At 53.1% G+C, this 67,787-nt stretch overlaps 5 protein-coding genes across 20 annotated transcripts in view; 4 read left to right on the top strand and 1 right to left on the bottom strand.

Moving 5' to 3' along the window:
• FRMPD3 (FERM and PDZ domain containing 3) overlaps positions 1-14,887 on the top strand; it is a 57,759-nt gene extending 42,872 nt beyond the window's left edge. For all 12 annotated transcript variants that reach the window (XM_039717541.1, XM_039717546.1, XM_039717539.1 and 9 more), the window contains 3 exons: positions 4,614-4,758; positions 9,370-10,191; positions 10,989-14,887. In XM_039717541.1, the coding sequence (XP_039573475.1) occupies positions 4,614-4,758; positions 9,370-10,191; positions 10,989-13,858 (3,837 nt within the window). In that variant the 3' untranslated portion in view covers positions 13,859-14,887. The remainder of the gene's footprint in view (positions 1-4,613; positions 4,759-9,369; positions 10,192-10,988) is intronic.
• Positions 14,888-24,130: 9,243 nt separating this feature from the next.
• PRPS1 (phosphoribosyl pyrophosphate synthetase 1) lies at positions 24,131-36,188 on the top strand. Its single transcript, XM_039717331.1, has 7 exons — positions 24,131-24,422; positions 26,589-26,772; positions 27,115-27,213; positions 28,887-29,011; positions 30,735-30,908; positions 31,643-31,802; positions 34,105-36,188. Exons 1-7 carry the CDS (start codon positions 24,301-24,303, stop codon positions 34,195-34,197), a joined length of 957 nt encoding a protein of 318 aa, XP_039573265.1. The 5' UTR covers positions 24,131-24,300; the 3' UTR covers positions 34,198-36,188.
• A 2,583-nt stretch (positions 36,189-38,771) lies between these two features.
• Positions 38,772-41,610, top strand: TMSB15B (thymosin beta 15B). Its single transcript, XM_039717332.1, has 3 exons — positions 38,772-40,428; positions 40,593-40,697; positions 41,111-41,610. The coding sequence occupies exons 2-3, from the start codon at positions 40,598-40,600 to the stop codon at positions 41,146-41,148; spliced, it is 138 nt and encodes a 45-aa protein (XP_039573266.1). The 5' UTR covers positions 38,772-40,428; positions 40,593-40,597; the 3' UTR covers positions 41,149-41,610.
• Positions 41,611-51,978: 10,368 nt separating this feature from the next.
• RAB9B (RAB9B, member RAS oncogene family) lies at positions 51,979-57,565 on the top strand. 4 transcript variants are annotated; one of them, XM_039717622.1, is made up of 3 exons: positions 51,979-53,016; positions 53,425-53,477; positions 54,274-57,565. In XM_039717622.1, the coding sequence occupies exon 3, from the start codon at positions 54,357-54,359 to the stop codon at positions 54,960-54,962; it is 606 nt and encodes a 201-aa protein (XP_039573556.1). In that variant the 5' UTR covers positions 51,979-53,016; positions 53,425-53,477; positions 54,274-54,356; the 3' UTR covers positions 54,963-57,565. The 4 variants fall into 4 exon arrangements, with proteins under 4 accessions (XP_039573556.1, XP_039573557.1, XP_039573558.1 ...); XM_039717623.1 differs by having other exon boundaries at positions 54,322-57,565; XM_039717624.1 differs by lacking the exons at positions 51,979-53,016; positions 53,425-53,477 and adding an exon at positions 53,500-53,747.
• A 4,323-nt stretch (positions 57,566-61,888) lies between these two features.
• Positions 61,889-67,787, bottom strand: part of PLP1 (proteolipid protein 1) — a 7,112-nt gene continuing 1,213 nt past the window's right edge. Inside the window, exons 2-7 of one of the 2 annotated variants that reach the window (XM_039717532.1) lie at positions 66,410-66,596; positions 65,801-65,957; positions 64,740-64,908; positions 64,455-64,528; positions 64,278-64,343; positions 61,889-63,880 (exon numbers count right to left, since the gene is read on the bottom strand). In XM_039717532.1, the coding sequence (XP_039573466.1) occupies positions 63,809-63,880; positions 64,278-64,343; positions 64,455-64,528; positions 64,740-64,908; positions 65,801-65,957; positions 66,410-66,596 (725 nt within the window). In that variant the 3' untranslated portion in view covers positions 61,889-63,808. Of the gene's footprint in view, positions 63,881-64,277; positions 64,344-64,454; positions 64,529-64,739; positions 64,909-65,695; positions 65,958-66,409; positions 66,597-67,787 lie in introns of both variants that reach the window. The other variant, XM_039717531.1, reaches the window with a different exon arrangement.

Raw genomic sequence — 67,787 nt, forward strand, 5'->3', positions numbered from 1 at the left:
GTACATGATAAAGGGGGGAGATTAAAAGGAAATGCATATAATCTTAGAGGTTATAGTATGAATAGATTGGGTCATAAATTAATTTCAGTATGAGCACTGTTAAAATCATCTAGCATAACCCTGGCCAGAAAATTTCCTGCAGACCTTTGTTTGAGCAAGAAAATACCCTCCAGAAGGACACTGAGATCTTATTTAAAAGCAGGGCATTATAGAAAAATCACTTTATCAATAATAAGCTAATGCAAAAAGTCATTTCTTCTATCCAGTATAAACATATTTTGTTTTACTTCATAGAGAGACTGGTTGTCAATCAGGAAACTTTGAATGAAAAGGTGTCCTTTCCTCATGAGCCTAGAAAATCTAGGAGAACTATTATGCATGAAAGATCAAACCATCAATAATTTCAGACTGGTGCTACACATTTAGATGTGGGAAGATCATCCTTGTGAAAATTTGCTTCTTTACACGTTGGCACATTACAGGTCAGAGATGAACCTTTACCTGGGAATCTGATGTTTAGAACAGTAGGATTATCCCAGTAAGTTTGGTTCTGTGTAAAACTTAGAGTTTTCATCCTAAAGGTGCTGCTGTGCTGACAAAGCACAGCCAGGCATTTCTGCTTTGCCCTCCCAAGGGAGCAGAGCCCTGGGGGCCACTGAGGGGCTGGAGCAGCAGGAATGTGCTGTGAGAATGGGGAAGAGGATGGGCTGGTGGGCTTGAGACAGCCCAGAGGTGCCTGGTGGGAGGACAGCCAGGGTTAACCAGGTTGGTAAGTTGTTCCCCATCAGTGATCAGTGTCATCTCCTGATCAGCAGCTGGGACAGGGGGCTCTGCACCTTGGGCCATGGTGCTGCAGGGCAGGGAGCAGGGCTCAGGAGCAGCACTGCTCTTGCCCTCCCTGCCTTCCAGCTGCTCTCACAAATCTCTGCCCTACTGCACCCCTAGCTTTAGAAAACTTAGGAAGATTCATGCTCTTCCAGGGTGCTGCATTTTTGTTGGGCTTGTTTGAGATTGAGGAGTGAGTTGGAAAAGCTGCAGGGAGATACAGAGGGATTCACAATAAAAATTCACAAAAAAAACGCAGCCTGTGGGCATCAGGCCAGGCTTGACCTCAGGCACGAGCCCTCACTGCCTCTGGCAGGATGTTTCTAAGGGAAAGGAGGTGAATCCCATTTGCCAGAAGCCAAGGAAAGCCAAAGCACAGACTGCAGGTCTTGCTCCCCACACAGCTGCCCTGAATGTGCCATCTGAAGCCCTCAGCACCCCGAGCTGGACGTGCTTGGTGCAGCTGCTCACAGTCAATGTTTGCTCAGCTCGCCGTGCCTGGCTGTCTCCACACCATCTCCTTTGCCTTGCTCACGTGGAACGGGGTGGCCAAGGGTGCCAGTGCCTAAAAATAACACCTGCATTAGCTGCCACCCCTGGCACCTCCTCCTTGTGGAATCGTTTCCCAATGGAACAGGGCTGCTGCAGGCATGGTGTCTCTTCGCCTCTTGAGCCCATAAATCACTTCCAGATCTGCTGGCCACTTCCAGGGGGATGTGGCAGCAGGGTGGACATCTCAAAGGCAGCTGAGCTGTTGCAATCTCAGCAGAACTACTTAGTGGAGTGGAAGAGAGAGGCTGAGTCTTGTAAGGCCGTGTGGGAAAGGCTCAGATCCTGTGCCAGAGCTCTGTCAGCGAACAGCAGAGCAGCCAGCAGGGCCAGGGAGGATCACAGCCTGACTGCAGCAGCTTTGCCTTTGTGAACAGCTCCCAAGCCATGAGCAGGACACAGACCCAGGCACTGTGGGCTCCCAGGCCACGGGGAGGAGATGACACATCCACAGCATCCAAGCTGCACCTCATTTAATCCCCAATAACAATATTTAAATGCTTGGCAATTGAAGAACTCTCACACAACTTCCCTGTCAGTATTTCAGAGTAATCTTTTCTAAGCTGTAACGTTAACCAGGTTTAAGATTCCTCTTTTTCAGGGCAGAGTGCCACAGTTAAGCCCTGCATGCCATGCATTTATTGCTGGAGGCCATTCTGGAGGCTGGACTTGTGTCACTATAGGACACAAAACAACACGACCCAGACACGCTGCTGCTCTCAAGGTAGAAAAGGGAAGTTTATTTTCTGACTCCAACATTTATAGATTTCTAAAGGTGACAGTGGGTTGGAGGGTGACAGTGCCACCTCTCCAATGACACTGGACAAAACAACAGTCTATCAAATTTCTCCTCCTCCATAAAAGAATGCAAAACAATAAGTTTTTTACAGAAAGCACATCAGAAAGTTTGCTACAAGAATGTAAACATCAGACAAAAAACTTAGAAAAATCAGGGCAACAGACTTGCTTGGAGACCTGGTAGGAAGCTCGCAGCACCCTGGTGTTTCATTTGTAGTCAAGGAACATCAGTCAGGGTTGTTGTGCCTCAGTCCTGTCAGCCTTCAGGAGGACTGCTCCAGGGGCTGTGTGTTGCCAGCCAGAACCTACAGTCCCATCCCTGGATGGGTGGGAGCATCCTGAGGCAGAGGCAGCTGAGCAGAGATGGAATTGGGTCCTGGAGATGCTGGTCACCAGCTGGGGCACTGGGGCTGCCCTGGGGCTGCATGGTGAGCACTGGCAGGGGGGCAGTGAAGGTTCACAGCCCTGTGCCACTCTGCCCTGGTGGGACTCACACATGGTGGAGACTATCCCCTGCTTTTCCTTTTGGAAGGAGACTCTCAGCCCACCTTGGCCTCTTGGTTTAATCTCCCAGCAGTGGGTGTTTATCAGCCATTGCCTCCCTCTCCCTGGGATTTTCTCCCTCCGTTGCTGCTGACACTCCAAACCCTGCAGAACAGAGCAGGGGAATACACAAATATTCAACAGATGGCTTGAAAAATCCAGGAGGGCTTAGCCCTGTGTAGAAGCCACTTGTTTTAAGGATGCTTCACACACAGAACACATGGTTTGCTTTCATCACTTATGTCAACACTGGAGCTGGGCTAAGAGGTGTCACCCCCACCACTGCGTGCTGCCTCCTCTGAGCTGTGCTGAGAACCTCTTCACTCCTCTCTCTCTGTCTGGTTTGGTACTTCCCCTTTGATCTGTGTCATCTCGGGTTTATTTTCCAAGATTCAGAAAGATCCTTGTCAAGCAGGCAGGGGCAGAGCCTCTCAGCAGGGCATGTTCACTTGTCAGGCTGCTCCTCTTCCACATCAAGTTATTTCTTTTCCTTTATCCTCCTGCACAGCAGCCAAAGAGGGAACTTCTTTACCCTGGCCCTGGGAGAAATCTGCCAGGCTTGGGGATCTCATGCAGCTCTGCCCAGGGCTGATGGCTTCACACCCCAGTTTGTTTCCCTTTATGGTCCAGAGCATGACACTGGCCCAAGGTGGGCCTTGCTTTACCAGAATTGGCTCGGGGGCTTAGCAGCAAATATTAACCAGAGCACAAAACTGGCCAGCGGGTACCAGGAACCTCTTGTGGTTATAAAACAAGAAAACCAAAATAGCTTTAATGCTTTTCACACTTTGGTGTAGGCTTAAGTGTTTGTTAAAACAGCCTTGGTGTTCCCTGAATGTGGTAAATGAGTTCTGAGTCCTGGAGGGCTCTCAGTGTGCAAGGGGCTGAGTGTGGCAGGACAGGCAGCCTGAGAGCAGTTCAGCATCCCCTGTACCTGGGTACAAAGGTCCTTTAGGTGGAGGTGCTTTGTGCAAGGTGAGGGCAGGAGCTGCCTTTGCCATAACTGTTGAAGGCACTTGTCAATTTTTTCCATTTCATGGGTCTGTCCTGAGCAGTGCTGGGGGCTCAGATGGAGCAAGGACCTCCCAGGTGAGCTGTGCTGACAGAGGCTGCTCTGCCCAGCCTGCTCCCAGCAGTGCACAGGGCCTCACTGGGTGGGTAGCAGTGAATCCCACCCCAGCAGCTTCCCTGGGCTGGCTGATCTCCCTTTGGGACAGTCTGGGAACTGGGAGTCACACTGTCTGCTGCTAGATTGTGCTGTGAGGTTATATGTGTCACACAGATCATGTCTGAGTTTTATTTCTCTTTAAAGCAAAGATCTTTTTTAGCATGCAAATAAATGCTCTCCTAAAAGGGAAGGCACCATCTGCTCCTAAGCACAAATTTAATTTTCCAGAGGGTTAGGTTTAAATAAGATCCACAGTCTCAGAGTGGTAGCTGGGGGAACCTGTAATGGGGTTTGGCTCCTTTGGCATCTTGCTGGAAGCAGATATTTTCATTTATAGCAGGGAGACACAGTGCCTGCAATGCAAGAGGGGCTCTGACAGCTGTAGAATCCCAAACACCCTGTGCTCCTCCCAAGGCCCTGCTGGTTGAACAGATGCTTGCAGGTGGGCTCAGAGCACTGACGTGGACACAGAGGATCAGAAGGACATTGCTGTGTGTCCCTCATCCTTGGGACAGCCAGCAAGCAGGATCACAGCTGCAGCCAGACACTCTCCTGTGCACAGCCACGGCATGGGTGAGCTGGAGCCAGGCTGTGCAGCTGGCTGGGAGTGCTGGGAGCACCAGCAGCTCACCAGTTCCACCAGTGCGGGGCCAGCACAGCCCCTGTGCAGCTCTGGTCCCCATCAGCTGAGCCAGTGGCCCTCATTCCCTGTGCCTCTCTTGCCTTCCAGCCGCTGGTGCTGCTGATGGAGTGGCCTGAAGCCACCAACTTTGCCTGCCTCATCGCAGGCTACTGCCGGCTCCTGGTGGACTCCAAGAAGATGATCCTGTCCAGGGCCCCCAGCCAGCCACCCCCACCTCAGATTATCAAGGCAGGTACGTTTCAGCCTCTGCTTTCTGAGCCAGCCCCTTGCCCAGCCTCCTCCCTCCCTGTGCTCAGCGCTCTGCAGCATCAGGAAGGGAAAGACTTTCTCTGACAGCTCCCCTCTGCTCCCCTCCTCCCCGAGCACCAGCACACTCCCTCTTCAACCAGAAACCAAGGAGCAGGGAGGCATTGCTCATTTTGGGTCAGCCAAAATGGCTTGTGGTGTCAGCTCAGGCCCCAAACCCTCCCCGTGAGCTGTGGTGGCAGCTCCTGGAGCAGCTCCAGGAGGAGCTGTTTGAGGACACCTGTAAGGCTGCCAGCCACAAGCTGGGCCCTCACAGAGCAGCCTGTGCAGTGCTGCAGGGATCAGCACACATTCCCTGGCTGGCATCCTGCTCCCAGCTGGGTGTGTGAGCTCAGGGGCTGCATTCCTGCTGCACTGGACACTGCTGCCCCCAGCCTGGGGCCTGAGCCCCTGTGAGCATGGCTGCTCTGCTGATTTCCTAATTCAGGAAGGGAACTTGGCTATCCCAAGCTTTTCAGGGAGCAGAAGGCTGGTCTGGACACAGCAGGAGCTTCTGTCCCAACAGACACCAATGCTGTCCCTTAAGGAGGGATTGCAGGTGTGAGTCACCCTCCAAAAAGAGCAATGATTCTCAAGAGTGATTTCAAACAAGAGCCAACCATGAACCACATGCTGCTGCTCCATCCAGGTGCTCACATCCAATATATTTTGTATAGGAAATATAAAATATGGGTTCAGTGACTGGAGATGGGCAGCATACCAACCCAGCAGCCTCTGGAAGGTCACTCCCAGACCTCCCAAGTGACACTGCAGCTCCAGAGAGCTGTGACAAGTCCTCAGTTTAGCTGCCAGTGTCAAAACTCCCTTCCCAGGATGGGCCTGGCTTGGGGAGGTGGGAGGAGTGCAGAGGGTCCTTGGGAAAGCACCTGGTGCCTTTGAGGAAGGCACCCAAGCATGGATTTGGCACCTGTGAGAGGACACACTCACAAGAGGGATCAGGAAAGCATCTGCAGCAACCTCAGTGAATCCAGAAAAGGCCTGGCAGGTGATTTTGGTGTAAGTATAAACACTTTCCTCTCCTTTCCTCCTGTGTGTCTCTGACTGACAGCTGTCCCTGTGCTCTACCCTGGTTGCCCTATGGAAATGCATTTAATCCCATTTTGCTGTGAGCAGAGGGTGTTTGTAACTGAACTGGTTTAGCTGTCATCAGAGTGGTCCTTCCCTGGCTTATGCCACCCTGACACAGGGGGCACGTGGCTGGGGGAGTCAGAGAAGTGGAGAGCATCCCACACCCTGGGGCTTGGAAGGAGCCTGGCAGAACCCACAGCTCCTGGCCTCTCAGGGGATGCTCAGCATGTGCAAATTGTGGTTTTCCACATTCTAGCTACTGTGACAATAGCCAGAATTTTTTCCTGAGATTTTGCTTCAGGGTCTTCATCCAAACCTCTCCCAAAAAGAGTTGTAGATCTTGCCCTGCTCTTGTCAGTCTCCAGTACCCAATCTCAGTAACCAGTCTCAGTAACTCTGAGGGGCAGAGTGAGTGTGAGAGGCAGTCCCAGCGGGTGGGACAGCAGTGGCTCTGTGCCAGCCCCTCTCTGGTGGCCTGGTCCATCCCCCTGGGTGCAGTGACAGCCCGGGTGACCCTGGAGTGGAGCAGCTCCCTTGCAGACCCAGAGCACTCAGCCCAGTCACTCAGAAGGAGGGGATTTAGGGTGTGTTGGGCAAACAGTCTGCTCACAGTTCTCTCCCCACAGGGCTGCAGGCTGAGCTGTCAGAGCTGGGCGGATCACAGGGAGCAGGGATGCTGATCATTAGCACATCCTTGCAGGAGAGAGCCCCACTGGGATGAATTAAGTTAGCCCAGACTTCCCAGGCTGCAGGCAGACTGTGCCAGAATCTTAAATGTAAAATCAAGCCTTGGCCCATGCTTTTACCTAGTAGAGGAGCACATCCATCTTCCCTGAGGCCCATTAGAGCCTCCTGCTGAACAGCAGACATTTTTAGAAATGCACACGCTGTCTGAATGTTGTCAGTGAAATCCATCTCTGCATTTCCCTGTGGAGCCATAGCCACAGCCTTGCCCTCCATTGTGCCATGCTGGAGCTGCACAGGTGATTCACCTCCCTGTCCCTCCTTCTCCCTGCTCTCACCATCAGCCATCATCAGCCAAGCAGCTCTGTGCCCTTAGTGGCTCTCGCAGCTCCTTGTCAGGAAGTTTTCTCCTTCCTGAGTATGCAGCAGCTGGATTTTGGATTTTAGGGGTTTGGCCCCATTCAGCAGCAGGCCTTGGCTTGGCATGGGCAGCCAGCAAGGCTGTGCCTCAGCCTCGCCACCCTTCTAGAGCCCACACACCCCCAGCTCTGGCAGCCTTGTGCTCCCTCACACAGCTGTCATTCCTGAGCGCTGCCGTGGCCAGGCATCACAGACATCTTGTTTTTATTGGGATTTTAGCATTGCAGGTGATGAACAGTATAATACAAACATGTGTTTGGGGAGACAAATTGTCCAATTTGTCGAGCTAATGAATTTAATTAGGATTTATTTGATTTAATTTATCCTTGGTCAGACAGAGCCTGCATCCCCCGGCAGCCGCGCTCAGCACAGCTGCACAATCCAGCCTGCAATGCAGACACATTCCCCTCCTGAGGGATGGACCTCTGGCCAGAAATTCAAGTAGCATTTCAGCCACTTTCCCTGCACGAGGGAACAAGGGGAGGCTGTCACTGGGAGGTGGTTAACAGCAAGAGCAGCAGGCTCTGTTACAGCCAGCCTGATCCAGTAGCTGTCAGCCAGATGGAAATAGCACACAGATCACAGGCAGCGAGGGACAAGGGCTGGGGGGTGGCTGTCACTGGAACACAGCCAAACTACAGTGGATGTCTCCCCAAAAGGCAATATTACTCCACTTTTAGTAGTCTGTTGACGAACACTGGTTGGTGTGGCCAACATGACCCAAAAATGGCAACAATTCCTTCTTGCCATGTAACATGTGAGCTGGCAGGCTGAGGCTGCAGGTCGGTGTTGGAGCAGCTAGGCTGCTGCTGCTGCCCTCTGGACACAGCTGGGGGGTCAGTGATAGCACCCCCATCCCTGTCCCAGTGTCAGCTGTGCTGGCCAGCCCTGACCCCAGCAGAGGGATGGAGCTCAGGGCCTGTCCTGGGACCAGGACTGTTTCATGTCCTCATCAAGGACACAGTGGATTGAGAGCACCCTCAGCAGGTTTGCAGATGACACCAAGCTGAGTTGTTCATTGAAATGCCTGAGGGACACAGGGACGCCCAGAGGGACCTGGACAAGCCCCAGCAGTGGCCCGTGGGAATCCCATGAGGTTCAACAAGGCCAAGCACAAAGTGCTGCACCTGGGACAGAGCAACCCCAGTATTGACCCAGGATGGGGATGAGCAGATGGAGAGCAGCCCTGCAGAGAAGGACTCGGGGATGCTGGGGGATGGAGGCTGGACAGGACCCAGCCATGTGCAGGCTCAGCCCAGAAAGCCAAGAGTGTCCTGGGCTGCAGCAAAAGCCCCGTGGGCAGCAGGGGAGGGAGGGAGAGGATTCTGCCCCTCTGCTCCACTCTGGTCAGACCCCACCTGCAGTGCTGCCTCCAGCTCTGGGGTCCTCAGCACAGGAAAAGGACATGGAGCTGTTGGAGCGAGTCCAGAGGAGGGCATGAAGATTATCAGAGTGCTGTAACACCTCTCCTAGGTGAGAGAGTTGGAGGTTTAATCTTGAGAAGAGAAGGATCCAGAGAGGCTTTTTAATAGGGCTTGTAGCTATAGGACAAGGGTGAGTGGTTTTAAATTGAGAGTAGATTCAGATTAGATACAAGGAGGAAAGGTTTTATGATGAGGGTGGTGAGGTGTAGGTACAGGTTCCCATCCCCAGAAGCATTCAAGGTTTCCTTGAATGTTGGACATGGCTCTGAGCACCCTGATCTAGTTGGTGTCCCTGCTCGCTGCAGGGGGATTGCGCCAGACGGCCTTGAAATGTCCTTTCTAACATCTTCTGTGGTGCAGGACATTTCTCCTGCCCTCGTTCCTGGCAGACAGGCCCAGCAGGTTTTCCAGAGCCAGGTGGCCTGGCTGTGCTGCAGGGAGCGTGGGTGTCCCACTGCAGTGCAGTGGAGGGCAGAGAGCACACGGGAGCTTCTCCAGGCCGAGCAGGAGCTTCCCCACACTGTTTTCCCTTCACCCAGGTGCTGCTGCTGATATGTTACTGCTCGTTTGGGGTCCCCCTAGGCTGAGTGTTGGCTGGCAGCAGCAGGCAGGCAAGGAGACTCCACACGGCTTCTGAGGGTGCTGATTGATGAGGGTTTATTGGGGTCCCACCCCCAGGAGCAGCATGGTGACTGAGGGGGAAGGGGAAAGGGGGAGAGCCTGGGGGAGAGAAGGGCCAAGAGGGAGCCTGGTCTCCCTCACACAGCTTGACAGGGAGATCAAGGTGGGCACAGAGTAAGACTTGGGCCAATGGGATTACAGATCCTTCAGGGAGGATCACAGCTTGGGATAAACTGTACATTTTGGAGGGGTGAGACAGAGCACAGCATTTAACTGAAATGTAACACCGTGCTAACGTGCCTGTTGTGGTTTTGGTTTAGATTACATCAACGCACACAACTTCCACCGGCCTGTCGCGGCAGGGCACATGGGAAAGAAGGAGAATGGGCTGGTGGGTGGCTCTGCCACTGTCACCGGAGCAGCCGGGGCTCCTGCCACCAGGGCTTCGGACTCGGAGCTCATCCGCTTCTGCTACCTGCACATGCGAGAGCAGAGGAAGGAGAGAGAGAGCGGGACGGACATCAATGAAAACCTGATCTTCTTTGAGGAAACTCGTCCCAGGACCAAATCTGACCCCACGTCCAAAAGCTCTGGCCAAGGCTACAACGGGGCAGCGAAGGAGTACGAGGCGGATGGCCCTGAGCAGGACAGGCAGGGCAGCAGGGCCAGGGCACACACCATCGACACGCACCCGCGCAGCGACGCCTCCCGCCTGTACTGCGAGTCCTGCCAAGCCAAGATCAAGAGCCGCCTGGCCTCGGGCACGGGGGGCAAGCCTGGCAGCACCCGCGACACCACGGTGGACCTGATGTCGCTTCCCCCTCCCGGGAATGACGAGGAAGAAGACGAGACAACATCCCTGCTCCCCGCCATCGCCGCTCCCCCTCCCGGCTTCCGAGACAACAGCTCCGACGAGGACGACCCCAAGCGCCGGGCAGCTGCCCAGGGCCAGGAGCAGGGCCGGCACCTCTGTGGCATCCTCTACGACGAGATCCCGGTCACCCTGATCGACAGCGTGCAGCCACGGACCGTGCGAGACCACGCCCAAGAGCTGGATGATGCCCTGGTGTCCACCCTGCAGGCGCTGGAAGCCCTGGCTGCTTCAGAGGATTGTCCACATCCCCCACCACAGCAGACAGCAGGTATTTTAGTGGCTGTGACTCCCTTTTTTCCCTGTAGCCTTTCTTTCCTACTGCACATCCTTCCCTTTAGTCTCCTCCCATCCTATAAGTGACTGTGAAGCAGCTTCTAGTAAGAACTAAGTTGTGGCAGCAGGCTGTAGCAGGAGCAGCCAAGTTGCTGCTCAGAAGATTCCTAAGAAGCTGAGGTGGGACTCCTCTCCCTGACAGAGGCTGAAGGAGTCTCTCTCTTTATCCCAAATCTGCCACATGCCACGATGCTGGGGCACATCTCTAACCAGCCAGTACTGTGAGCATGAGTTCCTCCCACTGTGACCCCACTCAGCTGGCACCTTTGGCCATCGGTCTTTGCAGGTTCCCAGCCAGGTTTTGCAGTGTGTGAGGCCTTCACAAGGCAAACTGCTGCCAGATGGGTGACTCAGGGACCAGCCTGCTGGCAGCACAGTCCTTTGTCCCTCTTCCCACCTTGGTTGCCCTACTCACTATGGCAGAGTACCTGTTGCCCAATTTTCCTTCTTGTGCCAGACACATCCCTATAGCTCTGCTACCACCAACAATGGAAAGCTTCACAGGATCTTTTCCTGGGCCAGAAGCTCTTGCTGAATTGAGCTATCAAGCCAGCTCAATGCTGACAAGTGATTTCCCTTACAAGCCTTAACTCTTAGTTGTGAGAAGTCGCAGAAGTTTCTCCAATGTGCCCTGCATTCCCAAGACCCTCCTGCTGCAAGGAGTTCCCCTCTCCTCCACACAGCACTGTGGTGTGAGGGTTGTTGTGGGGTTTTCTCTGTGTCCCTCCTCAGGTCTGATTGTCCTGGCTGCCATCACTCCTGAGTCATCCTTGGACTCTGGCCACGAAACGAACTCCTCGGAGCTGACCGATGTCTCGGAGATGGTCTCTGCTATGAAGCAGCATCAGAACGCAGCCTACTTCCTCACCCAACACATCAACAAAGACAACCTCCTGGCCAGGAAGGACTTGCCTTTCCGAATCCAGAGCTGTGCTGCCCAGGCTGTTCTCACCTCCCCCTACGCCCTGAGCCGCCAGGACCCCAGCCCCTCACTGAAGCCAGCCTTTTCCACCCAAAGTCCCAGCCTTACCAACTGCAAGAGCAAGCAGGAGCAGCAGCACGGGGAGCAGAGCTGCACCTCGGCTGCCCAGCCAGGCCTGACCCCCCAGCTCAGTGAGCAGAGCAAGGGGCCTTCAGTGCCAAGCTCTGAGGGCAAAGCTGCAGGTCACACAAAAGCTGCCTTTGAGGTATCTCTGCATGCCACAGCAGCCCCGAGCAGGGAGCAGGCACAGGATCTACAAGAGAAGATGCCCAAAGAGATGCAGCCGAGCTCCAAGCTGCTCCTGGATCAGAAAAGCAGTGTAACTCCAGCCATGGCTTCGGCTGCTCTGCAGCAGGTGGCAAATGCAAAAGCCTCAGCTCCCCAAGTGGTATCAGCCTTAAAAGAAGAACAGAACATGAATGGTACCAGCAGCTGTGCATCAGCCAGCAGCAAGCCTCTGACACTTAAAGGAGGTCCACAAACTGCAGAGACATTATGCAACTGTCAGCAGCAGCAGCAGCAGCAAGTCTCTCTGCAGCAGCACTGTGAAGTTTCTCCAAATCCTAAGGAAGCTCCTGGCAGTCAGGCTGAAGCTTTCCACCTTGCCTCAGCAGGTGAGGAAATGATGTCCAGTAAGACTTTTGCCTCTAAAAGCTACCAGCAAAAAGTGAGTAGAGATGTTCCAGGAAAAGCTGCAAGTGGAGAGACAGGTCAGAAGGCAGGCGGGGAAGCCACAAGCCTCGTCTTGCAGAAACACTCAGCTCCTTCAAACCAAGGACAGAAAATACAACAGGAAAGCTCGGCCAAAGTCTTAAAAGCTGAGAGCAGCAATGTGCACTCTCCATCACCTGGTAGCACTTTCAGGAGCACCAGTGAGGAAGCCAAAGGGCCAATCCAGCTGGTGCCCAGATCCGAGAGCCTGCAGATTAGCACTGTGCCTTCCAAAAAAGTAGAGAAAGTCCTGGAGGTAACCCAACAAGATGCTGATGTCCCAGCTAAACCCAAAGCCCCCAAAGCTCCCTTCAGGCTTAGGAACCTGTTCTCTGCCACATTTCCCACGCGGCTGAAGAAGGAGACGGACGAGCGGCAGGCCCAGCTGCAGAAGGTGAAGCAGTATGAGCTGGAATTCCTTGAAGAGCTGCTCAAGCCAAAGAGCAAAGGTGACCTCCCGCCACAGGAGTACCTGCACCCGCCTGCCCCTGGGCGCTGCAGCTGCCAGCTGAGGAGCAGTCCCGTGCAGAAAGTCCCAGGGATGTCCAGGGAGCAAAGGCGCAGCTGTGACTGCAAGCGGATCTGCAGGGGAATGAGGCCACCCCCCAACCAGCTGGTGGTACCAGAGGTGGAGAGGAGAGGCAGGGATAAAGTCGCAGATGACCAGAAGCAGGTAGAAGCCATTAGGCTGACCAGCATGAGCAGCCCTTCCAAAGGCAAACGGATACGATCCACGAGTTTAGAGTCCCGAGAGAACCGGTCAGATCCAGAGAACGGCATGTCCTGTTTGACAACCTGCACCTCCCGCGGGGAGTGCATGGGTGCACCCCAGTACAGGAAGCTCTTGCGTCGCTACAGTGTCAGTGAAATAGATAAGAATGAAAGGACATCCTTGTCCTCTGACGTCTACCAGAACATCTACACAACCAAGCAGAAAGGCCCCCAGAAAGAGCCTGAGCCCAGCATCCTCTGTCCTGTTCTGAAGAGCAAAATCCAGGAGGCCTCTGGAGTGGCTGACCCCTCCTATGTCCAGATAGCACAGGACAAAAAGAACCAGAAGGGTTCAGCAGTGTTCTCTGTCCAGGAGGAGATGTACCCAAGTCCAGCTGAGCTGCGGGATGAAGACATGGAGGATGAGAAGTGCTGCTCCATCCGGTACTGCTTCTACTACAGAAAATGCGATGTTGCGGACGATGGGAGCGAGAAGGATGAGCTGTCCTATTCCATCCCCATGCAGATACTCCCGGGAATGAAGCTGGACAATCAGATGGTCCCAGTCATGAGCAGGACTCTTCAGGTCCTTGACGCAACAGCCTGCAGCAGTCCCAATGAGAGCCAGACCCAGGAGATAGATTTAAGGACCTCCAGTTTTGAGGGGAGCTTGGCAAAGATCAACACCCTTCGAGGCCATGCCTACAGCTTCCCCAACGGGTTTCTGCAGGTGCAGCTGGACACCAACGAGCTCCTGACCATCCTGAGGCAGTGTGTGCTGAGCCCTGAGGTCCGGGACTGCAAACCCTACATCTCCCAGCTGGCTGAGTACAAGCAGGAGCTGGCCCTCAAGTTCAAGGAGTTCCGGGCGTCCTGCCGCCGCGTGGCCGCCGTCGACAAGAGTCCCACCCACATGCTCTCCGCCATCACGAGCAGCTTCCAGGTGCTAAGCAGCCTCATCGAGACCTTTGTGAGGCTGGTGTACGTCGTGCGCTCGGAGTCCCAGCGCCAAGAGCTGCTGACGAAGGTGGAGGAGGTGGTGAGAAACTACACCTTCCTCCTGAAGGCTGCCGAGGAGTCCACGGCCAGAACGCTGAGCCACCAGCAGACTGTGGAGCAGCTCGCCCGCCAGTCAGCCACGGTCGCCACGGTCATGAGCACCCTCACACGCTCCCTGAAGACGCTGATCAATAAGTAAAGCCAGCTGTGAAGACCAACAAGGCAGTGTGTGCCAGGCCATGCTCTCAAATCTCACAGGTCTGGTGAGGATGCGATGCCTGCAAGCCCACGTTGACCGGGGTTTGCAGTAGCCAAGACACTCTTTGATCTCTGCAGAATGCATGGTGGTGTTGGTGATGGGTTTGAAGGGTGAATTCGTGCCCTGTCACAAGCTGTGCCATCAGCTGGTCCAGGGGCTCAAGCAGCTTCTCTGCTTGTTGTCCCACACTGGCTTGTTGGTGACAGTACTTGGGAGCTACAGGCACCCCATCTCCACACCAGTTTGGTTCCATGGGGTTCTGGACCTTGCAGAGACCAGAACCTTGCAGACCTTTGTCACAGTTTGTGGTGGGCCAGTGAGCTATCAGGAGCAGAGCTGAGATCTCCTGGCTTCATTGGGCTGGGCAGTCTGGAACCAAACCAGTGTCTTGCCACGTAAACAACTCTTCTGCCTCCAGGATCTTCCTGGCCCACAAACACAACGTAATTAGCAGCAGAAGGGATCTCTGGGGTGCAAGCCCCTGCTGCTGTGCTAGGGCTTGGGAAGCAGTCCCAGCAGGGGCAGGTTGCCAGAATGCTGGCACAGAGCTAGGGCACCCTACTGGGCTCTGCTCTCCCAGCCTAGGCCCCAGTGCTCTGGTCCTGAGCACAGGCACTGCCTCAAAGGCAAGGGCTTCATGCCTGCAGGTGGGGACAATCCAGAGCTACAGGACTGTCAGAGTGACCTCGGTGCCCAGAAGGTCACAGAGCAGATGATCTTGAGTGCCATCCCATGGCACACACAGGACCAGGGGATCAGGCCCAGCCAGCACAGGGGAAAGGCAGGTGCTGCCTGGCCAGCCTGGACTCCTTCTATGACAGGGTGACTCTCTGTGGGTGAAGGAAAGGCTGTGGATGTTGTCTGCCTAGATTTAGTAAAAAATCTAACACTGTGTTCTTCACTGTGTTCTTCAGCATTCTCCTGGAGAAACTGGATGGATGGATGGATGGATGGATGGATGGATGGATGGATGGAAGACAGAATAAGGGGAAAGGGCGTCATGTTGTGCCAGGGGAGGTTTAGATTGGATGTAAGAAAAATTTTTTCACTGATGGTGGTCAGGCTTTGGAAGAAGCTGCCTAGGGAAGTGGTGGAGTCACCATCCCTGAAGGTGTTTAAAAGACCTTTAGTTGTGCCATTTGGGGAGATGGTTTAGTGATGCCCTTGGCAGTGCTGGGGGAGTGGTTGCACTCCATAATCTTAGATGTCTTTTCCAACCATAACAATTCTGCATTCCTCTTCTGGATGGCTGAATCCATGCTAGAGACCCTGCAAGGAACCCAGACTGGTTGATCTGTGACCACTGCAAGCCAGAAGGTGGGCCAGCAGCTCCATGGGGGGAGACCACTGTCACACCATTCTGCAGAGGTTAGGTTCATGCCCCCAAGGCTCAGCCCAAACCCTCTCCTATTTCTTTTCACTGTGACCATCAGAGAGGAGCCCTGGATCAGCTCTGACCGTGAGTCAGGCAGGGCTGTCCTCCTTGCCAGGGTATTGGGTTCTTTTTCTGTCTTCACCAGGCTGACTGCCATGAGAAGCATTATTTAATTCTCTGAGGTAGTTATTTACTTGGAGTTGGGGTTTTTTGATTGCTTTGGGCTTTTTGTTTTCACTCCTAGGTGAACGGTAAAATGATTCCTAGTTGTGTTCCTCCCTACCCAAGGTTCCCCTCCTCCTCCCAGTCTAGTAACAGACACAATCAATGAGACAGCCTTAACTGGTGTTTCCCTGCAGCCACCCACCCTCCGAAACAGAGCAAGGAGAGAAATGCAAGGTCACACATGGCATTGCCCTCACGCTGCCACCCTCTGCATTCTCGTCCCGCCGGGATCCCGGTGCCTGTCCCTGTCACCCCCTCTGGCTGGGCAGCAGGGCACAGCCCTGCCTGGGGGCTGAGGGCAGCTGCCCACCCCAGGCAGCTCGCCCCAGCCCCTGGGGATGATCAGGGATCCGTCGCTTCCCATCTCTATTATTTCTGATAAATATGCACATTGGAAATGTCTCGTTCTTCCATAGGAGCTATGGAAATGCACAAATGTGCTTTTAACGTGCGCATCCTCGGAGTGCAATAACCTCCCCTGGCCCGTGGCTGCCAGCAAGGCACGGAGCACCCTGCTCTGGGGCAGCCTCCTGATTTCAAGAACCATGTAGCAAATATCCAGTGGAAGAGCCAACTGGGACTTCAGTCCATGGTGGGCAAGGCCTGTTACAGTGCTGAAGGCTGACAGGGAGACATGTTTTCCTTTTCCCTGGGAATTACCTAGTACGAAACTCTGAGTTTCTTCAAAGCTCCCCGTTATGCCTATATCATTCCTCCATAAATCTCTCAGTCTAATACAGAGGAAAATTTTTTTATTGTCTGTATATATTATATATAAATAAAAAATATATGTTATATCTATACACAAATTTATGTCTTGTTTTACAAACAAGAAAGATTAAATATATTAATCTTAATATCCAAACTAGCATTTGTGTCTTTTTTTAAGAACTTTGTGGAAACGTGGCTATTCTTAGATGACCAAGACACTGTAAGCAAAACCTCCTATTTTTGTTGCTATAGAAATGCAGGTATCACAGACAGGTTTGAAATGAACTGTTTGACTTGCCAAGGTCACTTCTGTTTTGTTGATAGCTGTTCTGGTTTAATTCTCCCCCAGAAGGGGAAGGCAGCAGCAGTCACCCCTTCAGCTGGCACTGGGCACTGTGGCTGTGCTGGGACACCCTCCTGCCCCAAAGCTGGGGAGAAAGGGGGGATTTAACAAAGCCCTGCCTGGTCCCTTCCAGGTGAGCTCCCACTGACCAGCTCCAGTCTGTGTTTTCACCCAAGCCTTTCCCAGCTCCTCTGCCTGGAAAGAGGTGACAGTGTGGCCCTGCCATCAGTGGCCTGATGGCTCTGCTGCCCTCTGGGACTCTCTGGTGTGCCTGCAGGGAAAGCCCGGCAAAGCAGAATGCCAGACCAGGGGAGAATTCAGAGCCAGGCAAACAATTTCCTAGCTACAGATGATATCCAATGTGCACGTCTTTGCCTGGCACCATAGCTGCTCTCTGTTCATCAGGGAGGAAGGCGTTGATGTGTGTTCCCTCTACACACCCCAAAGCCTCCAGGAATTATAAAAGCCAAGTCTAATAAGGATCCAGCACAAAAAAAGCCCTATAGGAACTGGGTCATTCTCTATACGGGGGTTGAAGTGTTGTCTAAAGCAAAGGCGGCAGCACTCGAGACTCACACACGTTCTCTGTGCCTCCAGGCTCGTTATTTTAATCTGCATCTCACCATTCCCCATGCTGAACTAACAGTGACACTGGATGGCACAAAACCCACCTATTTATAAAGCTGGATATGGATCAAAACCATGGAAAAGCCAAGAGGTTTTCTAACAACCCCAGAGCCTGAAAATGTTACTGACAGCAGGCAGTTTAATGAGCGATTTCAGACTCGGTGCCTAGTACCATCTAGAGGGCAAGAAGCACAGCATCAGCATGGTGTTATTTGTACAGGGATGTTATCCACGAGCAGCCAGATGTCCCTCTGAGAGCAGAGGAGCTGGACTGGTACATTCCCTGCAGGAGGACATTGCTGCACTCCTCTCTTAGGTTCAGTCCCTGCTCTTGTTGGGGACTTGTAAATACTCTCAAAGGAAATGATCCAGGTAAAACGTTCTTGTTAATGGTTCTGAATCACAGCTATTTTTTAAAAATGCATCGCAGTAGCACAGCACAGAGAATGAAAAGTGGTTTTTTGCCCCCAAATCTAGTTCCCATTTCTCTGCCCATCTAGTTTATCTCCCTGCAGAGTGCCTGGTTCTCACTTAGCACCAACAGCTCTGCACCTCAAAGCCACTGTGCCCTGGGAAGTCAAAGCAAGTTAAAATACTGTGTGATAAACCAATTTTTCTGCATCCCCTCCCACCCGAGCCATCTGCCTGAGGGTGGCAGTTTGTGCTTGCTGCCCTTCAGCACCTTCTCAGAGCAAACCAGCAGTACCTGCCCTTCTCACGTTCCTTCCCCTGAGTGCTCTGCTGCAGCCTCACGGCTGGTGCAGATTTCCTCCAGGACCTTCCCAGCTCCCAGGCTCAGCCACAGCATGCACTCCCGGCCATCTGATGTCCCTGCATCCCCACAGTCTGCCTTCATCTCCCCTAATCTGTGTCTGCTCTCAAGGAGTTCTCTCCAAGGCTCTACCAGTGACCGTGGACAGAAAAGGACCAAAATTTGGGCCAGGCTGGTCCCTCTCATGCTCAGGACACCAGCAGAGGATCTGGTGTGCTGGTTTTGCTTGGGGTAGAGTTAATTTCCTTCACAGCAGCTGCTGTGGGGCTGGGTTTGGTTTAGTGCTGGGAGCAGGGCTGATAACCCAGGGATGCTGGAGCTCTCCCTGAGCAGGGGTTGCACACAGCCAGGGCCTGTCCTGCTCCTCACCCTCACCAGGGAGGAGCTGGGGGGACACAGTCAGGACAGCTGAGCCCAGCTGACCCCAGGGATACCCCAGACCTTGTGGCATCACCCCCAGCACACAAAGCTGGGGGAGAAGGAGGAAGGGGGGGCATTCTGGGTTTGTCTTCCCAAGTAATTGACGGAGCCCTGCCTTCCTGGAGCACCTGCCTGCCATGGGAGGCAGTGGATGAATTCCTTGTTTTGCTGTGCTTGCTTGTGCAGCTTTTGCTTTATCTGTTCAGCTGTGTGGTGCTGCTTTGCCAGCTGAGGTTAAACCTCTCTACCTGGCTGTCAGGGGTTAAAGTGACAAAGGCAGAGGCTGGAAAACCAGCAGGCCTCAAGCAGCAGTCCCAGGATAGGTTTTGTGTCTCCATGAACTTATCTGGTCATTGTCAGCTGGAGACAACAACTGGGCACCATGGCTGAGAGCACTTTGAACTCTAATCCCCATGGTGGAGCAGTCACATTCTCCTGTCGGGATTTCCATCCTCTCCAAGGTCTTGGCAACACTACACAGGACTTGCAGGAGCCCCAGATACAACAGCAGAGCGAGATGAATAGCTGGGACCCACTGCTGCTTTCATCATGCCCAGGGGAGCTGGCAGTCAAATGGAAGTGAGTAATGTCTAAATTTTATCCTCATTTAAAGCACAGTGTCTGGATTCCTGTGTGAAATATCCTAATAAATTCCTCACGTGGGCAGTCACAGTGGGGCTGGGCAGGACACCTATGGCTTTCTGTGCACGTGGGAGAAGCCTGCCAGGGAGCAAAGTCATCTCAGCCTATTTACAGCACCCAAACATGCCTCATATACACTAAAACAGTCTGGTTTTACGACTATTAGGAAATTTTTCCGGAGGTTTTTGTGTCATGCTCTGTAATCCCATGTCAGAGCAGACACCTCATCCCATTGCTGCACGACCTCCCAGGCCAGCTGGGATGGTGGCCCTGGCTGTCACCTGTCCCCAACATACAGACTGGATGGAGGGGGGTTCTGCAGCTGCAATATTCAAGTTATTAAAAAGCAAACAGCATGCCCAAAGCGGCAGAAATTCCAGTGCTGCCCCTCTGAGGTTTGTTGCCTGTGCCAAGGGCTGGTGAGCAGATGAAAGGGCTGGGGACATGCACTAGGTCAGGACACTTTAAAATGCTTTACTAAATCCCACTTTCGAAAGGCACCTTGGAAATACTCCTGAATCTAATGAATATTCACCTCTTCCTAAGGCAAGACGGCTCGTTCCTCATACTTTTAGCTGGGTTCCTTAGAAAGGCACAGTCAAAAAAACTCGAGTGGAAAGAGCAGGATCACAAAGGGATCCTTTACAAACGATCTCTAAGCCTGTATGGGTTCCAGTGGAGAGCTGGCAATACCATTTATTTCCCAGAATTGTCACTTTTTCCCCATAAACGGTGTGCTTTTCCTTGCTGGGTGTGGTCCAGCGATGTCCTGTGTAACTCTGGGAATATTTACAGTGCTAAGGGCAAGCACCATTCCTAAACTCTCCCCCTCTCTGCCTGCCCTCATGTCAGTCCCTCACCCCTTTTTGGTATCAAGTTTCAACCTCCCTCCCCTTTTTAGCCTCTACTTTTCAGCCTTCCAAACTTTTTGGGAATTTTTTTGTGGTTTGTTGTTGTTGTTGTTGGGTTTTTTTTGTTTTTGGGGGGTTTTTTTGTTTGGTTTTTTTTTTTCCTCAATCTCTACTTTCCTATCCATCCTCCAACCTTTTCTCTACCTCTACTTTTCTTTAGTTTTTTTTTGACCTCCAATTTTTCCCGGCTTTCAGCCACCAAGGCAAAAGGGCAGAGCCCGGTGTTATTTCCACCGAGTGCCATTCATTAACAGAACCGGCTGTGAGGCAGTGAAGTCACAAGGCAACAGAGCGAAATAACAACCCTCAGCCACAGGCTTTTTGCATGAAAATGTGCTGTTGATTAGTGGCTGGTGGTAATTGAGTGGCAATTGTATGCAGGAAAGTGCCAGGAGGGGGACGGGAGCTGCTTGTCTTGGTTGGCATCGCCATGAGATCTGATGCTGTAAATGTGCTGCTTGAAACTTCCTGGGAACTTCATTCTCAGCTCGTGACACACAAAGGTATTTCTGATTAATTGCACCTCCTTCGAATCAGGCAAGTAAAACAGATTTTTCGGCTGTTTGTGTGTTTTCAGGTTCTCCTTAGTTGGATGCTAATTTAATTCACAATTTTCAGAACTTGATGGAACACAGCACCTCAGGCTATCAGCTTGTTCTTTCTACCTGTCCAGGCCAGCTTGTGCTTGTCCGTACTGTAAACCACAGGAAAATCGAATAAAATCCTTTAGATTGAAAGGAAATAATTCAATTTCTTGTATTTTGCTTTCAGAACGAGGCTCACCAGCTGCAGCGAGGTGCTTTAAGGTGAATAAGGGCATCCACACAAGGGCTGAGACGCTCCAATGCACTTTTTTCATGATCTGTGACCATTTCCCTGAGCATCCTTTGACAGAAATAACTCCGGAGCCAGTGCACATTTGGTTTTCAATGGATGCAAGCACAGTCTCCCCTTTCATCCCAAGAACCAGATAAACCTCTCAAAGCTGCTCCTCCTCGTCCCCGCACGGCAAAGCTCAAAGCCCAGCTGAGGAACCTCCCGAGCGAGTTTTTGGCTTTGTTTAACCTAGACTCTGGTGCACGGGGAGCTTCTCTTTAAGCAAATCCCCGAGGTTTTCCTGCTCCACGAGCTCGGGGAGTCGTTAGTCGGGTGGACTTTTGTCCTCCGAACAAAGCGCCGGCTGATCTACAAAGGAGCCTGAGCGAGGAGGGAAGCGGGTGGGTGTGAGAACACACCTGGCCGCCGGCTCAGAAAGGCAAAAATAGCTTTGATTTTACACAGAACAGGTTGCCAGTTCCTGCTTTCAGGATTCAGGATTTAGTTCCTTTTTTTTTTGGCAGATTTTTCACTCCCCCCAGGTCGCATCTCTGAGGATCCTGATAGGAAAGCTGCCTCCAAAGTGCTGTGGAGGGAAGCCCAGGCGGGCTCATCAGTGAGAGGCATCATTTGCATGTTTAAATAAACCCTCTGCCGCCTTCAGCCTCAGGGCCCCGTGCCTGGGTCACAAATAAACCGAGATATTTCTATTTTCTGTGCCTGGGATGTTGGGGCACAGAAAACCCTCGTCCTGTATTCAATTACACGGAATTTAAAACAAAAATGAAGCAAATGCTTCATTCACAAAACCAAGGTGTGCCCCAGATCAAAGGCCTGGAAGCAGCAGTGAGTGGCTGCAGCGATGTGGATTTGGGGCAAAAATGTGTCTGCTGGAAATCTGGGAGGTGTCCTCAAATCCCATCAGGCAGCCACTCCCCAGTGAAGTTTTCTTCACTGCTGAGATTAATTTTGTTTGTTAAGATGAGCAATGATTAGCAACAAATTAGAAGCAAAGGGCTGTGTTCGTCCTTCCCCCTCCCCTGGATTTGGTGCCTCAAAGCTGCTACAGCTAGACCAGAAAATAATCAAAATTACCAATATTAATATTCCAGTTCCATCGATGCCAAGCATGGGAATCGACATCTATTTTTATGCAGATGAATTCCAAATTTAATGGCACTGTACAGAGCGTTCTGGAAAGCCTCCTCCGAGTATGGCACTGCAGTCATTAATTTATGGGTCTTTGGGGATGGTGGCAGCAGCATCTGGGGCCAGGAGAGTTTTAAGAAAATAAAGAAAACATGGGCAGCCCTGCCCCCCCTTTGTGGATGATTTTTTCTAGTTGAATTCTCAAGGACTCGAAGCAAATCAATGTCAAATTCACTGCAGAAGTTTACTGCCTCTCCTGAATTCAGGTAACACAAATAGGAATTGCACAATTGTGTGAAAATTCTGAAGAAGCTGCCTGTGGTTTATTTTATACAGATAAATACATTTTCTGTATTTATATAAATGTGTCAGTCTTCCTCCTTTGCTTTGTGGGGGAAATCACAAGCACAGACAGGGAGTGCAGAGTCCCTGGCTTGGTCTCATCATTGCCCTGGACCTGCTGGTGTTGTGTCTGACAGAAAAAACACAGAAAGGTGAACAATTATCAATTCCTGCATTTTCTGTAATGAACCACAGGACCTTTTTATTTTTAAGGGGTTTATAATTATATATACAAGCTAAAATTTGAGTATCATTTCCTTCAAAGTAGTGAAAGGTAATTTGAGATAATTAAGTCTTAGGAAAAGGACAGGACTACATTGGCCTATTAACAACTGGAGATTGGATCAGAAATCTAGAATAAAGCACTATAAAAATCACTTTGGTGGGATTCTTGGGGGTGTCCTGTGCAGGGCCAGGAGTCAGGACTTTGTGATTCCCTCACCACCCAGGATATTCTATGATCAAATAATATCCAGGTTTAAAGGCTAACAATCCAGGTTTAAAGGGTAAAAACCCTTGAGCACAATGTTTAATTCCACCAAGGATAAATTAATGTGCATAACGCAGTCACATACAAACCGATAATTCACAGAAGACTGATTTGGTGCTAGTCTGTAGTTAGTTACATACGTAATTATATGGATTTATAAGATAGATATATACATACACATATATGTATCCATCTTATATATACATTTATATATATATAATATATATCGGCCTATTAACAACTGGAGATGATATCAGAAATTTAGAACAAGAATAAACCACTATAAAAATCACTTTGGTGGGGTTCTTGGGGGTGTCCTGTGCAGGGCCAGGAGTCAGGACTTTGTGATTCCCTCACCACCCAGGATATTCTATGATCAAATAATATCCAGGTTTAAAGGCTAACAATCCAGGTTTAAAGGGTAAAAAACCCTTGAGCACAATGTTTAATTCCACCAAGGATAAATTAATGTGCATAACGCAGTCACATACAAACCGATAATTCACAGAAGACTGATTTGGTATTAGTCTGTAGTTAGTTACATACGTAATTATATGGATTTATAAGATAGATATATACATACACATATATGTATCCATCTTATATATACATTTATATATATATAATATATACATCTATATATGCATACATATATGTACACAGATATATAGGCATATAGACATATATATACACACATATATATGTGTATATATACATATATGTGTGTGTATATATATACATATAGATACATCCATATATGAGTGTGTATATATATAATATATATATGAAATATATATGAAATATATATTAAATATATATATATATATTAAATATAAATATAAACATTATATATATATATAAATACATATAATCTGGTATGGAATCGGGTACAAAATGCCGACTATAAACATAAAACCCCTCAGGAATGAATCAGCCCCCAGGCGGGCTGCAGCCCTGACCCGAAACCAAAGCCAGCCTCGCAGGGCACGGCCGGCAGCCTCGGCGGGGCCCGGCGGTGCCGCAGCGGGCCCGCTGCCACCCGGTGTCACCCGGTGTCACCCGGTGTCAGCCGGTACCGCCTCACACGCGGCCCGCCGGGTGGGGGGCCGCTACGGCCGCGCGGCCGCGCGCTCTGCCCGCCGCCGCCCTGGCCAATCGCAGCCCAGGCCGCCGCGCAGCGACCAATCGCGGCCCGCCTCCTGCCCTAGGCCCCGCCCCCGGCTGGAGGGCGCGCGCAGCTCCCCTTGCCCTCAAGGGGAACGAGGCGCGTCAAGCCGCGCTCCCTGCTGCCGCGCCGGGGAGCGGAACCCCGCCCCCTGCGGCCGCGCAGCCAATGGGAAGCGGAGGGGGGCGTGTCCTCGGGGCGGGGAGGCTATAAAGGGTCGGGGCGGTAGGCGCGAAAGGGTAAGATGGCGGCGTAGAGGCGACTGGTGTGACCTGTGCCCACCGTGCCGCGTCCTCGCAGGAGGCGGGCGGGTCCCCGCGCGGCAGCCGCGGGCGCTGCGTGGCGGAGCGACGAGGAGGGGGAGAAAAAGGGCGCCGGTGCCGCAGCCGCCGCCATGCCCAACATCAAGATCTTCAGCGGTAGCTCGCACCAGGACCTGTCCCAGAAGATCGCCGATCGCTTGGGCCTGGAGCTGGGCAAGGTGGTCACCAAGAAGTTCAGCAACCAGGAGACATGGTGAGGCGGGGCGGGGCGCGGCCGCACTACAGCTCCCGGCAGGCCGCGCGGCGCCGCGGCGCTGGGTACCGCGCGGCCTGCGCGCGGGGGGTGATGGGGGTTGTAGTTCGGGGGCCGTGCGGTCGGGCCCGGCTGCGGAGCTGCGCTCGGAGGCATCCCCGGAGCGCTCCCGCCGGGCCCCCGCTGCCCCGGAGCCCTCGGGTGCATCGTGCAGTCCCTCCGGGCAGAGCCGGGACGAGGCCGGGCCGCGGGAGCCGTGCGCGGCCCGGGCCGTGCCTGCAGCGGCCCCCGCCTCACGGCGCGGGCCCCACGCGGGCTTCCCCCGCCCCCTTCGGGCTTCCGCGCCGCCTTTGGGGCTCGCTCCGCACCCGGGGCTCGCTCTGCACCCGGGACTCCTGGCCTTGGGGGTGTGTGTGGCCCGGCCCTGTGGCGAGTGTTGGAGCCGTGCCGTTCGCCACCCGGACCTTGCCCCCTGCACCCCGGAGCCGCGAGCTGACGGGACGGCGCATCTCGGAGTTAACACTGATGAGGCTTTTTCCTGCTTAAATCTGAGCTCTGATGACTTGAGGCTTGATAATTTCGTGTTTAGCATGGAGCTGGTACCTTTAAACTTCTCTGAGGAGCTTCGGAGTCTTGGAAAGTACTGCTCGGATTCTTAAGGACGGAGAGGAGGCTCACAGCTCCGTGCGTCCCACGGTGCATTTGCAGTCACGCAGTCTGTTTCCCTCCAGCTTTGAAACCCAATGTTCGCCTTGCTTTCTGGGTCTGTGCTTTAAAAATCTAGCTGCCATCCTACATAAAGCTAAAAAGGAGGTTTAGACTTGTTCAGAGCTCCTTAAGCTTGCTTTAGGGAATACAGTAACCGAGTATACACCACAGAGTAGAATATAAAGAGCCCTGATTGCTCCAACCCACTCCTTCTGGAAGCAGATTTTTTTTCCCATGAAAATCCAGGATGTGCATGTGACATGCAGTATTATGTTTCTCTTACCATGGGTATCGACTGTGAAACCTCAGAGGTAGTACAAAGAGTTGTAGAGGAGTTCTAAAAAGTTCTGTTTGATTTACAGCCCTTGCACTGTTCTCATTGTTCTTCATTAATTGCTCGTATCCATGTAGCTGGCTGGCCAGCAGGTTCCCATGACAGCAGGTAATGTGACTTGAAGACTTGAAAAACATCTTATTTACCCCAATAAAGTGACAGAGGTGCCTCCCCAGAAGAGTAAGAGTGTTTCAACAGAGTAATTAGATTTTTTGTACCACAAATATCTTAAATCACCCTAATATTGGAGGTGACACTTGGATGCTAACTGCTGGTAATCAGACAGTTCCCCAGCAGAGTTCTCATTGACAGAAACTCTCCCTGAGAGATGGGTGCATCCTGTGAGTCAGGGGCACTAAAGATGACAGCAGCGCACTGATGGATATTGAGCAGTGAGATATAAACAGGTAACAGTCATCAAAAAAAGTTAGAAGAAGAGATCTGAAAGGTCAGAGCAGGAAATGTCAGAATTAGAGCTCTAGCTGAGGGGCTCTGTAAATGCAGTGGTTTCTTTCCCACTCTGTGTGGTGCAGGTGTCTCCATACGTGCACTGAGCTGGCATTGTGCTGCTGGCAAACAGGACCTTTGGCTTGTGTTCAGGCCCTTCATCAGCAGGGATTAGTGTGCCCTGCATCCAGGAGAACATTAACCCCAGAAGCCTTTCCAGAGTGGAGGGCTGCAGTGCTGGAGGCCGGGATGGCTGTTAAATCTCAGTCTGATAATTGGCTGCAGTGTTGCTTTGGTAGCAGTTTGACCCCACTCTGGCTGGTGGCTGGCCACGCTCCTTGCTCCTTTGTGCATTGCTGCTTTTGGAGGTGGCTGTGCTTGTGGTTCCAGGGGAACAAGGCCTGCTCTGGGGTGTTTACATGCCCAGCTTGTGTTGAGATCAAGAGTACAGGCTGAGTGCTTTTAGCCTTACTGGCTGGACCATTAAATGTGATGAGTGAGCGCTGTAAAATAGCCACTGAGCAAATAAACAGCAGTGTTCCTGCTCAGCAGCCTGGATTATGTGGCACTGTCACCCCCAGGACCTTGGGGATGCAGTGCTTTGGTTGCTCTGCAGGCACAGGTAATGGCTGTGCTTTAATTTGTGCTTGGCTACAACTCTCTTCTCATGTTTCCAGCGTGGAAATAGGCGAGAGTGTTCGTGGGGAGGATGTCTACATTGTGCAGAGTGGCTGTGGGGAGATCAATGACAATCTGATGGAGCTCCTCATCATGATAAATGCCTGTAAGATTGCCTCAGCCAGCAGAGTCACAGCTGTCATCCCCTGCTTCCCTTACGCCCGGCAGGACAAAAAGGACAAGGTAAGGGATGTGGTAAAGATTCTGCAGGGAAGATGAATGCACACCTTGAAAGTCCTGACTGCTGGAGAGGATTTAAATGAAATTTTGGCGCCTCCTCTGAATATCCAATCTCCCTTCTGTTTATTAAACGTCGGGATATTGGACTGCAAAATGATATTTTCATAAAGATCTAGTTCTTCTTGAAAATATACTAAAGTCTAATGACTAGCTGATGAGAAGATGCAATGTTAATGAGTGCTCCTTTTAGTAACTGCTTGTGAATCACTGCCTGGAAGCAGAAGGCTGACATCTTGATGAAGGAGTTGAACTTGTCTCATACTGTCTCTTTTTTTCCTGTACCAGAGTCGAGCTCCAATCTCTGCCAAGCTGGTTGCAAACATGCTGTCTGTGGCAGGTGCAGATCACATCATCACCATGGACCTGCACGCATCTCAGATTCAGGTAGGAGCAAAAATCAGGAAGGGGCTTAACCAGTTCCAGTCTGAGCCTCTTGACAGCTTTGCAAGCTTTCCAGTCATCTGCTTTTTGGGATACTGCAGTGATCAAGGCTTGGGAATTTGGGACTGGATGGGGAGGTGGGTAACAGGTTAACCTGTAGATGAAAGTATAGTTGTTCTTCTTCAGACTGAGTGTATTGAGTCTTGGGTAAGTGAGCTAGTAAATGATCACTACAGCTCTGTTGCCACACAGTGACACTGTTTGTTCTTCACTAGACCTTGGAGGAATGTGAGATGGAGAGTGTCTTTAAATTCTGAGCAGAGCTTTCTGGTACTTAGTGTGTTGTCTTGGAGCAGTGAGCAGTTAGTTCTGCCCTCAGGTGTCCTGGCACAGCTGCCTTTGTGGGTTTAGTTGCTCAGACAGTGATCTGATAGCCTGCCTCTGGCAAGATGGGCATTCCCACTTGTGGGATTCATTCAGTGCCACCCTCCCACACAGGCTGGACTTGGTTCTCTCCCAAGCTGGTAGTGAATTGAAAATCATTCATAGGCTTTGTTGGCTTATGGACAAAATACCTCACAGACAAACTAAAGTCTTGACTGGGCTGTGTAAGAAAGCTGGCAGGAATATTTCTCAGGGAGAGGAGAGGCTGCAAGCTCAATTTCATCTTGTTTTTCCCTACCTTGGGCAAGTGCTCAAGACCAAGAAGCCAGCCCCATACAGCTCAGAGGGGTGAGGCAGAGGGAAGGATGTCTGTTGTATTGCTGCAAAGGGTAAGGTAGCTCCTGCCTGCTGAAGTCAGTGGGCTGGCTGTTGTCTTAACAGTTGGAAGTGCAGTCATTCACACTTCAGTATGATTTGCCCAGAAATGCTGTCTCGGATGAAAAAAATCTGTAGGGGCACAGCTGAGAAGGCTCAGAGCATGAAATAACTGAACCCAAGGGGCTCCCCTCTTCCTGCAGGGCTTGGAATTGGTGTGACTGAAAGGGCTGACCTGGCACCAGCAGCAGTGATGAGATTTAATGGGATCATTTGTGCATATGTGCTTCCAGCATCTGGCTGGTTTCAGCCTGGTTCCTGTAGCTGCTGTGTTGCTGAGCACAGAAGGAATGATGGTGAGAAGGGTCTGCTACCCTGTACCTTGAAGGATTCCTCAGGAGTAGCTGCCCCTCACTCTCCTGCCTGTTTACTCCAGGGTTAACTTCTGGCATTTAGTGACCTCTGAGATTTGGAGAAGTCTGCAGGGTCACTGGAAAGGTATGGAACCAGCTGCATTAGTTTAAAGACAGATGTTACTCCAGCCTGTTTTGTAGATGTGAACAGTTTGGGTAATGAGCTTTAAAGACTGACTGTAAACAGGCAGCCAGCTGCTCTGGAAATGAGTGCATTTGCTGCAGGCTTTCTGCAGCCCCCAGGACAGAACTAGTTTCATTTTTGTGGAGGTGTTAAATATAAAGTGTTATTTATGCTGCTGAGCTATTTCTGGCTCTGAAGACTTCTTACATTACTATTCTGTGTATCCCAAAGACTACTGCCCTTACATCAAGGGAAGTAAAAAGGAAAGCTGAAAGCTGTGGAAGGGTGATGACTCCATGCCTGATGATACAGGAGGCTTCTTACAACTGTTTCTGGAATGGGACTTTGAGCTACATCTGTTCCTGTTGTCTTCCTTGCAGGGTTTTTTTGATATCCCTGTTGATAATTTATATGCCGAGCCTGCTGTACTGAAATGGATCAAAGAGAATATTCCAGAGTGGAAGAACTGCACCATTGTTTCACCAGATGCTGGTGGAGCCAAGAGGTGAGCTGTCAGACAGGTAGCTTGAGATGCTGCTTCTGTGTCTCCTTCAGTTCCTAAGAATACTTGTGACTCTGTTTTTAAAACATGTTCCTTCTTTCAGTCTGCCTTCTCTCAGACAGCCTGGGACAGCTGGTGAAGAGTGGTCACATATTCTTCCTAGGGAATGTTTAGGGTGTTTCTTGGGCTACAGGGAGGATTTAATAGCTTCTAGAATCACAGCTGCATAGGTAGGAATTGCACAACAGCTACCTCCCTTGGACTCAAGCAATTTCTACAAGGGTGTTTATGCCAACTGAAGGAGGAAACAGTGTAGCTTACACCCCTATGCCAAGGCAAGCTTACTGATGATGATTAATGATAATTTTTATCCAGGCTGCTTTCTTTGCAGAATTAAACTTAGTCTGTTCAGGTATCTTCTTACTTTATTCCCTGATTTGAATAGCTAGCTGTGGTTTAAGCCTGCTGCCTCTCCATGTTCCCTGAGAACGAGGAAGATAGATGGTTCCTTTCCAAAAAGCAGCAGCATATGCTATAGCACATTTCTATTTTGATAGCCTTACAATCTCCCATCTCCCTGCAGACAAACATGCCAGTTTGTGGGCAGCCCAGAATGTTCTCAGAGGCTTTTTAGGAGAAACTAGGCTGTTCTTGATGCTTCTGTCTGAGGGCTACATGTGAACAGTAGAGGGACACAGATGTATTCTTTAATCCAGGGCTGTCACACCAAAATGTTGGTGGCTGCTGATCTGATTGACATACCTCAGAATGTTTGAAGTGATGTGTTGCAGACAGCCAGGAGACACTGACACTGTAGGTCACTCACTGTATGTCTTCTGTAGCTTTGCTGTGGTCCATGGATTGGGCAAGACCTCCTGTACGTTCAGCTATTTCTGTAGCTTGTTGCATAACACAGTGTATGAAGTGCCAAACCAGCCAGATATAATCTGACTCATGAAAAAATCTGCTCAAAAGCCTCTTATACTGAGATGTGTCGATCTTGGCTGGTGCAGTATTTTCTGGAGATACAAAAAACCAAATACTTCAGTTTAGTTTAACAGTCTTGTGTAGGACCACCAGGATAAGTCTGATCTAGTGGGGCTAAGAGTCTGCTTACTTCAAGTGAAGAGTTTCTTGAGGGCATGTGTGTTTTACTCCTTCCACTCTTAATGCTTTTAAACTCTTTACTGTTCATCAGTATCAATATATAAGGTTAAGATCCCTCTAGTAAGGTTGCTCTGCAGTCACTTTAATGGAAATAAATGCGAGGTGTGTATTTGAATTTCCTTGATGTGTAATCCTGTGCCAGTGCTTGTGTGTATGATGACTGAGTGCTTACAGGAGTGACAGTACAGCCCTGTCATAGCACAGCTTAAGCCTTTCCAGTGTAGTGTTACAAAGATGACAGCTTTCCAAGTGTTTGGATCACTTCAAATTTGCTGACCTTGCTGGTTAAGATTTGTTTTCAGCTTAAATGCAAATTAGTTTACAGTGGTCATGATGAAAGATGAAATCTATTTGCTGTCGCTGAGAGAGATTAGATCAGAGGTTGCAGTTTAGCTGCTTGAAGGGAAACCAAGGTGGCAGAGTGCCTTCTGTTAATTGCTTGGGAACGGTAGCAGATGTGGTGACAGCTCCTCTTAGTGCAGCGTGTTTGATATGGAAAGAGCTTTGACTGAGCTGCTGAGTGGAGCTAAGTGCTGTTTGGGGACTGTTCTCTCTTCAGAGTGACCTCCATTGCAGATCGGTTGAACGTAGACTTTGCCCTCATTCACAAGGAGCGCAAGAAGGCCAACGAGGTGGATCGCATGGTGCTGGTGGGGGACGTCAAGGACAGGGTGGCCATCCTGGTGGATGACATGGCAGACACGTGTGGCACCATCTGCCACGCTGCAGACAAGTGAGTGGGGCTGACTGCTGCCTTCCTAACCCAGGAGCCTGCTCTCAGTGAGCTCTGGGTAATGGGTTGAGCAGGGTGTTTGCATGACAAGTTTCACAAGGCTTGTGCAGTTCCTTGATTATTCATGTCATACAAAATAAGGGGAAAAAAAAACAGCAAAAGTTCTTGCAGTGGGAATAGGTAGAAGGCCATAGTGTCTCTTTTCTTTCCCTGTGCTGAAAATGGACCATCACTGACCATGCCAGGTACATCTAAGTGTTGTCTGGCCCATCAGCTGGTTTTGTATTAGAATGATATCAAACTTTGATATCATTCATGCCTTTTACACTAGAAACAGCAACATATGCAAGATGGTTAACTGTTAAGTACAGTACTAAAAATTTTCACGGTATTTCATACTGTATTAAATACAGTATTAAAGTATTAACACAGTATTTAATATCTGCTACCTTGTGTAAGCAGAAATTACAAGGGTGATTTGTATGATCTGTTCCAAATATTCCAGAGCTAAGAACAATGGGGTTTTTTCAGTGTGTGCTTTGCCTGTGGTGCATTTCATGGTACTTGTAAAACTGTTTTTTTCTCCCCAAGTCAGTAGAGTGAGGGAATCAAAGGTAATCCATTCCCTAAGCACATGGTGCTGTCTCCAGTCATGCTTACCATGTGCCCTGCTCTTATGTCAGCTTAATATTTGCTGAGAATTACTCATCCTTGTCCTTTACTCCCCCTTGCAGGCTCGTGTCAGCTGGAGCCACCAAAGTTTATGCCATCTTAACTCATGGGATCTTTTCTGGGCCAGCAATTTCCCGGATCAACAATGCCTGTTTTGAGGCAGTTGTAGTCACAAACACAATACCCCAGGAGGACAAGATGAAGCAGTGCCCTAAAATCCAGGTGAGCATCTATTTTCTGTCACTCCTGGGGGGTGGTAGCCTTGTCTGTTCACCTGTTGGGGTGAAAATCCCACAATGCTGTGTAGTGCTGGCAGTGGTTCTGTTGGTACTGCCATCAGTGTTGCCTAGTTCTCTTGGCCCTATTGCTGTGGGGTAACAGACATGTTACACTGGTAGAAAGCAGCTTCTGTTGCAGCTCATTTCAAGCAGTTCATAAAGGAGCTTTTTTCTCAAGGCTTGTTTTGCCTAGATCAGGTGTCTGATTTAATGGGGCCACGATGTAGGCAAGTAGTTGGATGTGTGCCCTTTGGAGGAGTGATGTGCTGATGATGTGCAACGCTGAAACAGAGGTAGACAGGAGCTTCTGATGTAGGTGCTGACAGCTTTGTGGTGTATCTGTCACTTTATGCCCAGCCTTTGCCATCCATATGAAAACTAAAAGCTGATAATGAGCCCCAGAATCTGCTGTTCAGCCAGTTCTCAATCCTCTCATCCAGTGTACAGTTCTTGAGTTTTGCCTGTGAGGATTTCATGACAGACAGTGTCAGAAGCCTTGCTGAAGTTGACAATATCCACTGCTCTCCCCTCACCCACCCAGGTAGTTGCTTCCTCACAGGTGATCAGGTTGGTGAAGCATGATTTGCCTTTGGTGAATCCATGCTGACTATTCCTGACCATGTTCTTGTCATCCATGTGCACAGAGATGGCCTCCAGAATGAAGGGCTCTGTCACCTGCCCAGGACTGATGTGAGGCTGACTGGCCAGTAATTCTGGGTTGTATTTCCTTTTTCCAGTCCTCAGGCACCTCTGCTGATCTGCAGGACCTTTCAAAGCTGATCCTGAGTGCCTGGCTCTGAGGTCTGCCAGCTCTCTCAGTACTCATGAATCCCATCAGGGCCCATGGACTTGTGGATATCAAGTCTGGCCAAGTGTCCTCTAAGCCAGTCCTCCCTAAGGAAGAGTCTTCCTTCCAACATGCCCTTAGCCATGTCTCCTGTTTGTCAGTGCAGACTGATGCAAAGAAGGTGCTCACTAACTGCCTGCTCTGCATCCTTTGTCACCAGGGTCCCCTTTCCCTTTAGGAACAGGCCTGCATTATTCTTAGGTTTTTCCAAATACATCAATAACAAAAGGAAAACATTCTTGTTGTCCCTGATGTCCTTTGCCAGATTTAATTCCAGATGGGCCTTGTCTTCACAGCACCAATATCCAGGACACAAGCATTTGGAGGAGCTCTGGCACTGCTCACACTCAGCCAGTACTGTGGTGTGAGTGTAGAGGCTTCCCCACTGCTGGGCTGCTGGTGAAGGGAAGCTGAACTGGTTGAAGCTGCAGTCAATTTTAAGCTGCTTTAGGAAATATGTTATAAGCTGATTCAGGCTGCTGTTGGGTTGCATTTCTTTCAGCACTAACTTCTGAATGACCCTTCTGCAACATCTAAAACATCTCTGGTGTTTCACCTTGTTTCCAGGCTCCACACAGCAGCCAGTGTAGGCAAAACCTTAAACTGGCAACCTCTGTGTCAGTAGCTGTAGCCAGAGGTTGCAGTGGGGCAGTTTTCCAGGCTCTCCTTTAATACCTCACATTTACACTCTGGTGTCTGATGCTGAGGAGCACAGATGAAGGATTTGTCACAAGTCTCAGGCTTTACTCTGCAGCTTGTTCATTTTTCCCTCCATTCAGAGACAAACTGCCTAGAAGATAAAAAAATATTAGCTATGATTTTCACTTGGTTTCCTTAATGCAGCATGAATATAGTGAGTCTTACTCGACTACATATGTTGAAGTGCTTTAGCTGTGGGCACTCAGAGCTGGGATTTGGCTGAGACTCAGCTTTCCCTCCTGGTACCTTCCTGACCCCACCAGATGGAGCCAGCACAGCGCCTGGGAGCGGAGCTGCAGCACAGCAGCTTCATCTCTCAGACTGCTGGCAGCAGTGGTAAAACCTCTTGGCTCGAGGGAAGTGATTTCATCGTGATTTAGACTGCCCTAACTTCTCTGCACAAAGTGAATCAGGGAGTCCTGTGGTAAACAGATTGAGCCTAGGGAGTCTGAGCAAAGCAAGGCAACAGCAGACTGTAACTCTTACAGACCAACTAGAATATTTGCAGTGCTATTTGTAGGGTATCTTCAGGCTTAGATGTAATTAAATCCTAATCCTGTGTAGAAGTAATTTATCTGCATCTGGCATGTTAAAATGTGGGTGATGAGTTTATTCTTTAGGTTGTCCTCGACTTCCCAGCAGCTCTTTCAGGCTTGATGCCTTTTCTCAATGGCACTGATGCATCTTTCTTCCCTTCCAGGTGATTGACATCTCAATGATCCTTGCGGAGGCCATCAGGAGGACTCATAATGGGGAATCTGTTTCCTACCTATTCAGCCATGTCCCTTTATAACAACAGATGTCAGCTGCTGCTTGTATGGCTTTTTTTTTTTAAAACCAAAAGTTGTTCAGCTTGTTGTAAAGTTCAGTAGAAGACTCTGCTTGTTCCAGTGCAGTTCTCCACATCTCCTGCTTAAGTCAGTCTTACTGGCTCTGTTCCCAACACTGGGATGCTGGAGGGGGAAAGCTCATCTTTGTAACAGCAACTCCACCAGCACCCCATGCCTGGAGCTGATCAGTAGCACTGACTATTCTGCAGGTCTGTGGAGAGCAGGACTGACACATGGCTAATTGCCACAATTATTTTGAGGGGGGGAGGGAGAGGGTTTGTCTGTGGGCAGGGTTAGATGATCTGGCATGTGCACCCTAAATTGTTGGGGAAGTAGAGCTCCCTAGGACATGTTGATCTGGATCTACAGCAAGAGCCCAAGAGACTGCTGGCTGTCTTACCACTCTGTACCTGACAGAGCCCTTGGGGAGTGGTGGGGAAGGCTTGTGTCTTGGCCAAGCTTGACCCTTGCTGAAGCCCTGGGAGACACCATGGGGGTGGTTCTGCTACAGCTTTCTCCCATAAAAGGAGATCAGTGTAGCTTGCAGACTTGAATTCCTCTTAACTGTTGGTGAAATTAAATGCCCTTTAGTGCATTACACAGCACAGTGAGGGTGAGAGCAGAGTCTGTGCAGTGCTGAGTTAGCTTAGGGGGGAAGGTGCATCCTGGACAAGTGTTCTTTTCCGAAAGCTCTGACATACAGAACTTGTGGTGGTTGTGTGTTGTGGTTTCTAGTGCAGGCTAAAACCAGCTTCTCAATTTCACAGCTTCCTGTTAGCCTTGCTGGCTAACGAGAGCACTGCTGTCATGTGCTGCAGCTGCACCTTGACCTGCCGTGCAACCCCCTGACCCTTTTTTTACCAGTACAGTAGTAAACAGAGCCTCCATCCAACAGCAGCAAGTGCCTGCTCAGATGCTGGGGTGACCTGAAACACAACAGCTTTGTGTCCAGCTGGCTCAGCCTCTCACTCAATGCCTGTTACAGTCCTGTTATCCTGGAAGTTACTGACACATTGTCCTGCTCACTGTCTGCCTTTCCTTGAAAGCCTTGCTTCTTGCAAAATACATAAAGCCAAGGAGCACTGCAGGTTGCAGGACAACAAAACCTGAAGGAGCCCTTGGAGTGGGTCTGATGCTTGCCAGGAGTGTTTATGGCAATGGGTTGAAGAGGCTGGTGATATATGATACTAGCAGAACTGCAGATTTAACACCAACCTGACAGGCCACAAAGTGCCTGAAAGAAAAATACCAAAACTAGAGCTGGCTGAGGCTCTTGGATGTAATAAGTATCATCTGAAACTTGAATACTTTGAAAACGTACCAGACAATCGTAAGGTAAACTGCAAAGTCTCTCTTGAACTCTTACGGTTTATAGACCAAACTGTTTTATTCTGGTTTTGTTTTGGTTTGGGTTTTTTGTTTGTTTTTGTTTTTTTTTTTTTTAATAAGCACTCCCCCTTTATTTGTTTTTGAGCTGGAGGAAGGGAAAAAGGGAAAAGAAGGAACTTGAAATTACTTTCTAGAGTAACCAGCATGGCTTTGAGAGGCTGGGGGCTGGGGTATAAGTGAAAGATGGGGAACTAACTGAAAAATGAGGTTAAAATCTAGGGAAGTACTTCTTTAGTTGTGCCTTTTACTGAAGACTTCTCTCCCTTCCTAAACTCCTGTCCTGTGGCAACATTAACACTTCTATTAGTGTAGAGCTTTTCTTTTTGTATAAGAATTGGTGTTTGTCTGGAAACTGTGCATCTCTTGCTTCTTTGCTTTGCATCCTGCACTGAGCTCTCCTGAGAGTCTGTGATCCACCTCCTGTACGGGAGCCCCTGCTGCCATCCTGCTGCTGCTCTGAGGGCCCAAGGCCAGGACAGCAGAGCAGCGCTGGGAGGATTTTCAGCAGCATTTGTGTTTAAAGTTAAGACCTGATGAAGGAATTAAACTTTTATTTAAAAACCACGGCCTCTGCCTGTAAATACTCCTAAATATCTGAAGTGACATGAATCTTCTGAGTTGGGTCATTTTAAGGGTAGATCATGAAGTAGTTTTATTTAGAAGGGACCTTGGAAGGTCATCTGGTTTAACCCTTGTGCATGTGGCCAGCTGTGAGGTTCAGCTTGGCTCTGCTCATAATGCATGGAAGGAAAAGCATGGGACCAAGCACTGAGTAATTCCTTCTGTCCATGTTTGATTTCCTGGACTTAATTGTTAGAGGTGGTAATGCAGCTTCTCTAGTACTGTTCAATTATGCATCTGAGCAGATTTGTTCACATAATGTTCAGGTAGGGGAAGCTTGAATATTTTAACAAGTACAAATGAAGAATTTGTGAGTGTCTCGCACAAAGCTGATGATCAGAGACAGCAGGGTTATGTCCTGAGCAGCACTTGTTCTGACTAAGCCCTGATCCTTTCTCATTGTGTGTTGGAGATGGCAAAGTATGAAGTCAGAAGATGGCAGGTCTAGAGAAAGGTCCTTGGCATTACAAGTAGACCTCCAGACCTAGACTGAACCATGGCCTCAGTAAACATTTGCTGAGGATCGCAATTGTCATCCATCTGTTAAAATGTCTTGCAGTACTGGACAGTGAATAAGTGAAAAAAAAGTGGTTTTTCCCCCAAATAGCAGGGTAGGTGCTGGTTGTTGCCAGGATTATGTAGCAGAATTCACCTGGCTTTGATAAAAAAAACAGAACAGAGCTTTACAGCCATTTGAACACAGGAGACCATTGTTATTAGTGAGTATTTAATGTTTTCTTAGTTACTTTAATGAAACCAGGGTTTTGAACTGAGAGAGGGCACAGACTTAATATGCTGTGTGACACTGTAGCTCCTACAGAGGATGGGAGATATCTCCTTGGGAGAGTTCTCATACCCGTGTAAAGTTCACTGCTCTGAAACCCTCAGATCAGAAGGGATGGAGACTTCACCAAAGTCTGAAGGTGAGCTGTGGGGTGTCTTAGGCTTTCCTCACAGCTGCCTGAGATACTACTGTACAAAACAAATTATTTCCCAGGAGAAAATCTCAACTGAGTCATTGCTGTGCTCCTGCAGCTTGAGGTCTGGAGGAGCAGGGCAGGGCTCCAGCAGCTCCCTCTGCCACAGGCAGAGCCAGAGTGTGGCTGCAGGTGTGAGGATGCTGGTTTTGGTGCTGGTAGCCTCTCATGCCTGTCTGCTGCCTGCTGTTAATTCAGCAGAACAAGGAACACATCCATCACTAGTCCTGTCTCTGCCTCACCCACCTGCCTGGGTACCTGAAATGAATGCACGGGGCGGGGAGCTGGGCTTGCCAGGTGTGCCTTGCAGGTAGCAGGATGTGTCCACTGTTAAAAGCACAATGAGACACCCCTCAAAATCATTTGCTGGCACCTCCCTCTTGCCGTACTGATGTAAGGAGGTCTCCTGGAGTCGGTGTTTCTGTGATTTAAAGCAGCACCTTGTCTTGCTGCTGTTGGGCAGGGGGAAAATGGTGTTAGCAAGCCCTTTTGTGAACTGCAGCAACATCCACAGGAGCAATGAGCCCTCCTGTAAGACACAGCAGCCCCAGTGTGCTGCTGCCTTCCCCAGCATGTGCTGCTGCCCTGATGGATGTGAAGGGCTGTGGCAGGAGGCTGGGTGAAAATGGGAGAAGGTGCTGTCCCCCTGTGGAGTGGCTCAGGCTGGCAGCTGTCACGGTGGTGCCCTGCAGGCAGATGGGTCAGGAGGCTGAGAAAAACCTCTGATCCGAGAAAACTTCCTGCCTCCTTCCTGTAGAGGAGAATAAGGCATTCCTGGAAATGGCTATTGGGAGGCTCTATCAGCCCTGGCAGCCTTGTTCTGTGCGAGATTTAAAACCCATCTAAAATGGCTGGCAGGCAGTCTGTGCTATTTCAGGTCAGGGCTGTTTTTGCTTTCTCCCTATCTGTTGTCTCATTTCTTTTGTTATAAATTATTGAAAGCAGAAATGCCAAAAGACGTAAGAAAGAAGCTGGTTTTGCAGTTGCAGGAGGCTTTGCTAATTTGTCGGGGAAAAGCTCTTGCTGGGATATAAGCTCCTTTCTTGTTCTTTGTGCAAGATGGGTTTTAGCAGCTCCCCAGCAGCAGCCCCACCTCTCCCCTGCTGGCAGTGCACAGGGTTGGCTTGAAAGCTGCTCTGGCCGTGGTTTGTACGAGTCTGGTGGTGCCTGTGTGGCTTGAGGAAGGGGGAGCTCCCCTTCCCCTGCCTGCATGGCCACCGTGGTGGCTTTGTGCCCAGACAAAGACCCGGGGGTTCCAAAGTGCTGCAGCATCAGGAGGTGCAGCACACTGCCCAGGGGCTGTGCCTTGCTGCCGGGTACAGCTGGTCTGCTGAGGGATGGTGAGCAGGTTTTTGGGTGCAGCTGGTGCTGGCTGTGCACAGGCAGGGTGGGGATCAGGTTCTTTTGCACTCGCTGCCTGCCAGGGACAAAAGCTACGTCAGACTGCAGCATCCACAAAGGAGAAGCATGTGGAGAACAGGCAAGCAAAGGGGGAAGCTGAGGGGAAGGTGAGCACAGCCAGAGAGTAAACACATGGTAAAACGTTTGTCTGACTATTTGCATGAAGGCAAAAAGGATTTCCTGCATTCATTTTGAAACTGAATGGATGTGTTGGTTCTCGCTGGCTGTGCAGGAAAGATGAGCCTTTTCTCACTGGGGCTGGGCTGTGTGGTGCGAGCTCTGCAGGGTGGGTTTGAAGGATGCTCATGAAGGCAGCCCTGCCTGGGGCTGCACCATCAAATCTGAGCTGCTCTGGGAGCAGCCTGGCCCGGAGCTGTGCCTGCAGCCTCTCCCTCCCCCAGACACAGCAACGGGAGGCTGCTTCTCGTCCAGACTCCTCTTGGAGGAGCAACCTGGCCTTAGATCTTGGCCTTTGCCTCTTCAGCGCTTGCCAACTCTTGGCGTTTCTTGAATTCAGAGCCCGTGTTCTGGCAGGAGTGAGAAGGTGCCCCAGGGTTTGCGGCAAAGGGCCACCTCCAGCCGTGACCTGCTGTCGCTGGATAGCACCGGTCCCTCCTGCCAAGACGGCAGTCGTCTCGCTAAAGAACACAAAGCAAGTGTTCCCTCCGGATTGCTGGGGATTTTCTCTGCAAAATCTCCAATAAGCCCTGAGCAAAACCCAGAGGTTGGCAGGCCAGGAGGAGGTGGAGGTGAGAGCTGCTGTAGCACAGCTGCTACCCCTTGGTGCTGTGTAACCATCTTGCTGTTCACCGCGGCGCCAAGATCTCTGCAGAAGGGTTTTGCAAGCCTCATCTGCAGTCAGGATACTTTTTCTTTTGCCTCCTCCCCATCCCCTCATTCCCTTCAGCACCTACAGGACCCTCCTGGCCCTCTATCCCTCTCTATCCTGGTGGCCAGCATGCAAGTGCCCCCCAGACTGCCACTGTCCTTCCTGCTGGGATCAGATAGGCTGCCTGCACTGCCCCTTGGCTTTTTCCACCAAAAGTCTTTCTCCCACTTGCACACCAGCCCATCTGCACGGTTTGGGCTGCTCCCCAGGCTTGCTGCCGCCAAACAAGAGCCTGTGAGAATGGTCAGCTTCTTGTCCACCCAGGCTGCTTTAGTGACCAGACCTGCCCAGGAAGTGCTGTGGCCAGAGGCAGCGTAGACATGAGCAGGGCAGTGGTCAGGCAGCTCTCACAGGCGTGACAACAGGGTGCTGGCTTTAGCCCAAGGCTTGCTTTGTTCAGGGAGCATCGCTGCACACACACACGGGCCACAGCTGCCTCCCTTGCTGTGGGGCACCTGCTTCTTGGGGCGGGGTTGGGGCTGGGACAGTGGCTTTGGAGCCGTCTGGTCACAAAGGGACCGGCCTGCTGCCCCTCACACCTGGCACCCGGGAGCGGGCGGGAGCCATGCCCGTTCGTGGGGGCAGCAGGAGCTGTGTCCGCGCGGGCGAGGGGCTGTGTGACGCCTGTCCGTGAGGGCCGTGTGAGCCGTGTCCCCGGTGCCCCTCGCTCGGTGTCTCCCTCCCTCGCCGTCCCTCAGCCCCTCACGCTCGGTCCCGCTCGCGCCCCCTGGCGGGCCACGCGCTTCCCGGCGGGCGGGCAGCCAATGGGCGCGCGGGCTGGGCGGCGGCCGGGGTATAAAAGGCTCCGCCCCGCGCGGCGCGCGCTCCAGACTCACCTGGCGGCGCAGGGAGCGGGATCGGCACCGGCACCGAGCGCACATCGCAGCCACCGCGCATCGCGCCCCACAGCGCCGCAGGTACGGGCTGGGCCGCGGAGGGGGGCCCCGCGCAGCGCCGCTGCGAGCAGGGACTCGCCGAGGCGCGGCGCTGCGCTATTGTCCGCGGCGGGGGCCGGGGGCGGCCGCGGCCGCCTTTGTCTTCCCGTCCCCATCCTCGGCTGACTGCGGCGGGGGTCTCGCAGGCAAAATGTGCGACAAACCAGACCTGTCGGAGGTGGAGAAATTCGACAAGAAGAAGCTGAAGAAAACCAACACGGAGGAGAAGAACACGCTGCCCTCCAAGGAGAGTGAGTGCGGGGCCGGGGCTGGCGGGGCGGGAGGCACGGGCAGTGCCCGCGGGGCCGGGCTCACCGCCGGGCACAGGGGCGCTTTGGGGCGGCGGGGCTCTGGCCCGGGAAAGCCACGGGCACAGGTGTGTGCAGCCCGGGGCAGCGGGCACGGGCACTCGGACAGGGCTGTTGTGCCAAACTGATCCCTCGGGGCATCACTTTCCTGCGGACAGACGCAGACAGGTGCCCGACTTGCTGCCGTGCACACGTGTGGCATGTCATCTTCTAACCTGACTGTTAAACCACCCCATCTGGAAACAAAGCACAAAACTGGACACCAGGGCCTGAGTGAATCCTCTGAAACCTTCTCCAGTTCGTGCTTCCACAAAAAAAAAGGCACTAGAGACTAATGGGCCTCTATTCTCTTGCAGCTATTGAGCAGGAGAAGGAATGTGTGAAGTCTTCCTAGAGAGAGATTGCCTGGCAGGAAGAGCGACTACTCAATTATTTTGCTTTGAAATGAATCATGTGGGTTTTTTTAAATTTACATCACGTACATGTATAGAAAACAGCTGTATCACCTAACACACTGTCCCACTCTGCTGGCAGCTTTGGCAGGTGGGGGGACAAAGCGTGGTCCTCTCAGTCCATCCATAGCCTGACCTGATGCCATCTCTGCTGCTTCAGCTGCCTCCTGTGACAGCACTGATCTTGCTCTGATGCAGTGGGGAGATGAGCAAGGGCTGTGGAGGCTTCTGGGCATGGGCCCCTTCTGCCTGGGCGAGTGGGGAACCTTTCTGGCCTCACCTCCAGCCTGGGTCTGTCTTGCATATTCTTCACTGACAGTGTTCTGTAGCCTCACTCACAGTTTTTTGTCTTCCTTGGGGAAAAATGAGAAGTTTATTATAAAATAAAAAATTGTAATGATCTACCTATGGCTCATGGCTTCTTCCTTGACAAAGGTTCTGGCTGTAGCTTGGCTTGCCCTTGGAGGGTGGTGGGGAGGTGTGCCTGGTGCTGCAGCAGTGCTGGTGGTTCAGTGTTGCTCAGAGGGTGATGTGGGATGGTTCCCTGCAGGGTGAATCCAGCTTGGTGTTTGGGGCTCGGTTCCTGGGGGAGCTGGGAGCATTGCTGGCATGATCCACTGTGCTCCACCACCACTGTGCTTTCTTGGTGTATCTGAAAGCAGGGGGTCTTGCTGCCCATGTGAGGGCTGAGCCTTCTGCCTTGGAAAACTTGGTGTCCCCTGCCTCAAACCTTGTGGGGCTGGGCTGGTGCCTTGCCAGCATGGCTGGAGATGCTGGCCTAGGTGTGCTGGTGTGGTGGCCAGGCCAGCTCTGCCCACCCAGTTCCTGGAGCACAGCTCTCCCATCACTGCATGGCACTGCCTTTCTGTTCCCCTTGAGCCAACCTCCAGCCCTGCCCTTGACTGAAGGTGGTTTTTCAGCCCTGTAAGGATGGGTTTGAATGCAGTAAATCCCTTGGGTACTCTCTGGGCTGATCCCAGCCCTGCCTTGCAGGGGTGGAAATCCCTGGGTCCTGCAGTTGGCTGCCAGCACAGTGTGGGTGAGCTCTGACAGTGCCCCCAGGTTTATGCTGAGGCTTCCTGGCTACTGCCAGGACTTCCTCACCTCCACCTGGCCCGCAGGGTCACTGAACACACCAGCCCACTTATACAGGAGGTAGAGGTAGACTAGCCAAAACTTGCCAGCTGACAATTTTGGTCAGTGTTCCTGAGGAGCCTGGTCAGCTGGGGACAAACACGGGGCTGTTGTGCCTGTCTGGACATGGTGCCTATCTATCAGCCTGGTGCCTCCACCCACACTCCCTGCCAAGGACTGCAAATAACACTGCCTGTGTGGTTGCCACTGCCTCCACCCCTTAAAAAGCAGAACTGAAAGAGCTGCAGGTAAGAGTTTGGTGCTTGTGCACTGTCAGGGCAGTGTGGGGTTTTCCATGGGGTGGGGAGCAATGCAGAGGCCCAGCTGGAGCTGCTGCTCTGTTGGGCTGAGCACTGGGAAGGATGGCTGTGCCCCTTCAGCACCCTGACGTCCCCAGGACAGAACCCTATTCTGGACATGGGAATCTTTTCCCAGTGCCAGCAATCAGGGTGGTTTGTCGGGGTGACAATGTGTCCCTGCTCAGGGGTGGTTTTTCTCATGGAGCAGAGGCAGGCAGGTAAAGCCAGCCTGAACCTCTTCCCCATCCCTGAGAGCCAGAGGCTGAGTTGAACCAAGAGAAGCTTTTGGGACAGAAACACAAAGTGGCAGGGCTGATCTCCTCTCCTCGGTTCCACTTTTGGGGTAGGGAGGTCCCAGTGGCTGCCCAGAGCACCTTGGCTGCTGGCACCACCCCAGTGCCTCTCCCTAGGACATGCTGCAACGGGCCCCTCTGCGGGCATGGAAAAGCACCAGGGCACTTATCTCTCCCTGAGTCACATGGACGTCTGCAAGGCCACAGCAGGAGTGTCCCCTCCCTGGCACAAATAACAATAACTTCCCCCTCACCCTGTGCTGTGCACACAGGCAGCAGAGCCTGCCCGGGATTCTGGGCACCCCAGTCCTACAGAGCCAGCTGGTTTGCCAGCCGGGGCCAGGGCTGTGGGTTGCTCCACGTGGCAGGGTGGCTGGTGCCAGAAGCTGGCAGAGCTCCAGCACTGACCCTGAGCCTGTGGAAGTGGCCCCTGGCACCCCCATGCATCCTGGGGAGCCGTAGAGGTGTTGATGCATCTGGGTTTGGGCTGCTCTTTCACTGCAGCCAAGCCCAGCATGTAGCAATACAGATTTAGACATGGGGTTAAGTGCTGGCACAGCCAGGTCTGTGCCCCAAGGGAGTCACCCCAGGGGTTGGTAGTCCCAGCCTGGACCCAGGGCCATCAGCAGGAGCTGGGAGCAGCTCCCCAGCAAATACATCTCTGTGTGTTTTATGGCCAGTGTCCTGTGTTCACCTAAAGTGAGGGCAGTCCAGGCACTTTCCCCAACCACATCCCTGCCAGAATGGTGCACAGAAAGTACCAGAACTCATTGCCTAAATGCCCTGTCCTCAAGACTGAGGGTAAAGAGTTACCTGTTTTGCTAACTGGTGTCCAAAATATCCCTGTTGCCAGCAGAGCATGAGCCAGTAAGGGGAGAACCATTACAGAAGAGCCTTTTCCATCAGCACTTTCGTTCCCTATCCCAGACCTTCACCTTTTCACCCTGGCACACATGGGCCCACAGCTGCCAGTGCTGCGGGAGGCCAGGACACCTGCCAGACTGATGTCCCCTAGAAATGTGGTGGCTTGAGCAGCATGAGGTGCCCCAGCAGGCACCCACACACAGAGGGTGACATTCTAGGAGTTGGGCCTTCCTGGCAGGGCTCTGTGACCCTTCCCTTGCTGGGCACCAGGTGAATCCCTCATGTCGGCCCCCCTTGGCAATGCCAGGAGAATATAATCCATGCCTCTCCCATCCAGGGCCCATCCTGCTGCTTTGGGGAGGTTTCCTCCCATGCTCAATGAGATGGTGAGCTGTGGCCTCACTGCAGAGGAGGGAGGAGGAGGCTGAGTCACCATCAGGAGGAATTTGGGCAAATACCTGGTGACCAGCAGCATGAGGTGAGTTCAGATCAGGGCTTGTGGCTGCGATGGGTGTCTGTCCCTGCCACTGCTCCATCTTCTCTGATTCAGGAGAGGATTTAGCCCAACACACACCTGTGCAGGATCACAACCCCATCTCTGGGGTGCCTGAGCCAGCCTGTGCATTGCCCTGTGCTGGGCTCCCCTGTGCCCCACGGCTCCCTGCCAGCCTGTGGCACCTTCCTGATGTCCCGCAGCACCACACTGGTTTGTAGCACAACTCACCCAGGGCAAGGGAGCCTTTTGCACTCCAGGGTTTTCCACTCGCCATCTGGCAGCTCCCAGAACTGCAGCAGAAAGTGGTGAGAGCCAAGATCAGTGATCAAGGCCTAAGGCAGCTCCTGGATGGCAGGAGATTGCCAACCTCAACCTGAACTGCGGATAGTCCAAGCAAACCTCCTTTAAGGTATGTGTTTGGCACCAGAGCAAACAGGATAAGGTGAAGCCAGGCTGTACAGACAGGTGAATGCTGCAGCTCCCCAATGGGTGGATCCTACCCACCCCCACCTCCCTGTTCCCTGCATCCCTGGGGAAAACATGTCACCACCTCTGTGTCACTTGGGTTGGCCTTTTCCTGCCATGTCTCTGCTGCCTGCACAGACACATTGCCAAGCACAGAGCTCAAACCACCCCATAGTGGCTGAGGTTGAGAGGGGAACAAGGGGCAGCAAGCATGAGCTGCCAGGGGAAACCTCTGCTGGGACTGCTTGGGGAGGATCTGTGCATGGCGATAGTTAAAGAGGAAAGCACGTGGCTGTAAAAGAGGAAGGCAGAAGAGAAGGAGCAATAGTGGGGAAATGAAAGTGGTGTGTGGGCTAGTGACCACAGTCCTTTGGCAAAGGAGTTGATGGTAGGCTACCATGGTGTGTGAGAGTTGTGTGTGATGGGGCCACCTGGGGACCTGGGAAGGATGGACAGACAAGCTGTCCCCATCCTGCGGTGGGGAGGAGCACTGTGCTGAAGAACTCCCATGGCCATGGGGAGGGAAAGCCACTGTCCCTTTGCACCCACAAAGGCACCCACACAGCGAGCCAGAAACCCTTGGACACCTGTGCTGGGAAACTGGCCTGTGGGCTGCACACACTCAGCACAACCCAACACCTTCCCAGCAGTGCAAAAGTTATTGCTGCTCTTGAAATAATACCCTGGAGGTCAGGTTTACCAGCAGGAGCTTACTCATCCCCTGCCAAGGAGGGCTCAGCATGAGTAGTGATGAGCCGGGAGCACGCAGAGCTTCCTGCCAGCACCTGGCTCTAGGCAAAGCCGGGCAGTCAGGCTCGGAGCGCCCCTGCCGCTCCCGCACTGGCGCTGCCCGCATCTGCCGGGGCTGCGGCGGCCCGAGGCGCGGCTGGGAGCGGCCGGGCTGGCGCCGGGGATTCGAGCCCTTCGGGGGCTCCCAGCCCGCTCCTGACAGGCAGTGCTGCTGCCTTCTGGCCCCCCAGCTGCATGGTGCAGATTCCCGCGGGCCCGAGGGGCCGTGCCGGGGCTGCGGCACCATGTGCTCCGGCGGGAGCGCGGCTCCGGTGTCCGCGGCAGCGCCCGCACTCGCGCCCGAGCCGGGCCAGCTGACGGGGCAGAGGAGCGCTTTATTTTAGGAAGCAGCTGGCTCACACAGGAGACATTGTTTAGCATCTTTCTTGCCTCTGGTGTTTTATTACAAAGGATTATGGCATGAAAAGCCATTTTGTTCCCCTGTTCCCAATGCAGAGCCCCCTCTCCATGATTTATTCCTCTCCACGGGCAACAGCTGGGGTATGACATCCCAGGAAGTGGAGGGGGAAGTAAGGTGGGGGCTCAAACCCGTGGCAGTGATGGCAGCAGGGATGCACCCAACGCCCAAGTCATGGCACAGCTGGCAGGAGTTTGCCAGGAGTGCCTGAGACCGCTCATACACCTTTATGATGTGAGGGGTGGGTAAGGAAATGTACCTCACTCTGGCCAGGGCACAGATCAGTGTCCTCTGCTGGGACGCTGCTATCCCCAAGCCTGTGTGCCCCCACATGCCTCCTGTGGCATCACAGCCCCAAACCTGCCTGGATGAGCCTGTATGGGAATCTCCTGCTGCCCACGGGGAACCTGGGGCCCGGCTGGGCACAGCATGGTACGAGCTCAGCACAGTGGGTGGGGTGCAGGGTGCAAACTGAGGGTCAGCTTGGGAATGTGATCATTTGCACTCCCCCCAGAATCACCTTCAGGCAGGACAGAGGCACCTCCAGAGCCGCAGCAGGAGAAGCTTCTCTCCTTCCCTCTGTCCATGCACTTTCCTTGCCAAGTAACAGCCAGGATACCATGTGCTCCCTGTCCCCCTCCTCTGCCCCTGCTGCTGTGTGCCTTTCCTGTGGGTCCCAGAGCAGAGTCCGTGGCAGCACAGGCTGAACTCCCCCCTGCCCAGCCTGGCAGACTCCTCTGTGGTTTTCCAGGAACCAGCTCCGGAGCCATGGGCAGTAGATATGCGTGTTGCAACAGATGCCTTGTGCTGTTTGCCAAAGGCCCATCCTGTCTGTGCACCTACATCAGGGCAGAACTATGTCTGGTGCTGCCTCCCTCTGCCACCTTGTCATCTAACACGTCCCTAAAAACCAGCCAAGGGTTCTTGGGAAGAGCAGGGGCTGGGCGGGGAGGTGAGGGCAGTGCTGCGTGGCTCAGCCACTGCCAGGCCTGCGGCTGCACTGAAGCTGGGACAAGCCCCTGCCTGCAGTGTTGTGTCTGCTGAGGCAGCTCTGCAGCCCAGGCATGTCCCCCTCCCTGCTGCCTCAGACCAGCTCACAAAAACAAGATAGGTCACTTTTTTAGGGCAGGGTGAGCTGTGCGGGGTAGAGGGGGATGAATCATGGGGTCTTCCCCAGCTTTGCTCCACCTATGGAGCTCCTTCCTGGGGAGATAAATGGATGATGTACCTGACAACTTGCTCAGAGCTGTAGGCTCAGGGCAAATGGGGTGGCTAAGGCTAGGGGTGGCAAGACTGCTCAGGAGGTTCCTGTGCTGGAAATTGTTCCAGAGCAGATGCCACAGGCTGGAGCTGCTGCTGGGTACACGTCTTGGAGAAGCAGCTGCAGAGCCGTGCAGCGGGGCTGGAACAAAAGCAGAGGCCCAAGCCCCAGCTGCAGCACTGGACGTGTGATGAATTAATCGAGGCATGAGCTAGCAGCATTGTGTGACCACAGGCTGGCAGGGGGTCGAAGCTGGATCAGGGCTCCTCACCTTGGCACCAGTTTCCTGTTGTTTGCTCTAACTCCCAGAGCTGGCAGTGAGAGCCAAGGCAGCCATACAATTGCTGCAGCCTCTCTGGGCAGGGATGCAGCTGAGCCAGGGGAGTAAAACCTCTCATGCTGAAGGAGCCCTGCACCCTGTAGAGTCCCTGCCCCAGTGCAAGCCCCTGGTACTGCTCGCCCAGCACATGGCTCCTGGGACACATCCCCCTCTCCAGACAAATCCCCCTGGTGCCCAGGACCCACAGGCGAGGTCCCCTCCTGGCCACGGGGCCAGGCCAGTGCTGCTCTCAGCTGCACAAGGTCATGCCCAGATAAGCCCATTCCTTAACTTGTGCTAAGTGTGCTTTAGCCATAGTAGTTACTAAGCAGGCAGCTCCTGTTGGGTCACAGAGTTTGCTGGCTGCATTTCTTATCTCTTTGCTTTGCTGGGCTTTGGGAACATGTTAGTACAAAGCATGGCTCTGTGCTTTGCCCTGGCACTGATGGCCTTGCTCTGCTGGGGGAGCTGCCTTGTGGAGAGGATCAGGGAATACATCTCCCTCTCCTTACCCAGGACTGATGTGGGTGACTTTATTGTGCAGGCTCAAGAGGTCCCTGCTCACCCTTACACAGGCTGTTTAAAACTACTAATTAACAACTGGGGCTTTGTGGCAGCAATTTACAGTCTCTGCAGGTAGTTCCTCTCAAGTGTGAGGGCAAGATATCCATCCAGGAAAGACCTTGTGAACTGCTCAGGAAAGCGGACCAGCACAGGTGAAGGCATGCAGCACCTGAGAGAATTAAATAATGCTGGAGGTCATCTACAGTGACCTAGACAATGATGATGTCTCCAGAGATGCAGAGGGTGTGCAGTGCACAGAAGCTGTGTGGAGGAAGATGATTCAGTGTGCCCCAGTGTCATTCTGGCAGCTTGGCAGCAATGTTATCACCCAGATATGAAAACAGCTTTGAAGAAAACACCTTCTTGGCTCCAGAACTTTGATGAAATATCTGTCCCTCCTCATGCCTATAAGCCAGTGCCTTGGCTGTGAGGGACACCCCAAGAAGTCAGTCCCCTCCTGCCCTGCTCAGAGGGACAGTGAGCCCTAGATCCATGTGCTGTACTCTGTTTCTTCTTGCCTGAACAGGGGACGAAAACAAGCAGTGGGATGGTGAACCCAGCTTTAAGCAGAAAGCCCATGTGTGAGACATGAGAGGGAAGAGAGCTGTTAAGAGGAGGAAATTCCAAAAAGAAGAATATATATGCCAACATGATTGCTGTAGAGACACAAGAAGGCAACCACTATGGTGCAGAGTATGAGCTCAGAACAGTGCTCAGCACAGTAGGGTGCTTAAGCCCTACTTCCCCAAAAGCCACTGGACATCACCTACTGATGGGAAGTAGAGCTTTCCTTAGCTTTTGCATGCAGCTTTTGCTTTATTAATCTGCCTTTACCTTGACCACAAGTTCTTTTCCATCTTACTTTCTCCCTGCCCTATCTGCTGAGGAAGGGAGTGCTAGAGAAGCTTGGTGGGTAACTGGTGTCCACCACAGGTGCCAAACAGGTTGTTATCCAGCTCAGCAAGACAACCAGACTGCACAGCCACTGGGAGCCAAATCAGACCAGGCACATCCCTGCTCAGGTAGCCAAGAGACTCCACCAGCTGCCAGCACCCACAGAGTACCCTGGAGGTACACAGGGTACCCTGAGCTCAAGCATGGTCAGCTGGGGTCACTGGCCATGTGGCATCTTTGGCTGAGCTGCAGGGATGTGCTGCCCTCCCTAAACCCTCCCCCGAGGATTAGGTGTCTGCCAGGCCTGACAGGGGCGGTGCAGGAAGGCACAGTGCTGCAGCAGAGCATCATGCCTCCGCTGCCTTGGCAGGATCTGCCGTGGCGGCTCTTTCTTGTTCATAATCAAAGCTCACCCCTTACATGTTAAATCAGATCCCTTATCAATAAATACTGGCAAATGACAGGATTGAATGGCTCCCAGGCAAAGGGAACTTGGCAGGGGCAAGTGTGCCATGCTCAGAGGCTCACTCCAGCAATGCATGGTCCTGACAGAGCTGGCATGGGGATCTGGACTGGTTTGGAGGGATCTCCCAGTGGCTGGTGCAGGCTGTGTCTGTCACTGGTACCAGCAGCATCCTGCACTTCTGGTGCTGCTGTGTACAGGGATGTGCCCCAAATGCACACCCCTGGAGCTCCCACATTTTCCCCAGGCTGCCCTGGTCCCCTACTGCAAACAGCCTCGACCTTGGGCCCTTGTGCTGCCCTCCCCCTCCTCACCCCGCTAGGCTTTCCTTGTTCCCCATCTCTTCTGACAGATCACTGAGGCCAGTATTAATATAATCCCTGGCTTAATTTAAATCCTCCTCCTATCTCATGCTTTCCCAGGAGGAGAAGAGAATTTATGCACTTTTGTGGCAGCCACTCAGCCCTGGAGCTGACACAGGATCCAGATGGCCAAAAGCCCTGGATGTCCATACCAGAGGTCCCTGCTCTTCCCCCCTGGAGAAGGTGTCCAAGGCATGTTGCAGCCCCAGTGAGATGTGTCCCCAAGTTTCAAAGGTGTATCTCGGTGAGCACCAGGCACTATTAGGAAGAAGAGTTGATGTTCAACCACAGGGGAACACACAAGTGGCTGCTGATCCCCAAAACCCCTCTGCAGCCACCTGGGGGGCTGGTTTCCCTCTCCCCCTGCTCTCACAGTCTGGGCAAGGCTGGCCACAATTTTCCCCTTCAAAGTAATGTTTGTATTAGCTGTTCTTCCCCGGAAACCTCCTTAAAGACATTCTCGCTCCTTGACCCATGAGCAATTGTGAGGATGGGGGAGTCTTGCTCTTTTGGGCAGCTGTCACTGAAGTGACAAAGTGGGAACGGGTGGACTCTGAGAGGAGTGACAGGGGCAGGCAGAGAGGGGCACAGGCAGGACTGTGAGGGGAGTGACAGGGAAGGGCAGTGAGGGGCTGCGACATGTGGGACCGTGAGGAGACAGGAGACCGGGGAGTGATGGGGACTGGCATTAAGGAGGCTGCGGGGGGCAGGGGACATGCGGGGACTGTGAGGGGAGTGACAGAGGGGACGGTGAGGGGGCACAGGTGGGACTGTGAGGGGAGGGACAGAGGGGACTGTGAGGGGGCACAGGCAGGACTGTGAGGGGAGGGACAGAGGGGACTGTGAGGGGGCACAGGCAGGACTGTGAGGGGAGGGACAGAGGGGACTGTGAGGGGGCACAGGCAGGACTGTGAGGGGAGGGACAGAGGGGACTGTGAGGGGGCACAGGCAGGACTGTGAGGGGAGGGACAGAGGGGACTGTGAGGGGGCACAGGCAGGACTGTGAGGGGAGGGACAGAGGGGACTGTGAGGGGGCACAGGCAGGACTGTGAGGGGAGGGACAGAGGGGACTGTGAGGGGGCACAGGTGGGACTGTGAGGGGAGTGCCGGGGGCGAGCAGTGCGGGGCTGCCGGCCACAGTGGGGACATGCAGGGACTGTGGAGGGGAGTGACGGGGGTACTGTGAGTGGCACAGGGGGACACTAAGGGGACGGGAGCTCGAGGGGTGACAGGGGAGGCAGCGAGGGGGCACAGGTGGGACTGGGAGAGGGGAGTGCTGAGGAGGCAGAGGGGGGACATGCGGGGCTGTGAGGGGCGTGACGGGGGGACTGTGAGGGGGCTGAGGAGGCAAAAGGGGAACATGCGGGACCATGAGGGGGCTGAGGAGGCACAGAGGGGACACGTAGGATTAAGAGGAGAGTGACAGGTGGACTGTGAGGAGGCTGAGGAGACACGGGGGGGACATGCGGGGCCGTGAAGGGAGTGACAGGGGTCTTGCGGTGAATGCCCCAAGTGTGAGGACACGAGACTTGACTCCATTTTTCTCAGAAGACTGATTTATTATGTTACATATTATATTAAAATACTACATTAAAACTATACTAAAAGAATAGAGAGAGAGGAAGAATCAGAAGGCTACAAAACCAAGAATAGAATAGAATAGAATACATAACAAAATCTTGTGACTGCTCACAGCCTTGGCACAAGTGGCTGTGATTGGTCACTAAAAACAATCTACATGAATTAATGGAAGATGCACCTGTTGCATTCCACAGCAGCAGACAGTTATTGTTTACATTTCTTTCCTGAGGCACTCAGCTCTCAGGAGGGGAAGAAATCTTAAGAAAAGATTTTTCATAAAATATCATAGCTACACAGGGGGACTGTGAGGGGCTGAGGCGGCACAGGGGGGACATGCGGAACGGTGAGGAGGCACAGGGGGGGACATGCGGGGCCGTGAGGAGGCAAAAGGGAGACATGCGGAGCCATGAGGGGGCCGAGGAAGCACAGGGAGAACATGCGGAGCCGTGAGGAGAGTGACCGCGGCCCCCTGAGGGGCTCGGGGCGGTCCCGCCGGCCGAGGGCGGGCCGTGCGGGCCGGCGGGAGGCGCGTGCGCAGGTAAGGGCGGGCCCGGCGCCGCCGCCCCTGGCCCGGGCACCTGCGGAGGGGGGGCCGGAGAGCCGCCCCTTTACCGCGGCCCGTGCCGAGGGGACCCCTCGCGGCGGCGGGCTCCTCCCTGGCCGCTCCCGTGGGGCGGGATGGCACCCGCCGGAGGGTCTCGCCTCCGCCGCGCCGGGGCCTGGGGAGCAGGGGGGAGTCGGACCCGGCGTGCCCAGCCCGCTGTTGGTGCCGGCGCCCTGCGAGAGCGGGTCGGCCCTGCTGCGGTGGGGTTCAGCCTCCGGAGCTCGCAACGGGACCAGCGGTGTCAAGGCTGTGTCACGGGTGCTGACCTGAGCCCTGCTTCTGAGTCCTGCAGGCTCTGCAGCAGCCCGACAGAACCTATTAGTCATTTTTAAAAAGAGTCACTTGCTCACAGAGCATTTCTAAGCAGAAATTCTGCTGGGTGCTGGTGGCCTGTGCCAGGAGGGGCTTTGGTGGCAGTGACTGTCTTAAGCATCCCTCAGGAAGGTTTGGAAAGGAACAAGGGTATTGAACAGCTCACCTGCTCATGGGGCAGGATTTCCCCTAAGCCATGGGCCCTGGGGACCTGTGCTGCAGTTCCTGTTTGTCTCTTCTGACATTTGCATTTTGGTCTTTGCTTTAGAAATACTGGGTCACACACTGCTCCTCAAATAGCCCATCAGATTAGCTCAGCTGGACTTGGTTTGAGGTGTTTCTGTGCAGGGAAGTGAAATTTGTGAGCCTTTTGTGCAGAAAGTGCAGAAACTCACTTAAAGCAGAAGTTTCTGCTTTTGGCTTTGTGGTAAGCACTGTTTGAAAGAGCTGCAAAAAGAGCAGAATCAAGGTTGAACAGGGCCCCCCGAGGTTAAGGCAGAAAGCAGGGTTTGGCCTGGAAGGAGCAGGAGTGCTGATCTGAGCAGTGCCACACACTCCTGCTTCAGTGGGTTGGAGATGTCATCACTAAGCAGCACTACTCATCCACACCCTTCCCAGGAATGTTGGTAGCAGGTGTAAGCAAGCTCCTTGTCTTCTCATCCCCGGCTGTTCCCTGCTGGCTCACTATCCTAGTTAGTAGATTCAGTTGTGTGTTCAGTCCTCTAATCAGATTCCAGGGTGTGTGAGTAGGCAGGGCAAGCAGATCACAGTTGTTATCATCCCCTGGACTGAGGGGAGACACAGGTTGCACAGCCTGTGCTCTCATGTCAGAGCTCCTTCAGTTTGTTCTGTTCTTACCTGGGGTTCAGCATGCCCATTGTACTTGCTCTGCCCTGACCAGAACTGGGCTCTTTTCCATTTCACTCAGGGCAAGGGAAACTGCTCAGTGCTGTGTTCTTGCTGTTTTACTCCAGCCATCAGTACTGCACGTGCAGGTTCCTAGAGCTCTGCTGTTGTCCTTCCATCCTCAGTCAGCATCACAAACTGAAAGACCACAAGGGCAGCTCTGGTAACCTTGATGACTGATGTTTGTTTTTTAGTGACTGAAACGCTGGAGGAAGGTGTTCCCTGGACAGTCCTGGAGACAGAGCAGGTACAGTACAACAACCCAACAAACCTCTTATTTCCTGTCAGGCCTTTACCCTAACCTGCAGAGTGTCCCTGGGAGGGGGAGCATGCATTGGCACTTGGCCTTGAGGGTGCTGACTAAGGAACCTGTGGTGTCTGGGTTGTTGCAATGTGAACCTGCAGCTGAGCCTGAGCACACCGGGCTGTGACAGGCGCTGCCAGCAAGGAGCAGCTGCTCCTGTGCCTGGGAAACCCCTTCCGAGCCACGGAGATCACGCGCAGCTGCGCTGGCAAGGTGAGTCAGCATCCTCAGGGTGATTAACAACTGGCTTGACAAATTACTTGTGTTGGTATTAGACCTGCCCATCTAGTGCATCCTTCCAGTAGAGCAAGTCAGAGAGGAGAAATTATTTAGCTGGTGATGGTACAGTGCAAGGGAAGGCCTGGTGATGGTCGCCCCTGGTGATTTGGCTGTTTCTGTGATAGCCTCACAGGATGCAGGCCCGGAGAGATGTTTGAAGTAGTGATGTTGTGTTTGGAAAAACTGGACAAGCTTTCTGATACAGAGTTTTCACCAAAAGTAGTGTAATTGATACTAAACTCTCAACAGTTATTTTTGCCTTGCACTTAAGGGGTCATGTGCTGCATCCATTTTGGACCTGATGGAGGACTTGAGTGCCTGAAAGTTTGTCCAGTTCCTAGCTCTAAACTCTTTAATAAGAGAGATTAGGATGGTAAGATCTCTCTAAAAACAGACATCACCTCCTATATACAAAACTTCAGAAATGGGGATGGAAATACCATATTCTGTTCTTCTGCAGAACCCACAAGAAACGGCTGTTTTGTACTATTTCTGAACGCTTCTGCAGATTGCCTTGGTACCCTGCCCCTCCGTCCCGCTGCAATGAGTGGCAAGTCCTTGCTCCTGAAGGTCATTCTCCTCGGAGATGGTGGAGTTGGGAAGAGCTCCCTCATGAATCGCTACGTCACCAACAAGTTTGACTCGCAGGCGTTCCACACCATTGGGGTGGAGTTCCTGAACCGGGACCTGGAGGTGGACGGGCGGTTTGTGACCCTCCAGATCTGGGACACTGCGGGACAGGAGAGGTTCAAGAGCCTGCGGACGCCCTTTTACCGGGGAGCAGACTGCTGCCTGCTGACCTTCAGCGTGGATGACAGGCAGAGCTTTGAGAACCTCAGTAACTGGCAGAAGGAGTTTATCTATTATGCTGATGTGAAGGACCCTGAGCACTTCCCATTTGTAGTCCTGGGCAACAAGATAGACAAACTGGAGAGACAGGTGAGCACAGAGGAGGCCCGGGCGTGGTGCATGGAAAACGGTAACTACCCGTACCTGGAGACTAGTGCCAAGGATGACACCAATGTGACCGTGGCCTTTGAGGAAGCCGTGCGACAGGTGCTGGCGGTGGAGGAGCAGCTGGAGCACTGCATGCTGGGCCACACCATTGACCTGAACTCCAGCTCCAAATCGGGCTCGTCCTGTTGCTGAGAGTGGCTGCTGCTTTGGGAGCGGCGCTCGAGCCGGATCAAACACACCTGGGCAGCCCTGGGCCACTCTGAGGAGAGTGGCCACAAGGACAAGAGGTGGTTTGCTCACTGGGGAGCTGCAGCCTCACCATCTGAATCCTGCCTGGAGTTCTCAGGCACAGAGCATGTATCTGCAGGAGGGAGCTGTTTACAGAGCATGTGAGCATATTCTTGCTTCCATCTCTGCCTGTTTTAGCAGGTTTAAAGGGCTGAGGTAAAGCCCTTTAAATTCCCTGAAGACAGTAGGGATTTGTTCTTTACCAAGAACTGCCTGCAGAGCAAAGCTGAGAGCATCCTAGACACTGAAGTATTTTAGTCCTAAAATTAAAAAAAAGTATTAGACCCACTCATGACCATACTGCCAAAGGAAATCCCACTCAACATACTGAACAAAACCTGTCATAAAGACTCTGGCCCATGTGAGAAAGCCAAATACTGGAGTGGCTGGGATGTGTGTCTGTTGTTTGGGATAAGTGTGTTGTGTCCTGAGGCTGAATTGTGATGAGAATTGTTAGAGCTCTGACCTGAAGCCACATATGAAGGAGAGATGGGCCTGTGTTTGAATGTGACAGTATTGTTTCTTCATAGCTGCCTGTTTCTGGTCTGTTTTTCCTCACCTCTAACTTTGTCTTGTGTGAGTGTTATTTTTTGGAGAGACTGTCTGCTTGTTGTTTAATACATGTTTCCTTGTCTCTTGTGGAAGCTCAGCCTTGAAGCCCTGGGTGAAAACACTGATGTGGCTGCTCACTGGGTCACGTCAAAGGGTTACTCAGGAGATCTGGAGTGTGACACTTCAGCTGGTTTCTGTCACAAATAATCACTGTGTTCAGGTGATGTGCTCTAGCAGACCAGATGGCAGGTGGGTGGGCTGTCTCCTAGGTGTGCAGGTGGCTGGGGGCCTCATGCATGGTCAGCTGTTAAACCCACCAGTGCCCCCTGTGCCTCATTAGCTGGCACAGCCACGCCTTCAGTTGCTCCAGCGTGGATGTTCCCAAGTGAATGCTGCAGCATGGAGCCATCCACCTGCTGTGTCAGGCACATCCAGCTGTGTCAGGCACGGTGCTGCAGGCACAGTTAGCCCCTGCCATGGCCTGGCCCTCCATCTCATAGGAAATCCAGGATGCTTTATCTGTAATTCCTGTGACAGACTGCTCAAGTGTCTGCTGGAACTGACTGCTGTGTTCAGCCCAGTGGGGAGAAAGCTGCACTGCTTTCTCTGTTCAAGGTGGCTGAAAAATGGGCATGGGGGCCCAAGGAGCCTTCTAGAAGGGATGCCACGCTTTGCTCCCACCTCCTGCCCTCTGCTAGGTGTTAGTCCCAGGCTGGCTGTGTGCAGAGATGAGCTTGCTGACTGCTGTCTTTGCCATTCAAACCTCGTGCCCTGCAACCTCCCGTGCAAGCATTTGGCCAAAGCTGTGGCTGCCCGCAGGCACGTAGGAGCCTGCCCCGAGCACGTATCCACTGGCTGCCGGGTGATCCCCGCTGTGATCAGCTGCTGGATGGTAAATTTTAGAGCTCAAATCAAGCAACCCTCCCTTAAGCTGTGCTTTAGAGCAGGGCAGTCTCTGCCCTGTGCTGGCAGCTTGTCCCCATCAAGGCACAGTCTCTGAGCATGCAGAGCATGAGCATTTTCCCCCATTTCTTCTGGGGTAACCCACGGAGGTCTTGCCCTTGTCTGCAGGGCAAGCGCGTGTGGAAGGGACTGGAGTATTAATGCTTTAGGGGGGTCTAATTTCTAAACAGGCCTGAACACTTGTATTCATGGGGAGTGAATGCTATTTAGGCAGCTCCCTGAAGGAGAAGGTTCTGCCTCTCTAGGTGAAATTATTACAGGATATTATTGTTACTGTTTATTTAACTGTGTCTGACCTGCTGAGGCCTCTGGATTTTTCTTCATTAGCACTGCTTGATATTTCCTCCAAGGTCCCAGGCTCTGTGACCTGTGGTTCCAGTTTCCATCCCTGAACAGGCTCATTCCCTGGAGCTGGTTTGTGCAGGGGCTCAGGGTGAGAACAGACTCAAGTCCCTGTATGCCGGCCCCCCGGCAGGGGGGCTGCTGAGGGAGCTCCCTGCAGGTGAAACTGCCACTTTCCCATGGATCTCCTGGGATCTGTGTGAGGACTGGCACCTCCTACGGAAGAGGGCAGAGATTCGGCATGCCACAGTGCAGGAGGCTCATGTGCAGCTGTTTGTAGCACCCTTGTGGATAAAGCTGAAGAGCCTTGTTGTGCATGTGTTACACAGCACCTTTTATTTCTAACAGACATTGGACCATTGACTTTTTTTATATTACCCCCCCCCACCATTATACTACGCTTACATCTTCTGGTTTTTTTTTTTAAGGTAGAGTATAATATATTTCAGTTGTTTAATTTATTTTAAATGAAACGCACAATTCCCAAAGGAGCCAGGATTTTGAACTCTGTTGCAAGGCCAGTGCCAACAGCCGTCCCTTCCCGTGTCCCCTTGTGCTGCTGCGGTTGTTGCTATTGCTACAGAACTGGAATTGTAAAACCAAGATTCTACCTTTATTTAAGCAAATAAAACATGGATGTATTCAAGTGAGTTTGGGAAGTGGCTGCCTTCTTGGTTTATCAATGTTGAAGTCAGTTTTTGTTCTGAGGACTGGTTAGTTACAGCATCTGGCAGAGAGAAGTCACTAAGGGATCGGAGGGATATTCCTTCATGTACCTACCTGGACCAGGAGCTGAAGGATCAGAACTCAACAGCCAACTCCAGTGAGCAGATTTCCTTTTCAGTAGAATCAGAAAACAGTTTCAGAACAGAAATCTTCCACATGGCTTCCTTCTGTCACTACATCTTAAATTCTCAGCCTGGGCTCTCAGCAGCAAGTCCAGTAATTTCCTGTGAATTCTTCCAGTGATCTTGGAACTGGTTCCTCGGGCTCCAGGGGGTTTTAGCCAGGCATGATTTCCATAGGATGCTGACAAGGAAATCAGCATATGGGGACTGTTCTCTTTCACTGTCCTGCCAGGATGGCTGCTTATTTTGGGAGACTTTCTCTGTGTTTGCAGAGCCTGTGCCTGCTGTTTCTTTTGGCAGACTGTTTTAATTTATTTTCCTCTCTGGTCTGCTTGCGCTATCCATGATTCCAGGAGGCAGCATAGGGTTCAAAGTCCTTGGAAACCATGCATTTTAAATGTGGACTGGAGTGTCTGGGGTCCTCCAACTACTTCAGCTATTCAAAAGGCAGCTGAAAACACAGTCAGCACTGGTGGGAGATGGCTCTGGCATGGTGGGGTTGTGGGATTTGGGTGAGGCTGTGTCACATCAGGAAGGGTCTGTCTGAAAGCACCAGAAGCTGCTGACTCCCTTGGTGTGAGGTGTTTGTAAGGAAGTGCAGGCAGAGGCAGGAGCCATAGAAAGGCCATTCCCTTATTCCCACTTTCCCTCTGTCAGCTGTGGCAGAGGGCTCAGTGGGTTTTTCATGGCATGGGGAGAGGAGGGATCCCTGAGGGCAAAGGAGTGTTTCCAAAGGAAGGCAGTGAGCTGCTTCTGTGTGGGACAGCACTTTCCCTCTGTCAGCTCTGGCAGAGGGCTCAGTGGGTTTTGTCATACATGAGGAGAGGAAGGATCCCTGGAGGGCAAAGGAGTGTTTCCAAAGGAAGGCAGTGAGCTGCTTCTGTGTGGGACAGCTGCTGTAGGTATCCCAGTGTGTTTGGAGAGGAGGAGGCGTGAGGAGTGTCCTGATCCCATTCATCTTTCTCTCCCACTGCCCTCTTTAGGATTCTGCTGCTCTGGGCTGGGTAGTGCTCCTGAAGAGCCATGCAGCTGCTTGGTGGTGGGCTAAGGGAACTGGGTTCTCCTCAAGAGCCACTCTGAGGAGCACCGGTGGCTGCAGATGCCCTGGGGCTGCTCTCTGGTGACCAGGGGTGTTCCCTGAGTGCAGCTCCTCCTCAGCTCTGGGGCTGCTCCTCAAGGCAATAAACTCTGAGGAGATTCATGGATCTCTGGATAAAACATATTCTTGTGTGAAGCTGAGGTTAAGCAGAATGAATAAAGAGTTAAAAATGCCCCTTTAGGAACCTCTGAACCCTACTCCAAGCTCCAGCTCCAAACAGAGGCTTGGGGAGCTCTGACACTGGGAGCACTCGGCACTGCCCAGGTGGGAGGTGATGGCAGCTCCATCAGTGGTTATCTGAAGGCCACAGGTGAGTCAGAGTCCCTTGACAGAGAGATTGGGCTAATCTGTAAATGGTGGATAGCCTCCTGAAGTGATTGCTCATGCAAAAGCAATCAGAGATGGACAGAGATAGCCCCTGGCCCAGTGCTTACATGGCTGGTGCAGGAGCTCTTTCCTTATGACTTCCTGGGGTCCTTGGGGGGCTGATGCACATGGCCACGTGCAGGTACAGGACTTCTGGAACAGGTTGCTTGGAGAAGCTGGGGCTGCCCCATCCCTGGGAGTTAACTGGGATTGAAGTCCAGGGAGAACGGAGCTCTGAGCAACCTGCTCTAGTGGAAGTTGTCCCTGCCTGTGGCAGGCAGTGAAAGCTGGATGATTGTTAAGGTCCCTTTGAACCCAGGCCATTCTGTGATTCTGTGACTTTCCACTTAACTATTCCCTCCTCATCTTCAGACAGGAGCTCCTGGCAGAGTTGGACCATGCAGAGAGAGAGAGAAAGCAGCTGTGTGCTAAATCAGGTGCAGGTGAGGACTTCAGCCATGGCAGGTGGGTGTCAGCACCATGCCACTGGCACGGTACTGCCTTGGCAGGCAGAGCTGCTTGCCAGGCATGGCTTATCCAAAACACAGCTCCGTACTAGCCCCTGTGGAGAAAACTGCCCTAGCTGAAACCAGCACATCATCTGCACAGCCTTTCCAGGGCTGAGTCCGAGTCCATGCTGAGAGAAATGAGCTTTTGGTGTGTTCATGGTGTGCCCTGGTGGGCTCTCTGTGTCTCGGGGGCTCGGGGGAGGGTCCGGGCAGCGCAGAGACGGGGACCGGGGCTCGCTGCCCGAGGAGCCGCTGCCTCCCGCGGCCGCGGGGAGGAGCCGCAGGACCGGGGATGCGCGCCCGGAGGCTCGGGGATGCGGAGGAGGCCACCAGCCCGGCGGCCCTTCGCCCTTGGGGGCTGTCTGAGCGCAGGGCTGGGTGCCATGCTCATCACCAACACCCCCTGGGAGCCGCCATCGCCTCCCCTCTCTTTTGCCCTCCCCAAGACACGCAGGGCCGTCTCCCGGGGCGGCAGGGCACAGGATGGAGGGATGGGAGTTGCCTTCTTGCCAGAACCGGCCCATGGCACTTGCTCCAGGGTCCCTTTCTGTGGTCCAGCCTTTGCGGGAGCACAGTGCTGCCGCATTTTAGCCGCAGGTGATTGCACTGTGTCCTCTGCTTGGAGCTTTCCTGATGGACCAAGATGTGGTTGGGTTTGGTTTAGTTTTTTACAGAGATGGGGTTTGTATGAGGCAGAGCTTATTCCCTGTGTTTTCTCAGCCAGTTCCTGGAGGGCGCTGGGTGCCCAGGAAAGGAGCTCTGAGGGCACTTCCAATGTCCCCAGGTGGGGTGGCAGCGGGGCATGGCCACGGGCACACCTGATGGGGCTACATCTGGCCCTGGGCCTTGCCCAGCAGCCTGGCCTTGCTGGCTGCTCTCACATGCCACCTCGCACTTGCTGTCCCCAGCCCGCACCCGGCCGGGGGGGCACCAGTCTCTGCCAGGGGAAAGAGATGGTGTTTTGTTCCCCAGCTCGCTCCTGCCCAGAGGCTGATTGTGCACACACAGGACCCTTTCAGCATGGGGAGAGGAGGGTGATGGCATCTGGGAACGCAGGGAACAAAGGGCCCTGTTGATGCTGGCTGCAGCCCCATGGGTTTCTGTCAGCCAGGGCAAGGCCGAGCTGTGCCACTGAGCTGGGGCAGCAGCAGTGCATGAGCTAAACCTCCCCTGGCCGGGCTGCATGGGCAGCTTTGCTGCCTGTTTGGAGGGGGCTGAAGCCAGGGAAGAGAAGGGGGAGTGGGATTTGGGCTAGGGTCCTATCTAGGAAGAGTAGTGAAGGTCCCACCCTGCCACTTCCAGTGGCTGTGCCTGAAATCTGCATTTTTGGGCAGACCTGTGGGGCTGGGAGCATCCCTCTGTGGCCTCACTCCCCAGAGGCCCCTGGGCACAGCTTCTGGGGAGATTTCCAAGAGAAACAATATTTAAATCAATAATTTTTGAGCATCTGCTGTGGAAAAATGCACCTAAGGTTTTCTGGGGCAGAAAGGCAGCAGCTGATGCCCTCCCACACACCAGCACTGTGGACATGGTAAACAGTCCTGCAGCAAATGGCACCACAGAGCCACAGACAGGACATGTAGGGCTCTGTGACTGTCCAGTGTGCCTCTGTGCCTAAACAAGACCATCCTGTTCCACACAGGGCTCTCTGCAAGCGAGACAATCGCCCACCCTGCATGGCTCTGGCCATGTCCATCCCACACATGCTGCCTTAGTGCCAGCCAGCTTGGCTTGAGATGTCCTGTTAGTTTTGTTGTGGTTTTGTTGTGCTACATGAGGAGACATAGCAGAGGCTGTCAGCACGTGGGCCGAGTGTTAAAGGGCAGCAGCAGCACCAAACACAAGCAAGCAGCTGCTGCAAGACCCCAGCTTTCTTCAGGGTGGCTGGAGGAGAAATAAGAGGTTTTAAGGGCCCCCCCACCAGCTGGGAACAATGATTTTGAAGTCAGAGTTATGAACCTCGTGGCTGGAGTGGGCAGAGTCCTGCAGGGGCTGCTGGCCCACACATGGGTCAGCAAGTACTGCTCCTCTGAGACCTTCTCTTCTGCAGCCTCCCTTTCCCTGCAGAGCCTCCCCCCTTTTTTTTTTTGTCTTTCTTGTGGGGGAAGAAGGTGGGAAAGCCAGCACAACAAAAGGACAGGCAGACGTACATCTTGTTCAGAATGTTCTTAATTTTAATGTATTTTCTTTAATTTTTATAAAATACATCCTGTAAGATAAGTCTTTAAAAACTTGCTCCTTTTTATTGCTGGTTAACAAGTTGAAATTCTAGATCAGAAATGAAGGAAACACTTTCAGTTGATTAACTCTTTTTGCGTGTGTATGTGTGTGTGTATGTGTGTGTGCGTGTGTGGGGTCTGGGGACAAGGGTGGGAAGGAGGACCTGGTTATTCTTTGTTAAATGGATATGAAAAAAAACCCCAGCAAACCCCCAAGAGAGATAGCACTGATGTGAATTTCCAGATCTTGACTGGTTTCTCCCCACCCTGCCACCCCTGCTGGCATCTCCCCCCTCCCCATCCCGTGTGCGTTGGTAGCCTGGCCAACCTATTTCAGCATTCCTGGCAGCAAGGATCCTTCAAATGCACTGCTCAGCAGATCTGCCTCCTTATCCTTGCCCCTGCTGAAACCAGCACTTAAAAATATATATAACAACAATACAGACATGAAAAAAAAAGAGAAAAGAATCCATGCAAGATGGAGCTTCAGTCTGCCACTGAAATTAGTTTCTCCAATAAATAAACACAAAGATTAGCACTAAGGAGAGAGGCAGGGAGAGCAAAACAAATCACCAGTTGTCAGGGATGACTGGAAACAGCACTTCTGCAGGTCTGGCTGGATCCATGCTACACAGCCAGAGGGCTTTCCTCCAGCTGGAGAACAGTCATGGAGAAGAGGTCTCCACCCAACCCCTTGCCCCCCATCCCTCTCCATGGGAAAAGACTGGCACCAGTAAGGATCTGGATTGCAGAGACGGGCTGTGTTTGCACCCTGTGACCCCCAAACCGCCACCTTTCCTTCCCTCCTCAATTCCTTCATGGGTTTCACCTGGAAGCAAGATGCTGCCAGTCCCTCCCACCCTGGCAGGCACAAGGCAGCTGTCCTGACTTGCAGGAAAAAAAGTGAGGGGGCGAGAGGGACAGAAGGAGGGGTGGTTACATTTGAAAAGGGGGGGAAGCGAGCCGAGCTCTCTGGCACAGTGGAGGTTAGAGAAGCAGACATCACCCCAGAGAAGAGCACCATTGTGAAGGGCACTGGCAGGGCAGGCGAGGCACGCGGTCCCGAGGGTTATCCCCTGCCTACGGAGGGATGGCTCTGGCTTTACGCTCCCAGGGCTTGCTGCAGAGGTGTCCCCTCCTCAGTCAAACCTATTTGCTGCCTCTCTGCTGCCTGGAGGGTAAAGCCAAGGGTCCCCCTTGTCTACAGAGACACCAAACTCCTTTAGGCTTTAATAGGAGCAGCTGGGTTAGGGCTTTATCGGCATTGGGATCAGCACTCTCTTCTCCACACTGGGAAGATCCTTGCCCTGAACTCCCTTTGCCGTGGCTGCAGCTGGCGATTTAGGTTAAATTCATCTTTCTCTGCTAAGGGAAAAAAATCCTTCTCTTATTCTCCATCCATGGGTGGTGACAGCAGACAGCTCCAGGAGAGTCTTTAGCAATGGTACCAGGATTGGGCCAACTTCCTTTTCTCTCTAGGTAGCCTCTTGCTACTCATGGAGCAACCTACATGGATTTCTTCCTCCCAGGAGCTTGAAGGCCTTTGCTCATCCCTAGGCAACACTGGGACATTGGAGAAAGTCCCTCCTCTTCTCTGGTTTTGTTGGGCTTGGCTCTAGAGCGAGCCGGCTACGGATGAGCAACGAGAGAAAAGTGCATGAAGAGGCGTCCGTTGGTGGGAGGCTCTCCTTCCTGGTCACCTCAGCTCAATGGATGCGAGGGAGGAAGAGGAGGGGAGTCATCAGCGAAGGCAGAGTTAACGCAGGAGACCTGGTGTCAGGTGGCTGCAGTGTTAAAGCCTCGGGGTTAGACAAAGAAGGGCGTTTGGTCTGGCTGGGCTCCGCCTCGTGGGCTAGAACTTGGTGCCTCGGCCCATCAGCCTGAGGACTGCGAAGTTGTAGGTGGTGGCGATGATGAAGGTGACCTGTGGGTGGGAGGACAGTGAGCGAGGGGGCAGCCCCCAGCCCCACACCCCCACACACAGAGCAGTGCCCTGCAGAGCCCTGCAGCCCCGGGACACCGCAGTGCCACCGCAGTGCCACCGCGGTGCCGTGTCGCTGGTGTAAACAGGAGGAGCGCCGGGGAAAGGCAGGGCACTCCGTGCATTGGGACCTCTCCCTGGCAGTCTGCTAAAGCCTCTCCAGATCCCCTCCTGCAGCCACCTCTACCTTATGGCCTGGACTCACCATCTGCACTTACGTGCCAGAAAACGACACGAGCACAGGCTCTGTCCCATCCATGCCCACCACCTTCGCTGTCCTTTTCCCCCACATCTTTGCCAGGCGGAGAAGAACGGCTGGGCAGGGGGAGCACTGACTCACCAGTGAGACCAGCGTGGCAGCTGCCCCCACGAAGGCTGCGATGAAGAGGTGGAAAGTCATCTGGAACTGCAAGGGAACAGGAGGGTGAGCTCACGGGGTCCCCTGTGCTGCCTGGGGAGGCCAGAGCCGAGGTGTCCCACCGAGGGGAGCACACGTGTGGTGGCAGGAGTTACTCACCTCGCTGGTCTTGCAGATGGAGAGCAGGTTGGAGCCGCACACCTTGCCAGGGAAAGCATTCCAGGGCAGGACACCTGTGGAGATGTGGGAGCCAGGTGAGTGGGGCATGGCTGGCAGCTGGCTTCCTTGCTCAGCTTCCTGCAGCCACCTGTCACACACCGCCCAGCATTTTGGGGCTCTTCAGCACCTGCTCTGCTTTATCCCACCCAACGTGCCTGGGCCCTGCCCTCCATCCCCCCTCCTCTGCCCTGAGGCTGGCTCCTGGGTGGTGAACCCGGCACTCACCGTACATCCTGGCATCCGCACACAGGGTGCCAATGCTGGCCGAGGTCTTGGTGGGGTTGCCAATGGACTGGCAGGTGGTCCAAGTGTTAAAATAGATGTAGACAGGCACCGCGGAGCAGGCGAACACCAGGAGCCAGATGATGGTCAGGACGTAGGTAATGCCCACAAACTGCAGGGGGCAGGACAAAGCCGGGCACAGCCGCGGTTACCAAGCGGCCCAGGCCACGGACAGGGGAGCGCGAGGTTCCCCAGGCCGGGGAGGGCGTGGGGCAGGTGGGGAGTGCGGTGCTGCCTGCGCCCAGCTCTGCACTGCTGGCCAGAGGCAGCGTGTCCCCAGGCAGGCAGCACAGGATGGCAGCCCAGGCTGGGGGCTCCTGCGGCTCACAGGACCAGTGCCAGTCCCAGATCCACGCCCGGCTGTGTGCATGGGGGTGACTGGCAGCAGCAGGGATGCTGCCACCTTTGGGGAGGGGTAACCGTGGCCGCGGCCAAGCAGGGTTTGATCGCTGCGGGAGGGCAGCTGCAAAAGCTGCCTTGGGTGTCAACGTGGCTCTCCTGCCCTCCCTCCATGGTGCCACCCCAACCAGCCCCCGAGGGAACCACAGCCGTGCCCCTCTGCTCCCCCAGGGCACAGGATGCCTTTGCCAGCACTTTGTCACAGTTCCCAAGCACAGGGGAGTGGACGACCCCAGGGGTACCGGGTGCCACAGGGCTTTGAGCTGCCAGCACTGCAGGGATGCTCGGATTCTCCCTGCCCATGTTTAAACATGAAGCAGTTTATTTAAACGTAGCCATTTAGGCTGCATTAGTCCCCAGGAAACACGGCAGGCCTGGAGGAGGACAGCAGGGCTGTGCTTCCCTTTGGGACATCCCAGAACCCGGACGGCCGCCGTCTCCTGCCCTCTGGTGAACCCGCTGGGGCGCGCGAAGGGGTGCCAAACCCCGGTTAAGATCACCTTGTCAGGATGTCCTAGCCACTTTCCCAAACAATGACACACCCGCTGCCACGAGTGAGCTCGCTGGGGGCCTCGCGCTCCCCTCCCTTTCGGGCCCCCAGTTACCGTTGCGCTGAGGCCCTTGCCGCAGATGGTGGTCCTGTAGTCCCCAAAGATTTGCCGGACGGCGCCGGTGGTGTAGAAGCCTTCGGCCAGCAGCAGGGCTCCATAGAGGAAGAAGAAGGCAGCTGTGCCGTAGATGAAGTACTGAAAGCCGTGGATGCTGTGGGGGACAGGAGTGGGCAGGGCTGCTCAGGTGCTGGAGAGCTCAGCCCTGCGTGTGGCAGCCCGGCCGCTGCTGCTGCCTCCCCTCCCCACGCTGCCCCAAGGGGACCAAAAACACAGGGTGAAGCCACAGGAGGAGCAAGCTGGGACAAAGCTGTGGTGAGCAAGGCTGCCGCCGACACCCCCAGCTCCTCCATACCTACCCCGTGCAGAGGTCCAGCTCTACCCAGGACACCTAGCAAGGGTCAGATAAAAACTGGTGTGAAATAAAACGAGTGGCCACTCGGGCCCTGCCATGCAGCTGTGGGCAAAGGCAGCTGGGGGTCTCCTGGTGCCCGGGTGAGAGCCTGGCCCCGGCCAGCCCAGCCAGGCACCTCAGGCTGGCACGGAGCAGGACACAGCTGTGAGGGGCCCCGGTGTGAGGCGGGTGCTCTGCAGCAGGGTACTTACACATCGAGGAGGAACTCATAGTCCTGGTAGTTTTTGGAGAAGTAGGTCTCGATGAGCTGCTCGGTGCCTGTGAGGGCTTCGTGCCCACAGCCACAAAACAGCGCTACCCCAAAGAAGCACAGGCCAGTGGCAACCAAGGAAGCAAAGGGTGCCCCAATGAGACATCTGGCACAGCACTCGAGTAAACCTGTGGAGAAAAGAGGAGAGGTGGCACGGGACTGCTGGGACAAGGATTGCTTGGAGCCTGCAGCTCAGGGGCACGAGCGCAGTGGGAGACAGGTGCCTGCAGGAGGAGGGAAACAGGTGGAAGGAAAACCCCAGAAACGACCCATTGCAGTGCTGTAGAGCCAAACCCAGCAGCTCCCCTGAGAGCTCTCCCAGCAGCTCAGGAGCCCACCCAAGGGTGCCCAGGGATGGTGGCAGCATGGGGCACAGGGGCTGTGAGGAGCCAGCCATGCTGACCCATGACAAACAGATGGAAATAGAGCGTGACATAGCGTAATGCCAGTGGGACCTGGCAAACAAGCTGCTAATGGGCTCCCCACTGCCACCACAGCGGCCACCACAGCTGCCTGCAGTTCTGCTTTGCCATTGAAGATGGAGGGGAAGCCAGCACCTCCACAGAATCGAACCCCAGGGGAGATCCAGCAAGGTGGCCCTGCTTGGGGCAGCACAGCAGGAGCCAGCACACACCCTGAGCACTCTGCACTTCCAGGTGGCACTGTGGGCACTGCTCCCTTGCCTGGCACCCCGCAGGCAGCTCGGGCTGCAGCCGCCCCTTTGTGCAGGCAGACGTGCTGGTAGGAAAGAGCCGTGCTAGCTCCACAAATGACAACACTTGTGTAATAGGTTTAGTCCTCCAGGAGCTGCGTGAGGGCAGAGAAAGCAAGGACACACAGCAGTGTGCTGCTTGGAGCGCCTAAATGCTGGATTTTTTCAGGAGTGAGGCCATGGGCACCTGGTCCTTCTGCACGTCAGGGCTCTCCGTGCAGGAGTGCTGGCTCAGCTTCCCAGTGGGCTGGGTTTGCAGGTGCCAGCCAGTTTCTAACAGGGGCTCAGCTTCCCTGTGAGCTGGCTCTGGAGGTGCCCAGCCAGCTGTGTCCTGCCTGCTCTGGGAGCAGACAGCCAGGTGGGTTTGCACCCACCAGCATTTGGCTCCAGGCAAGCTGGGACAAGCTGCTGCCCTGGCTCTGTGGCACCTGGGGAAGCTGCTCCCCTTCCCCAGGACGTGGGCTCTGGCACCCCACTGCCCAGGGCACAGTGGCTCCCTGGGCACATCCCATCTGGGCATAGAATTTCTGCCTTGGATGCCAAAAAGGCACCCACAGCAAACCCACGCTCCCTCCACAAACCCCACAGTGCTTCTCTCCTCCCCAGC

The sequence above is a fragment of the Passer montanus genome, unplaced genomic scaffold, assembly GCF_014805655.1.
Source record: "Passer montanus isolate IOZ18808 unplaced genomic scaffold, ASM1480565v1 scaffold38, whole genome shotgun sequence".
NCBI classification, from domain to species: Eukaryota; Metazoa; Chordata; class Aves; order Passeriformes; family Passeridae; genus Passer; species Passer montanus.

Coding starts and splice junctions, on each gene's coding strand:
- RAB9B (XM_039717622.1), top strand. CDS start 54,357: ATGAGTGGCAAGTCCTTGCTCCTGAAGGTCATTCTCCTCGGAGATGGT.
- PRPS1 (XM_039717331.1), top strand. CDS start 24,301: ATGCCCAACATCAAGATCTTCAGCGGTAGCTCGCACCAGGACCTGTCC. Junction 27,214..28,886: donor TGCACGCATCTCAGATTCAG/GTAGGAGCAAAA, acceptor TCTTCCTTGCAG/GGTTTTTTTGATATCCCTGT. Junction 31,803..34,104: donor AGCAGTGCCCTAAAATCCAG/GTGAGCATCTAT, acceptor CTTCCCTTCCAG/GTGATTGACATCTCAATGAT.
- TMSB15B (XM_039717332.1), top strand. CDS start 40,598: ATGTGCGACAAACCAGACCTGTCGGAGGTGGAGAAATTCGACAAGAAG. Junction 40,698..41,110: donor CACGCTGCCCTCCAAGGAGA/GTGAGTGCGGGG, acceptor ATTCTCTTGCAG/CTATTGAGCAGGAGAAGGAA.